A 71,744-nucleotide genomic window follows, 5' to 3' on the forward strand; every position below is an offset into this window, starting at 1 on the left:
GCAGAGGAGGCCTGTCTATGTAAACACGGTCTGTTCCTGAAGTCTTTCCCCCAGCTCATCACTAGATGTGAGGGGGGAGGTCATTCAGACCCTCCTTACACTTCGTATTTAAAAACTCCTTATTGTTCCTACCTCTGCTGGCCTTAGATTTCTCCTCCTGTCCCTTCTTTGGCAGCTCACATGAGGTGGCCAAGTGGTTAAAGTGGTGGGCTGCTAATCATTGTGCTTTGCATGCATGGGTTTGAATCCCATCCTCATTGTGTGCATTTTGTCTTCTCCCCTCCTTCACAAACAACCATCTCCCCTTTGGTACAAGCCACATTGCTTCCTGTAAACAAAAACCTTCTCAGGAACTCAGACCTCCCTTGCTGTCAATAAAACATGTCTAAATCCCAGATTTCTCAAAGAGTTCTTTGTTTCTTAGTATTTATCTCAAAAGGTAACAGCCTCATAATGTCCCCCAAACACCCTGGGACCAGCCCAAATAATTAAAATGCCCCCACCTCAGCCGTGACAGTGACCCACAGCTAGCGTGTCTAGGTCAAGGTGCACTGGAGGAAGCAACTCAAACATTTTCTCTCTGCTTCCCTTGGCGAGGTCTGACTGGGAAAACAAAATTGAAAATTTTCTGCTGGGAAACCAATTCTAGTTTGTTTAGGGACTTTCATTTGAATGGATTATTATTATTCTCTTCTGATCTCTGAATTATTTCAGTTCAGTCTTTGTCCTCCAGATGTGTTGCCAGGTGTTGAGCAGAGTGGGAGTGAGGCCAAGTCATGACGTCTCTTCCCCTCTTCCAACTTGCTAGAAATTTCCTCTGCCTTGATGTGAGTCAAGCAGTGTCCATTGTCTCTGGGCTGTCTCGGAGGAGTCCGCATTGTGCACGGTTCCTGGGAGAGTCCTTGGGAGCGTGGATACCTTCACTGAGCCAGCAGCGAGTCTGGCTCCTCCAGCGTCACACCAGAAAGGCTGGCGGTGGCCATTTCCCAGCCTCATCACATATTTCAGTGACGCACCCAGAGCAAAACTCCACCACTTCCCAGACAAGCCTAGCACACACCATCCACCCAGCCACTAGCCTTCAACAGATCACGACTTTTACAATGATAGCTCACCAGGCCGACTCTGTACAAATCGTACCTTAATTCTATGAGAGTGGTGACCATGGGGCTTCCAGGGTGCTGCTTTGAGCACAGCCTGCCACCCCTGGGCTGACACTGCAATGGAGACGTCCCCGTAGAGTCCCTCTCTCCCGGGATAAAGATGGCAGCAGGGCTGGCCTGGGTCACCTGACTTGGGCTCCTGGAGCTCAAGCTGTGGGGCTCAAAACTGGGGTGCAGATATTGGTGTTCATGCTGAAGTCTGGGGTCGGAAACCCTCACCCCTTGTGGGCCTCAGAGATTGGGCTCAAGCCCATCTGTCTCCACTGTCATTTTATAGCCCTGCAGCCCCAGGCCCATAAGCCTGAGTTAACTGCCCCGGGCTCTGGGACAGGTGCCCTGGGTGTTTTAATCACTGTGGAGACATAACGTTGGGATATGTCTACAGTGCAATGAATCACCCATGGGTGGCCTGTGTCACATTAATCCAGGACAGCGGCTTGGGCTGTAAAGTTGCAGGGTACGTGTCTCGGCTCAGGCTCAGGACCCTGCTCTAGGAGCCCAGAAGGTTGGGCGGGAGTTTGGCAAGTGAAAAAGGTAAAACCGCAGTGAAGTATTCCCCTGGACTCAATGGCATTTCTCCATTTCTCTGTCTGCTTCGGGGCAGTGACAAAACAGGTCCTGCTGTGTTCGTTATTTCAAAGGGAGGTTTAGGATTTTCATTCTCAGACACGGTGCACAAAGCAGGACTCAACCCTCGGCATAAACTGAATGAGCTGCCCACAGATTCTGGCAGCCCCAATGAGCCACTTGGTGTGAGAGCTCGGACCTGCCCCTGTCCCAGAGGGAGGGGGTCATCTGCGAGGGGACTGGAACACTGACCTATCAGCCCTTCACACCCAAACTTTCAGTCACTCTATTATCAGTGCCTATGAGTGTAATTTAAACAACAAGAACGGCTACACTGGGCTAGACCAAAGGTCCATCTAACTCTGTTATTTGTCTTCTGATAGGAGCCAGTATCAGGTGCCTTAAAAGCCACTACTGGGAGTTGAACCCAGGATCTCCTGTTTAGAAGACAGGTGCCTTAAACCAGCTAATCCATGGTGCCTTCCTCTGGCTAACATATGGTGTCTGCCCACACCTGACTCCCTGCCAACCCGCACTGGGCCCTGACAAGCGTTTCTTGTGTTTCGATTCTGTAAAGCAGAGAAGCGGGTGAAGTTTTACTCCCAAGGTGTGTGTGTGATTCTTTGGACAGGTCTATCCTACAAAATTAAGTCAGTAACAACATTACCTTGGGGTGTTAAAAATTTTACCTTCCCTGAGCAATGCAGTTATATCAGCCTAATCCCGGTGTAGCTAGCACTGGGTTAACAGGAGGACTTCTTCCCACCCCACTCTGCCTCTTCGGCTGAGGCCTGCTGGTCCACCTTTCACTCGCTCCTCTCTCCCCGAGGCCTCCTTGCCGGCTGCTCATTCCTCTCCGCCCTCTACCCCAAGGTCTGCCCGCCACCCACACCTCTCTGACCCTCCCCTGAGACCCACCATGGCCGCCGCTCCCACCTCTCAGCCCCACCCATGAGACCCACCCAGCCTGCCACCCGTGCCTCTCCGTCCTGCCCTGCCCACCACTTGCACCTCTGTGCCCCTCCCCTGAGGCCCACCCTGCCCACCTCTTTCTTCATGCTGCTGTTGTTATTCCATGACACATTAAAGATGGAATGAAAAGCTGAGTTTCCTCCAGGGTGAGGAAAGGAAGGAGACACCAACCCCCTGGCAAAGCTCTGTGCCCCACAGAAAACCTGCCCCCTGCTATTACAGTCACTGATGTACTGGGGATATGACGGGAAAGGGACTGTCTGAATTATCGAGGCAGGAATTTTACAACAATCTACAGCGACGTCACTGGCCACAAACACAGTCTCCTCATGCTCCAGCCAGAAGGGAAACGAGCAGGAATTCTTGTTCAGCCCTGGGCACACTTACACAACAGCACAGCAGTGAGTGTGTTGTGGATGCTGGTCTGAGGAAACAATTGGAAACGATCACTCAGTGAGAAAAGAACTAGAGTGTCATGAGAGCGCTCTATAAAGCAAGTAGTTGTGGCTGAGTGGTTAAGGTGGTGGATTCGAAATCCCTTGGGGGGGGTCTCCCTGTGCAGGTTTGAATCCTGCCAACTACGGAGGAAGTTGTGGCTCTTTAGTTTCAGTGCCTGAGCATCCTTGGCCCCAGTGGGAGCCAGGCTACGTCTACACGACAGAGTTATGCTGCTTTAGTTAAAGCGTTTTAATTAAGCCGCTGTTGCATGTCCACACTAGGCTGCTTGTGTCACCGGAGCGCATCCAGGCTAGCAGCTCTTGGATCGCCACAGAGAGCAGTGCATTGTGGGACGCTATCCCACTGTGCAACTGGCCGCAGGGTGCTTTGGGAAGGGTTTGCAATGCCTCGTGGGCAGCCACACGAGGCAGGTTTCTCTATCCCATTGTTCCATGGGCATCGGACTCGATTGCCAGCTGCTTTTCAGCTGCCATGGGCGTGCTGGGCAGAGAGTGTGTGTGTGTTGGGGAGAGACTGTGTGTGTGTTCGGGGAGCATGTGTGTTGTGGAAGAGTGAGTGTGTTGGCACGCTGTCCCTAAGTTCAGACAGCTGCTGGAAACAACCAGTCCTGAGTCAGGGGGAGGGGCGACACCCCAGACTGAGTCAGGGGGAGTGGGACACCCCAGTCCTGAGTCAGGGGGAGCGGGACAGCCCCGACATCAGCCCCCACTTCCCGCACTGGCTCAGCACAGCCCAGCAGTCTCTGTCACATACACACACTCACACACACTGCTGCCTGCCTGGCTGTGTGTCAGGGTTCAGGACGAGGGGGGTTTAGAGGGCCATGGGCCCAGCACTTTTTAGCAGCCCTAAGAACGGACGACGGAGGGGGGAACCAGGTGGAGCCTTCGGGGAAGAGGCGTTCTGTGGGTGTGGCCTCCGAGGGAGGGGTGGCATCAGGGAGAAGGGGCGGAGTGAGTGAGGGCTGGGGGGGAAAGGGGTGTCATGGGGGCGTCACAGTTCGGACGCCGGTGGCCCCCCCACTGTAAGGAAGATTCCACCACCCCTGCTCTGGGTCCTAGGTGTGGTGAATTTGTCAGGTCTGAGACAGGAGTTGCTTGTGAATGACAGAGACCCCTTTGCCAATTGGCACCAATAAGCTTTTGTCACACATTGCGACGGGGCAAGGCAAGACGGCTATAGTTAAGTAGTGAGGAACAGGAATTTTAGCCCCAGGCTAAACAAATCCTTGGTACTATGGTAACCAAATGGCAGTTGTTTCAGGTTAATCAAGACACCTTGGGCCAATTAAGATCCTTCTAGAAAGCAGTGGAGATAGCTTGGTTGATTGGAATACCTGAAGCCCATCAAGGCCTGGCTGGAACTAGTGGAAAGCCTCCCAGTTCATCAGTGAGGCGCATGTGTCAGGATCTGCAGGAGGAAGCCGTGCTGTTGGAGGAACCAAGCAGTGCAAATCCACATCAGGTGCAAGGAAGGAGGCCCTGAGGTAACAGCGAAGGAGATACTGAGTGGGGGCTGCTGTGGGGAAGCGGCCCAGGGAATTGTACACGTCCTATTTCCCAAAAGTCAGCTACCATAGCTGCTACTTTTAGGGTCCCTGGGCTGGAGCCCAGAGTAGAGGGCGGGCCCGGGCTCCCCCCTCCCCTCCCCTCCCTGATTAATCATGGATACTGGGAAACAGAGATTGTGCGAGGGAGGGTTGCTTCTCCTCACCTCCCTTGCTGGCTTATGATGGCTCAGTAAGCTGTGGCCCTTGCCTCTAGAGAGAGAGAAGGGCTATGTGGAGGGTCACAGTGAGCCTCTGAAGCCAGCAAAATCCACCAGGAAACGTGGGACCCATAGAGACAAGGACAGAGCTTTGTCACAACATGAACAGAGCTATACCATTACACCCTGATATAATAGAAAGGCCAGCACAAAAAACAGAGAAAGGAACAATAAGATACTAAAATAACAACAGTTGGAACTCTCCGTTTCTCTCAGTCTTTGGGTGGATGGGTACTAAGAGCTGTAGCTACAGTTGAGGAACCAGGCGATCGGACAGCTGGCCCAGCCCTCCATACTAGTACCTCTCTCACATATAGGGAAATGGGTCAAAATTGGAATTCATGTCATGACTCACTTCCCATAGGGGATCAGTCTGTCTCAGGCTCTGTCTATACTTCGAACACTGGAAGTATTCTTCTGACAACCTAACACTGTCTACGCTGGGGCTCAGGTCACATTAACTACTTCTCTCAGTGGAGTGGACTTTTCACACCCCTGAGAGAGGTGGCTACGTCAACATCGCCTTTCAGCATAGACCAGACTTTAGATGGCTTATTGACCTAAAAGGTAATGGACTTCAGCCCTTTCCTTGGTGGTTGAGGACTGCAACTTTCCTACCTGCTGAACACATCCTATGACAGATGACTTTCCTTTGCAAATTAGAGAAGTGGAGAAGTCAGTGACCCTTACAGTCTAAGTGTAAGAACTTGTAAAAACTTCTACAAATTGTCTCTTCGAATAGCTTTGCTTTCACTAGAAATAGAATTTGAAACTAAGCAAAGTAAGTTCTATTTGAAACACAAAAATTTAAAATCTATACTGGGCCAATATTCACTTATACACTCTCACACACATTCTTCCACCCCACCATTGGAGTGAGGTTTTCTACCAGAACTCCTTACACTACAGGGGGTAAATTAAAGCAAATTAACTTTTCAAGATCAGCTGTCACTTCCTCTATGACTAACAAAACAAAAAACAAGACACTTTGTTTTACAAAGTGATTCAGATTATCACACAATTAGTCTCCTACTCTTTAACCAATCAATTCAATTTCATTGGAAACAATAACATATTCAAAGAGCTCAAATTCTTGTCATATGAGTTCATTTTCTTTTAATCCCCGTTGCCAACAACTGAACCTTTCCTCTAGTTCTGGTTTGTCCCAACGTAGGTCCCAACCAATTCTCTGAGTTCATATATCGCTGGTTCTTCTGCCATGTGTGTTGGTGGAAGGGGTCTCCGATGTGGGAATGTTTGCACCACGAGGAAAAAAAAAATCTCTCTTTTCACACTTTTTAATCTTTCAAAGTAGGAGGAGGTAGAGGAGAAGGGATGTAAATGCATAAAACACAAGAGAAAACTGTCCTACACTAAAGGCATTTATCGGTATAACTATATTGCTCAGGGGTGTGAAAAATCCAGAGTTGAGCAATGTAGTTACACAGCCCTAACGCCCTGTGTAGATAGCGCTACGTCAGCAGGACATATAGCTTGAGGGGGCTGGACTAATGAAGTCCGACGGGAGAGATCTCTCCCATTGGCTTAGAGCATCTGTAATAGCATGCTACACCAGTGCAGCTACATGGGGGCAGCTGTGCCAACATCAGCTTTATTGTGAAGCCGGAGCATCAGACACAAAACCAGAGAATCAGGACTCAACATGCGAGTATCTGGAAGTCTGAAATTGGAACCGGACACGTTCCTTGCCTCATTGGTTACCATCATTTCCACAGCCTGAAAGTCCTTGTTTCTGTGAAAATAGAATGAATTATATTGAAATTAGAATTCATTAAAGAAATGCTACTTGAAGGGTTTGTTGAAATATAGTTGTCAAGAAGAGAAACATTAAGGAGTGTGAGACAATGGGTCCTCAAACTAATTAACTTAGAGCTCCTACTGAGCTGGGAGATTGGTAAACATTCGTATGCAAGTAAGATATGTATGTATATTTGTCAGTTTCTGCTTCCTTTTGTCTCTTATGTTAAATTGGCTTATCTGTATAAATAAGTTAGCTTGAGCCTTTGCAGGGGGCTCACATATCTGGGTGCATTGGCAAAGTGCTTTGCTAATAAACAGAGTGGTCTGACAAATTATGTGAGTCCTGAATCTGACTTTGACATTACCCAATCAGGCACCCAGTTTGGAATCCACGAGGAGGGAATGTCCTATGAAGCACTCTCTCTCTTTGGATCCAAATGGTGAAGGATGATTGTTCTCAATCTAACCCTGGCATGCTTTGGATCTGTAATCAGTGAGTTGTACAAACAAACAGTTTTCCTTGGGTCTTTGGTCACCAGAGCTTCTTTTACTGGGATGGAAACCAAGAACGGAGCGTGTACTCATTCAACCCCAGTTCTTTCCAAATCCTTGGCCTTGGTTAGGGTAAATGTACACTTCTCTGAAATAGAATCCTTTACAAAAGCACTCAAAATCTCAGCAGTGTTAGTGAGGAATGGCTTCCTGAAATATACCCAGCTTTTCTTTAATTTGGTGGCACAATTCCAGGCAAGGGACTGGATACAGGCCTGTTAGTTATCAGAGCTGGAGTTTCTATTCAAAACTAGCTATTTTTCTGCAGCTATTAGATTTCCAACACTGATTTCATTTCATACACTTTTTTTTAGCACCTACAAAGGATAAATTCAATAAAAAACCCACTTCTATTTCCTCAACATCTGCATCATGAAGGGGACCATTCCCCATGCCATAGAATTAGTTAGGTTATTTAAAAATTTTTTAGTAACCTAGCATCCCCCATAATGGGGGACAAAACAGCCCCCTTGCCAGAAGTGGCTTTACCAATTGATGGAACCTGGGATTTAAACTCCAAATGATCACACGGTGCTTGGGATCCATCTGAATTCCCCTTCCAGGTTTTTGACACTTTCATCTCCAGGCATAGCGACTCTGATATAGGATTAAAGAAGTCAAAGCATCGTCTCCAAGCACAGACAGCTGAGAACGCTTGTCATAAATATAAAGGGAAGGGTAAACCTCTTTGAAATCCCTCCTGGCCAGGGGAAAGCTCCTCTCACCTGTAAAGGGTTAAGAAGCTAAAGGTAACCTCGCTGGCACCTGACCAACATGACCAATGAGGAGACAAGATACTTTCAAAAGCTGGGAGGAGGGAGAGAAACAAAGGGTCTGTGTCTGTCTGTATGCTGCTTTTGCCAGGGACAGAACAGGAATGGAGTCTTAGAACTTTTAGTAAGTAATCTAGCTAGGTATGTGTTAGATTATGATTTCTTTAAATGGCTGAGAAAAGAATTGTGCTGAATAGAATAACTATTTCTGTCTATCTATCTTTTTTGTAACTTAAGGTTTTGCCTAGAGGAGTTCTCTATGTTTTTGAATCTAATTACCCTGTAAGATATCTACCATCCTGATTTTACAGGGGGGATTTTTTTATTTCTATTTACTTCTATTTTTTATTAAAAGTCTTCTTGTAAAAAACTGAATGCTTTTTCATTGTTCTCAGATCCAAGGGTTTGGGTCTGTGGTAACCTATGCAAATTGGTGAAGCTTTTTATCCAACATTTCCCAGGAAAGGTGGGGTGCAAGTGTTGGGAGGATTGTTCATTGTTCTTAAGATCCAAGGGTCTGGGTCTGTAGTCACCTAAGCAAATTGGTGAGGCTTTTTACCAAACCTTGTCCAGGAAGTGGGGTGCAAGGTTTTGGGAAGTATTTTGGGGGGAAGGACGCGTCCAAACAGCTCTTCCCCAGTAACCAGTATTAGTTTGGTGGTGGTAGCGGCCAGTCCAAGGACAACGGGTGGAATATTTTGTACCTTGGGGAAGTTTTGACCTAAGCTGGTAAAGATAAGCTTAGGAGGTTTTCATGCAGGTCCCCACATCTGTACCCTAGAGTTCAGAGTGGGGGAGGAACCTTGACAACGCTTCATCACGTGACACTTTGAGAAGTGGAGGGATAGAATGTGATGAAGATCCCTCCTGTCTGAGCCATGCAGAGTTAACAGGTCTGGAGTGATGGGGAAGGAGGGAATCTCTGAGTCACCCCATCTCCTTCCAGTGTCACAGAGGCTGAAATGACACGTCTTTTCCTGCCCCTGCTCCTCTTCCTTTAAATATAATTGGGAAAGTTCCCAATATAACTGCTCTTCAGCACAACCCAGAGCAACGTGAGAACAACTGGCAATGATATAATCTGAATCATTGGTGATTCCGAACAATAATTTTGCAATAGGAGGAATGGTATAGATGTGATGCTCCCTGGTTCCTGATAGGAAGGGCACACTCAAATTATTCATGAGACAATGGAGTAGATAGGAAGGACAAATGGGTCCACCTCAAAACAGGGTGAACTGCAAAAGGCAAAAATGGGCCACTCATTTGGACACGCTGAGGGATAACGGTGCTGCAAACAGTTCAAACAACTTTAAAAGTTACTATGTGGGAATCAGGAAAAGTATTAAAGAAAAAAAAGTACGGATAGCCCGAGAGGTTTTTATGGTGTTGATCTCCTGTGCAGATTCTTGGATGGCTAACATGGGCTGAGTGACAAGAGAAGGTTTTCCCACACTCACAGCATTCATAGGGCCTCTCTCCTGTGTGGTTCTCTGATGAGTAACAAGGTTTGAGCTGCGATTGAAGGTTCTCACACTCACGGCATTCATAGGGCCTCTCATGACTCCTGGACACGTTCCTTTTCGATCTCTGTGATAATGCTCTGTGTTTATCCACTTGCCCAGCATCTTCCTGCTGAGAATTCTGCTCCTCTTTCTCACATGCCATCGCATCACCTGCTGCGGTAGAGACAGAAACCTCAAACAGGGATGGAAAGGGGAAGGCCAACGAAAAAAAGTGCTGGAGAGAGGTCAAATAAAAACAGGAACTGAACTCCTCCAAACACTTCCCCTAAATGGGAGAGAGGAGGGGATCAATTCAGCCTTCACATCCCATCCAAATTCATGGGGGGAAGGGAGGAAGCTACTGCCTGATGTCTGCTAGGATCTACAGGAAGCCATGAGCTATAGTTACCCTGAGGTTATGACCCCTGCTAGAGACAATAATGAACTGAGTGACCTCCCAAGGGCTTTGTAGGGCATCCCATATGTTTCCTTCAGGCACTTACAGATTCTGAGTTGGTTTCATGTTTCCTCACCTTTGCAGGGAGCTCTCAGGGTCTGTCTTTCCTCTGAACCCTGGAGCTCTGAGACCCATGGCTCTTCCCCTTGTTCCAGCTGGGAAAACACATCAGGTTTGGAAATGGGAAACCCTGCTCAGATGAAAGAAAACAAAGGAGTTCAGGTGATTGCATAAGACTCTGTCATAAAAAAAACAAAACATTCAGTGCTTAGTGTGACCTGGTGTGCCTTGGGGAGTGAATCATAGAATCACAGAATCTCAGGGTTGGAAGGGACCTCAGGAGGTCATCTAGTCCAACCCCCTGCTCAAAGCAGGACCAATCCCCAATTAAATCATCCCAGCCAGGGCTTTGTCAAGCCTGACCTTAAAAAAAAGGTTTGGATCTTACCCAAAATACCAGGCTGCCAGCCAATCCTTTAGTCTCTAAACTAAAGGAAAGAAGGAAAGGTCAGATACATTCAGAAATCTATAGATCGGGTTCTTCACAGTATTGGTGAGTTCCTGGCTTGAAAGTCCGTCTGGAACACATCCACAGCTTGGATGGGTCATTCAGTCCTTTGTTCAAGGCTTCAGTTTGCAGAGAAGTTGCTCCAGAGGTAGGAAGAGGGATTGAAGAGAAAATGAAGATGATGCAGCTGCCCTTTCTATTCCCTTTGCATTGTGGCTTGTACTTCCTGTGTCCCAAACACAAGCTTCACAGCACATGGCATGGAAAAGCCCTGGAGGTCTCAGTACACAGGCATACCCCTGCATGTCTTGCTGACTCAATAGCTGTATCCCCTTGGTTCTTTTCATGGGCTCATTGTACAGCTGATGACCCTTGACAGGCCAGTGAAGAGGCTCGGCAGTGCTGATGCCAGTCTGTCCGGGGGTGTCACCCAGAAACACTGCACAAGTCTGGAAATACAGATATACCCTACATGTCTATAACTCACAACACAAAGGTGGTACAAAACATAGAAACAAAATGATCATACTTGGAAAATCATAGCATTTTCACTGACACCTTACATGGCATATCTAGCATGATTCATTGCAATTTCATCATATTGGTATTTTATTATTAAAGTGTCTCACAATTCCCTACAGTGTCACACCTAGTAAACCAGTGAATTCCCAGGACCAGCTCCCTGGGTCCCTGAAGATGCTGAGCACTCTGCTTATGAGGGATTGAAATACCCACATATCCGCTGGGAACACACACAGACAGGCACAGTCTGTACCCTGTGACAAAGGTCCTGCCCTACCTTGGTGGGTCTTGCGCTTATGGGCGGATTTGCTCGCCTTGGAGCTTCACGGCAGCCCTCAGCTTGGCCGTTTTTCTGAACCCACAGTTTAGGTTGACGACTCCTGTGTCTGACCAGGAGTTGGGAGGATTTGGGGGGAACCCGGGCCCGCCCTCTACTCCGCGCTCCAGCCCAGGGCCCTGTGGAATGCACCTGTCTAGAGTGCCTCCTGGAACAGCTGTGCGACAGCGACAACTCCCTGGGCTACTTCCCCACGGCCTCCTCCCAACCCCTTCTTTATCCTCACCATAGGACCTTCCTCCCGGTGTCTGACAATGCTTGTACTCCTCAGTCCTCCAACAGTCCATGGTCTCACTCTCAGCTCCTCGCGCCCCTTGCTCCCAGCTCCTCACACGCACCTCACTAACTGAGGTGAGCTCCTTTTTAAAACCCAGGTGCCCTGATTAGCCTGCCTCAATTGATTCAAGTAGCTTCTTGATTGGTTGCAGGTGTTCTAATCAGCCTGTCTTACTGGTCTCCAGAAGGTTCCTGATTGTTCTGTTACTTTACCCAAGGAAAAGGGACCTACTTAGCCATCTGGCCTGACCCTGTCACAACCCCTACGTTCACTCTTCTAGAAAACTATGATCAATTATTTACATAGTATGGCTCGTTTGAGGTATCATTTGAAAATGCATAATCTATAGAATATTATCCTCCTGTTAAAATATGTGTAGCAACACTATGTAAAATTATGAGATTTTACTGTATCATATTGGTGAAAAAGTTACAATTCTGGGGAACACCCTCAGACCAGTTCCTCAGAGACAGCAAGGCAAGCAGCTGGTCAAATTGCCATTCTCCAGGAGGGGGAAGGTGTGAAGAAGACATTTACATTCCTTCACAGGGACCACTTGAAGCTCATATCTACAACAGACAGCCGGTCACCATGACTCAGCTGAGAACTGAAGTTGTTTGTCCTACAAAGGACTGAATTATAAAAAGAGGGGAGGAAAATGCTTGAGACTCTCTCTCTCCCCCTTTTCCTCTGCTCATGACAGCTGCTAAAGAAACTGAACTTGGCAGCAGGGGCGAATTAGGGGGACTTCTGGCTGAAAGGACAGCCAGCCTGCCTCAGGATATGGTGAGAGAAACATTTGCTTTGTATCCGTTTTAGCTTGTTAACTTAGATGTTAGTTTGGGTTTTATCTTGCATTTCTTTTGTAAACAATTCTGGCTTTTATACCTCATTACCTGTAGTCAATGAATATGGTTTTTTTTGCCGGTAGCTAGCCATCTCATTTTATTGTTTCATCTAACCAGTGTGTTGGGATTAAAGTGTGTTGGAAAATCCATTTGGGATAACAAGGCTGGCACGTGTCATTTTCCACTGATGAAATGACAGACTTCATATGACCTTGCGTCGTTCAGTAGTGTGCTGGACAGTGAAAGATGCACAAAAGTCCGGGACCAGAGAATTTTCTGGGGTTCTCCTGTGGTGCACTGTAATTCGTGAGTCGCTGACTAACAGCGCTCAATACTGTGTAGCTGGCAGCGACTTACATGCTGGAGACTGGGTGTTAACTGCCCAGGAGTGGCTGTTCTCACAGTAAAGCAGTGTAAAACCACCCCAGCTTGGGCAACTGAGGGGAAACAGCTGTTCAAGCAGTCAAGATTGCACTGTGGTTAATGTCACAGACACTCAATTTCAAAGCATCTCCTAAAACACAGAGAAAGTAAATCCATGTCCCAGAAGTTGAAGACTCCAGACAGAGGACAAGTCTCCCTGGAACTGCTTCTTGCAGAGAGAGAGAGAGAGGTCCAGACACAATGAGAGAGTCCTGGGGAAGCTGGGAACACTAAGAATGGGCTGGTGGGGTTCAGTGGAGAAAGGGAACAGGAAGGGCAGGGATATCACTGAACGCAGGATCTCAGCAGTCCTAGATGTCAGGATAGCACCTAGTGCAGCCCATTGGAAAGCATAATCCCAACTATACATATAAAATGATGGGGTCTACATTAGCTGTTTCCACTCAAGAGAGGGATCTTGGAGTCATTGTCGATAGTTCTCTGAAAACATCCACTCAGGGTGCAGAGGCAGTCAAAAAGCGAACAGGGTGTTGGGAATCATTAAGAAAGGGATAGATAATAAGACAGTACATAACTTGCCTCTATATAAATCCATGGTACGCCCACATCTTGAATATTGTGTGCAGATGTGGTCGGCCCATCTCAAGAAAGATACATTGCAATTGGAAAAGGTTCAGAAAAGGGCAAAAAAACCCGGACTAGGAGTATGAAACAGCTTTTGTATGAGGAGAGATATGTAAGACTGGGACTTTTCAGCTTGGAAAAGAGACAAGAGGGCATATGAGAGAGGTCTATAAAAGCATGTCTGCTGTGGAGAAAGTAAAGAAGGAAGTGTTAATTACTCCTTCTCAGAACACAAGGACTAGGAATCACCTAATCAAATTAATAGGCAGCAGGTTTATAAGAAACAAAAGGAAGTATTTCTTCACACAACGCACAGTCAACCTGGGGAACTCCTTGCCAGAGGACGTTGTGAAGGCCAAGATTATAATAGGGTTACAAAAAAAAAAAACACACACCATGAGAAATCTATTGAGGACAGGTCCATGACTGGTTATTAGCCAGGATGGGCAGGGATGGTGTCCCTAACTTCTGTTTGTCAAAAGCTGTGAATGGGTGACAGGAGATGAATCACTTCATGATTCCCTGTTCTGTTCATTCCCTCTGGGACACCCGGCGCTGGTCACTGTCGGAAGACAGGACACTGGGCTAGATGGACCTTTGGTCTGTCCCAGTGTGGCCATTCTGAGATACCAGAGAACCTAGTGAGTCCAGTGCAATGGGAGGGAGTAGGAAAATCCCTGGCTGTGGAGAACACTGGGAAATTAAAAACTATCATTCAGAAGCAACAGACTCTAAATAGTCTAGAAAAGCAGAATGTGAAAAATAAGAATCGGGGTCATGTGACTTCAGGAATGAGGGACTCAAAAACCCAAGTCTGCAGAGAAGGTAGATTGTGGCTAGTGCACATGGGGATGGGGGGAGCAACTCTCCAGGTCTCAAGGATTTTCACCAGCAACCGAAGCCATTGTCCCATGCACGGGGCAATCCGGAGCAGTGAGGAGTTGTGTCATCTGTAATCCTGGCTGAGTTTCAATGTTCTGCTGCTGGAGCTCCCTTGTCTGGATTCCCCCAGCCACCATTCAAGGTCTGTGTGATCAGTAACCCTGGACCAGCCACTCTGACCCCAGCAGCCTGCTTCTTACACCCCAAGCACATTCTGGTCTGGGTGGAGAAGGCTCAGGGTTTGAGAGAAGGCCACGGGTAGGAAGCTTCTGTTCGTTATGCTGGACCTAACCCCCCGTTTTACTTTTGCAAACAGGAGATATTTGACACTGTGCGATTCTGCTCCTGTGCTCTCTTCCCACAGCGTTCAGCAGCAGGGGAGGGTCTCTGGTCGTGTGTGTGTCACGGGCATGCTGGGGTGATGCTGGAACAGGACAGAGCAGAGGTGGCATTGTGGGGGTGGCGTGAACCTCATCTCTTCCGTTCCCCTTCCAAGAACCGAGGGGACAGGAACCCTTACCCAGCGAGGTCACAGTCTCATAGGTCTCCTGCATGACGTCTCTGTAGAGGGCTCTCTGAGCGGGGTCCAGCAGAGCCCCCTCTTCCCTGGTGAAATACACAGCCACCTCCTCGAAGGTCACCGGCCCCTGAAAGAGCCAGAGCCCCACACTCAGGACCTGCTGCCCCACTCACAGCCCCACTATTCATGGGGGAGAGGAGCCAATCAAACGGAAACTCTGGGTGGACCGCAGCCAACAGAGTCCCACCCCCACCCCGCTCAGAGCACCCAGGAAATACCAGGGTGAGGGAGCGAAGAGACACCCCTCCTCTCTCCCAGCAGATCCATCACACACCTACTAGCCACAGACTGAGACCGGAGATGCTGCCCCGAGCAGGGTCTAGGGAGAGATCTCTTGTAGGAAGCCCAACACCTTCCTCCTTGTGAGGAGCTGGATATGAGGCAGGAGAATCTCCCCTAAGCCTGACTGGTGGCTTCCCCCTTCATATTTCAAGGCACCCACTGGTTAGTTGGGTCAGGCTCCAGCACTAAGAGTCTGGTCCTTTTTCCCAGCCCCATCTACGTGGGTTATTTTCTGTTCACCAAATTGGAGCATTTCCACCTCCGAACCTCATGGATCTGTTCGAAGAATCTAGGCCACTTATTAAACTACTCCCAGCAGGTCTGCCACCCCCTGGCCTCCTCCCTTTCTCCACCCTGTGCATTTCCTGCCCCGCTCCAACCTCCAAACCAGACGGTGCAAACCTTCCCCTCTCCCGTGTATTTGCTGTCCCTCTCCCTCCTGCAGGAACAGATCAGAACCCCCCCAATAATCTCTACCTGAGCTGGCTCCTCTGCAGCCATGTCGCTCCCCTGTCCCATGGGAGGACGGGATGAACCGGAACGAAACGTGAGCGTCGTTCTGCAGCCTGGCCGGGCGAGAAGGGCCATTGTGGAGGTTTGGGAACGGGCATTAGTTCATTTCACATCACGCTTCCCCCAGGCTCTTTCCCTGCAGAGCAAGATCTGAGATTCTGCCGTGCTGAGAAAATGCTCAGTCTCTGGATTACAGCAGAGACCTGGCCCCTCCCGCCAGGCTAAGCCCACAGACACACTTTTAACCTTCTTTCTCCCTCCCGCATCCCAAAACAAAGTATCTGAATGCAATCCCAGAAAAAAGCAGAACCAAAGGAGTCCCTTTCGAGGATTCCCTCTGACACTGACCCCACGGCAGCCACACCCCAGCAGGACGGACATGGAGTCAGGAACTGGGTTTTCCTCTGTCTCATCCTCGTCTTGTCCACAGGAAAGTGATTCTCCCCACAGTGCAGTAATACATCTGTCTGGGCAGATGAGAGAGCTGGAAATCTCTTTCAAAACTCTTTTATCCCACGGACCCTGTCAGTCTCTCTATCTCCTTTTCCCTGTGCCCTCTCCATGTCTGTTTGCTAGGAAACTCTCATTCCTGGGTTGTTTGCTCCCCCATGGCTGGATTTACTCTTGCAAATGGCAGGAGAAATGGGGTGGGGGGCTGTTTGTGTAGAGTCATTTTATAGTCCCTCACTGCCTGCCTGGGATTTCCCCATTGCCTGCCTAGGACCCCCACCTGCCCTCCACCAGGATCTGCCAGGCCATTTGCCTGCGACGCCCTCCTCCGGCCAGCACAACCCCCTGACGCTTTACAGGAGGACCCCTCACTCTGCGCCAGGGACCGCCCCACCACAGCTCTGTGCACTGGGCATGGCAATGGTCCCAGGAGCCAGCTGGGCAATCCCAGACAGAGCCCCTGGCACAGCACCAGGCAGCGTCTAATCCCGTGCCCCACCTGCCCAAGAGACCCCCACCGGTCTGCAGCCAACAGGCCCCCAGCGATACCCACCTCCAGGACCCATAGCCTTAGGGCTGGGCACATCAGAACTACCCCCCGAAACCCCAAACCCTCCAGAACCCACCAACCTGACTAGGGTCCCCCCTGCCCAGCCACCCAGAGGCCTCCCCCTACCATAGTGCCCCTTCAGCTCCCGCTGCAATCTCCCCACACAGACATGCACCCCCCCAGCAACAGTGTTCCCTCACAGTGTCTGACAAGTGGACAGAAAGTTATCACCACCCCCTGCTGGCCAGTCACACAGGCAGAGGGAGCCTGGGGGGACGCCTCTTTAACAGGAGAAAGGAAGCCATGGAGGGCCAAAATAACTAAGAAATTTCCATACTGTGTCACTAGCAAATAATGGCCACCGTGGATCCACCCCAGAGTTGGCTACATCTTTGCACTGCGGGAAGCCCCCCCTCACGGAGACCCTTTGTCATGGGGTTTGGGATACTTCTGGACCACGCTGCACTCACAGGGACCTCCTCATCCCGTGCCAGCTGGAGAAAAGAAAAGGGTCCAGCCAACTCTCCTGTTACCAACTGGGAACCACCCATCCCCCAAACAGGGGGAGGCCCCTGGCTTTGATGGGTATTGAATATATGGCTAGTCTCTTTTATCAGCAAACATTTTTAACAGAGAGAAAGGAGGGAACAAATGATTCTGAAAGGAGAGGGAAAGATGATCATTGTTGCAGGGGGGTTAATTTCCCAACCAGGATGGAGAAGGACTCAGGGCGACGTTCTGGTTAAACTTGGATTTATGCTGGAAATGGCCCACCTTGATTATCATGCACATTGTAGGGAGAGTGGTCGCTTTGGATGAGCTATTGCCAGCAGGAGAGTGAGTTTGTGTGTGGGGGGGTGGGGGGTGAGAAAACCTGGATTTGTGCTGGAAGTGGCCCAACTTGATGATCACTTTGGACAAGCTATTACCAGCAGGAGAGTGGGGTGGAGGGGGTATTGTTTCATGGTCTCTGGGTATATAATGTCTGCTGCAGTTTCCACGGTATGCATCCGATGAAGTGGGCTGTAGCTCAGGAAAGCTCATGCTCAAATAAATTGGTTCGTCTCTAAGGTGCCACAAGTCCCCCGAAACTTTTTTATCAATCTTTGAGACGTACAGAGAAAACGTGTCACAAACTACGCAACTGAGAACATGGGATAAACGCCAAGACTGGGGGGGATTTTATGTGGCTATTAAAGAACGAGCTGGAAAAGGGAGACCGTTTGTGATATAAAATTCAGCCTGTCCAATACATAAACAGAAAGTGATGGTCCCCCCTGGCCCCGTTCACCTGGGCAGCAGGGAGCCCTCTGAGGGGCTGACTGGAGGGGGGGGGGGAGCTGGAGGGCTCCCTGGGGGAGGGGAGGGGGGCGGTACGGGGGGATCGGCAGGTGGGGGGTAGGTGGGGGCTGGGGGCAACGGTGCTGCAGTTGGGGGGCAGCAAGTGGGACTGGGAAGCCGGGATCGGGGGCAGCCCCATGGGGGACACGGCCCCTCCCTTCCCCGCCCCGGCAGAGACCCGGCGTCTCCTCCCACCCCCACGCCGGGGCAGCCAGGTTGGGGGATGGCTCCAGGCTCCAACTTCCCACCGACACCGGGACAAATCGCTGCGGATAAAACGGGGGGGGGGGGAGGGAAATCCCGCCCCCCCCACGGGAGGGGAGTTTCAATGGACATGTGAGGAGGAGGGAGAGACGAGGGGGGGATCAGGGGAGACGAGAGAGCGGATCAATGGGGGGGTGGGGGTGAGTTTACAACCACGTGGGAGCTACCGAGAGGGAAAAGGGGAAAACTGGGGGGCATTTGTGCCCGTGGGGGGGGGGAAGGGGATCCAATTAACTCCCCCGCCGCCCCCCACTTCCCCCCCCGGTAATTTCCTGGCTGCACAGAGACAGTTCAACCCCCACCCCCCGCAACTCCGGCTTCTCCCCCCCAACACCCCCCAAGGGACCCCGCCCGCCGGGCCCCAGTCTCTGCCCCCCCCAATCCCAGCCGTGCCGGGGGCAGAGAGTCACTTTCCTGCCCCCGCACCAGCGCTCCCCCCCCGCGGGGTCTCCCACTCACCGGGTCGGGGGCGGGCAGAGCCAGGGGCTGGTCCCAGCTGGAGAAAGCCCCCCCGGGCCGGGCCCGGGGGGGTTAATGACGGGCCCCCCCAGCACAGACCCCGGAGCGGAGCCGCAGCTGCTCCTCCGAGAGACCCGAGACGAGGCAGGGCCTGGGGGCGGGGCCTGGAGCAGACCGGGGGCGGGGCAGCGCTGGGGGCGGGGCCTGGAGCAGACCGGGGGCGGGGCAGCGTCTGGGGGCGGAGCCTGGAGCAGACCGGGGGCGGGGCAGCGTCTGGGGGCGGAGTCCGGAGCAGACCAGGCGCTGCCTCGTGTCGCATCTGTCGCAGGAGCAGGTGCGGCTCCCCTCCGGGGTCTGTGCGGGGTGGGGCCCGTCATTAACCCCCCCGTGCCCGGCCGGGGGGGGGGCTTTGTCCAGCTGGGACCCGCCCCGGTGAGTGGGAGACCCCGGGGGGGGGGAGCAGGAAAGTGACTCTCTGCCCCCCACCTGCCCATCCCCCACTGCCGCCCCCTCCCCGCCCCCAGGGAGCCCTCCAGCTCCCCCCCCGCCCCCTTCAGTCAGCCCCTCAGAGGGCTCCCTGCTCCCCAGGTGAACAGGGGCAGTGGGGGTGGGGGGGGACCATCACTTTCTGTTTATGTATTGGACAGGCTGGATTTTATATGACAAACGGTCCCCCTTTTCCAGCTAGTTCTTTAATAGCCACATAAAATCCCCCCCGGTCTTGGCGTTTATCCCATGTTCTCAGTTGCGTAGTTTGTGACACGTTTTCTCTGTACGTCTCAAAGATTCCTAAAAAATACCCTCAACGTTTCCCCACTTTTACTCGAGTTGTCTACTTCTAATTGAATATGCCCCTGAGAGCTTTCCCTGTCTCTGTGATTATAAATTACGACGAAAAACTCAGATTTACACCTTTTCTCAGATTGCTGAATATGGATCTAAAACGTTTGCCAATGTTGCCCATTTCCGCTCTATTCATTGACCAAATAGTGGTGGGAAATACACTCAGCTTTTACCTCCTATCAACAACTGCTATAAAATCCCATTCATTTTCCACTTTCCTCTCTATAATTTGCATAAATGGATCCAAAATCCCTCAGATTTCCACCCTTTCTCTTTCATTTCTGAACACTGATCTCAAATCTCAGGTTTCCCTCTTACGATGTCATCATCAAAAGTCAATTAAAAATCCTCTTGGGTTTGGGGCTGTTCCCCATGTCTCTAAATCCTAGCAACTTGTCCTTCCTTGGGGGGAACCTATCGCCCTCCATGGGTCTCCGTGAGGGGGGGGGGGGGCTTCCCGCAGTGCAAAGCTGTAGCCAACTCTGGGGTGGATCCACGTAGGCCATTATTTGCTAGTGACAGAGTATGGAAATGTCTTACTTATTTTGGCCCTCCATGGCTTCCCTTCTCCTGTTAAAGAGGCGTCCCCCCGGGCTCCCTCTGCCTGTGTGACTGGCCAGCAGGGGGTGGTGATAACTTTCTATCCACTTACCAGACACTGTGAGGGAACATTGTTGCTGGGGCGGCAGGTGTCTGTGTGGGGAGATTGCAGCGGGAGCTGAAGGGACATTGTGGTAGGGGGAGGCCTCTGGGTGGCTGGGCAGTGGGGACCCTAGTCAGGTTGGTGGGTTCTGGAGGGTTTGGGGTTTCGGGGGGTAGTTCTGAAGTGCCCAGCCCTAAGGCTATGGGTCCTGGACATGGGTATCGCTGGGGGCCTGTTGGCTGCAGACCAGTGGGGGTGGGGGTCTCTTGGGCAGGTGGGGCAGGGGATTAGACGCTGCCTGGTGCTGTGCCAGGGGCTCTGTCTGGGATTGCCCAGCTGGCTCCTGGGACCATTGCCATGCCCAGTGCACAGAGCTGTGGTGGGGCGGTCCCTGGCGCAGAGTGAGGGGTCCTCCTGTAAAGCGTCAGGGGGTTGTGCTGGCCGGAGGAGGGCGTCGCAGGCAAATGGCCTGGCAGATCCTGGTGGAGGGCAGGTGGGGGTCCTAGGCAGGCAATGGGGAAATCCCAGGCAGGCAGTGAAGGACTATAAAATGACTCTACACAAACAGACCCCCACCCCATTTCTCCTGCCATTTGCAGGAGCAAATCCAGCCATGGGGGAGCAAACAACCCAGGAATGAGAGTTTCCTAGCAGACAGGCATGGAGAGGGCACAGGGAAAAGGAGATAGAGAGACTGACAGGGTCCGTGGAATAAAAGAGTTTTGAAAGAGATTTCCAGCTCTCTCATCTGCCCAGACAGATGTATTACTGCACTGTGGGGAGAATCACTTTCCTGTGGAAAAGACGAGGATGAGAGAGAGGAAAACCCAGTTCCTGACTCCATGTCCGTCCTGCTGGGGTGTGGCTGCCGTGGGGTCAGTGTCAGAGGGAATCCTCGAAAGGGACTCCTTTGGTTCTGCTTTTTTCTAGGATTGCTTTCAGAGACTTTGTTTTGGGATGCGGGAGGGAGAAAGGAGGTTAAAAGTGTGTCTGTGGGCCGAGCCTGGCAGGAGGGGCCAGGTCTCTGCTGTAATAAAGAGATTGAGCATTTTCTCAGCACGGCAGAATCTCAGATCTCGCTCTGCAGGGAAAGAGCCTGGGGGAAGCGTGATGTGAAATGAACTAATGCCCGTTCCTAAACTTCCACAACAGCCCTTCTTGCCCGGCCAGGTTGCAGAACGACGCTCATGTTTCTTTCCGGTTCATCCCGTCCTCCCATGGGACAAGGGAGCGACATGGCTGCAGAGGAGCCAGCTCAGGTGGGGATTATTGTGGGGGGGTTCTGATCTGTTCCTGCAGGAGGGAGAGGGACAGCAAATACACGGGAGAGGGGAAGGTTTGCACCGTCTGGTTTGGAGGTTGGAGCGGGGCAGGAAATGCACAGGGTGGAGAAAGGGAGGAGGCCAGGGGGTGGCAGACCTGCTGGGAGTTGTTTAATAAGTGGCCTAGATTCTAGGAAGAGACCCATGAGGTTCGGAGGTGGAAATGCTCCAGTCTGGTGAACAGAAAATAACCTACCTAGATAGGGCTGGGAAAAAGGACCAGACTCGTAGTCCTGGAGCCTGACCCAACTAACCAGCGGGTGCCTTGAAATAGGAAGGGGGAAGCCACCAGTCAGGCTTAGGGGAGATTCCCCTGCTTCATATCCAGCTCTAGGAGTGGCTAAGTCATTATGCAAGGTAACCTATTTCCCCTTGTTTTTTCCTGCCCCCCCACCCCCCCGACGTTCTTGTTAAACCGTGGATTTGTGCTGGAAATGGGCCACCTTCATTGTCATACACATTGTAAGGAGAGTGATCACTTTAGATAAGCTATTACCAGCAGGAGAGTGGGGTGGGAGGAGGTATTTTGTTCATGATTTGTGTGTATATAAAAAGCTCTTCTACACTTTCCACAGTTTGCATCCGATGAAGTGAGCTGTAGCTCACGAAAGCTTATGCTCAAATAAATTGGATAGTCTCTAAGGTGCCACAAGTCCTCCTTTTCTTTTCACAAGGAGGAGGGTGTTGGGCTTCCTACAAGAGATCTCTCCCTAGACCCTGCTCGGGGCAGCATCTCCGGTATCAGTCTGTGGCGAGTAGGTGTGTGATGGATCTGCTGGGAGAGAGGAGGGGTGTCTCTTCGCCCCCTCACCCTGGCGTTTCTTGGGTGCTCTGAGCGGGGTGGGGGTGGGACTCTGTTGGCTGCGGTCCACCCAGAGTTTCCGTTTGATTGGCTCCTCTCCCCCACGAATAGTGGGGCTGTGAGTGGGGCAGCAGGTCCTGAGTGTGGGGCTCTTGCTCTTTCAGGGGCCGGTGACCTTCGAGGAGGTGGCTGTGTATTTCACCAGGGAAGAGTGGGCTCTGCTGGACCCCGCTCAGAGAGCCCTCTACAGAGACGTCATGCAGGAGACCTATGAGACTGTGACCTCGCTGGGTAAGGGTTCCTGTCCCCTCGGTTCTTGGAAGGGGAACGGAAGAGATGAGGTTCACGCCACCCCCACAATGCCACCTCTGCTCTGTCCTGTTCCAGCATCACCCCAGCATGCCAGTGACACACACACGACCAGAGACCCTCCCCTGCTGCTGAACGCTGTGGGAAGAGAGCACAGGAGCAGAATCGCAGTGTCAAATATCTCCTGTTTGCACAAGTAAAACGGGGGGTTAGGTCCAGCATAACGAACAGAACCTTCCTACCTCTGGCCTTCTCTCAAACCCTGAGCCTTCTCCACCCAGACCAGAATGTGCTTGGGGTGTAAGAAGCAGGCTGCTGGGGTCAGAGCGGCTGGTCCAGGGTTACTGATCACACAGACCTTGAGTGCTGGCTGGGGGAATCCAGACAAGGGAGCTCCAGCAGCAGAACATTGAAACTCAGCTAGGATTACAGATGACACAACTCCTCACTGCTCCGGATTGCCCCGTGCATGGGACAATGGCCTCGGTTGCTGGTGAAAATCCTTGAGACCTGGAGAGTTGCTCCCTCATCCTCATGTGCACTAGCCACAATCTCTCTTCTCTGCAGACTTGGTTTTTTGAGTCCCTCATTCCTGAAGTCACATGACCCCGATTCTTATTTTTCACATTCTGCTTTTCTAGACTATTTAGAGTCTGTTGCTTCTGAATGATAGTTTCTAATTTCCCAGTGTTCTCCACAGCCAGGGATTTTCCTACTCCCTCCAATTGCACTGGACTCACTAGGTTCCCTGGTATTTCAGAATGGCCACACTGGGACAGACCAAAGGTCCATCTAGCCCAGTGTCCTGTCTTCCGACAGTGACCAGCGCCGGGTGTCCCAGAGGGCATGAACAGAACAGGGAATCATGAAGTGATTCATCTCCTGTCACCCATTCACAGCTTATGACAAACAGAAGTTAGGGACACCATCCCTGCCCATCCTGGCTAATTACCATTCACGGACCTGTCCTCAATGGATTTCTCATGGTGTTTTTTGTTTTTTTTTTGTAACCCTATTATAATCTTGGCCTTCACAACGTCCTCTGGCAAGGAGTTCCCGAGGTTGACTGTGCATTGTGTGAAAAAATACTTCCTTTTGTTTCTTATAAACCTGCTGCCTATTAATTTGATTGGGTGATTCCTAGTCCTTGTGTTATGAGAAGGAGTAAATGACACGTCCTTATTTACTTTCTCCACGGCAGTTTTGATTTTATAGACCTCTCTCATATCCCCCCTTTGTCTCTTTTCCAAGCTGAATAGTCCCAGTCTTTTTAATCTTTCCCCGTACAGAAGAGTTTCATACCTGTAATCATTTGGGTTGCCCTTTTCTGAACCTTTCCAATTCCAATATATCTTTTTTTGAGATGGGGCAACCACATCTGCAGGCAGTATTCGAGATGTGGGTGTACCATGTGGGTGTCGAGGCAATAGGATATTTTCTGTCTTCTTATCTATCCATTTCAGAATGATTTCCAACATTCTCTTTGCTTTTTGACTGCCGTGGCACACTGAGTTGATGTTTTCAGAGAACTGTGCCCAGTGACTCCAAGATCCCTCTGTTGAGTGGAAACAGCTCATTTAGAGCCCATCATTTTATATGTGTAGTTGGGATTATGTTTTCCAATGGGCTGCAATATGGTGCTATCCTGACACCTAGTCCTGCTGAGATCCTGCATTCAGTGAGATCCCTGCCCTTCCTGTTCCCGTTCTCATAAAACAAGAAGAGCGTCCAAATGCGTGTTTACCTTCATTCCTTCAGCGGTCCTCATGGGAATCCCTGATCGGTTCCAAAGTGTATTAAAACCTTTCTTAAAGGGTTACCTCCTGCTGGTTATCAGGTCCTGTGAGTTTGTAGCCCAGAAAGACCCCCCTCAGTCAGCTCAAACTCAGCTGTTTATCCCCCAAAAGTCTGTCGTCTTCAGTCTCCTGAATGAGGGGAAATCCGTCCCTACCCCTTTCTGCGTTGGGTAAAGCTTCAAAAGGTGGAGCTCTGCATAACCAGCCTTGAGATCTGGCATTCATCACCCTGTAGTGATACCAGCTTGCACAGGAAACCCATCCCGCAGCCCTTCCTGGTATCATGTGGCGCATCTCGGCATCATAGTCTGTGAAGAATTCATGCTTTCAAGGGCTGGCTTAGATATACAGATAACAGTCATAATTAGGGCAAGAGTTTGCAGGCAATGAAAAGAGAGTAATTGACAAACGTGAGCAATATCTAATCCTTTAAAGCCTGAAAGTGCCTTGGGGGGAGGGGACAGGAGCCGGCTGTGTGGGGGCGGTGGGGCTCAGATACTGGGCATTGAGAGCCTATAGCTAGCTGTGCGCTGGAGAGACTGGGCATGAACCAGCTGTGTGCAGGGGAGATGAGCAGTGGAGAGGTGCTGTGGACACGGCCGCGAGCAGCTGTGAGTGCCGTCTTCTCTGCAGCATGATGAGAGAGCCTGGCGTCCCACTGCCGATCCCAGACTTGTGTGAGGAGGGAAGAAATTGGCATCAAGTCTCAACCGCAGCCAGCCTGTGCCCTGGGGAGGAGACGGGTGTCTCCAGGGAGAAATCTGGGGGATTGTGACCCTGCATGCCCCACCCACCCTCTGATCAGCAATTCCGATATTAACGGTGATTCCAGAAACAAAGAGTAATTTTGGGAAAAAATGCAGTCCTAGCGACAATTTCCGGAAAACACTGGCCCTGTTTGTAACATTAAATCCGATAGTCTCAAGATCTAGGCCTGTGTTGATCAGATCTGTCACTCTGCCTTCACGGAGTTCACTCTGCTGGTGGGTTGTACCCCTTCCCCCATTCTGTGTCTGCCTTGTCTATTTAGATTGTAACTTCTTCAGGACACGGGCCATCAACGCTTCTCGGTTTGTACTGTGCCTAGCAAAATGAGGACCCACTGTTAGTTGGCCCTTAGGCACTAAGGTAATGAATATGATTTATAATAATCATCTCCTGGCACTTTGAGCCAAGGAAGCCGGCCTTCGGATGTTACTACTTAAAAGTGAGCTGGGCTTAAAAGCATGGAATATTCTTTGTGACAAATATCCCACAAATTCCACTGACCTCCCTTGTTTTCTTTGCCTTGAGCAGGGTTTCCAGTTTCCAGAACTGATGTGATCTCGCAGCTGGAACGAGGGGAGGAGTCGTGCGTCCCAGACCTTCATGGCTCTAAGAAAAAAGTGCTCCCGAGAGCTGCCTGCATAGGTGAGGCATTGGTTAAACCAACCCCAAAACTGTCGGTGAATACAGGCAACATTTGGGATGCCCTACAAAGACCTTGTGAGCTCTCCAAGTTCAGGATTGTTCCCTGCAGATGTAGAATCGTTAGGCAGAGGTCACTCATGGCTTCCCACCTATCCTGACTGACAACTGGCAGCAGGTCCCTCCCCAATCTCGCTGTCCCCTGAGATTTCTTCTGAGATACGGACCCAGAACTGATCCCTTCCTTTCTCTCCTCTGGGGAAGGTTTAAGGGAAAATCAGCTCCTGATAGGTTTGATCTGTCCTGTACATGTTTTCGTTCCTTCATCCCTTTTTCCGTTCTTCTCTCTGAGATTTCCTTTCTCTCTGGCGCAGGCAGAGACTTACGTCTGGATTCTCTTGGTCTCCCGTCAGGTGTTGGGATGGTGAGTGAAAACGAGGAGGAACCCCAGCAGGAAGATGCTGAGCGAGTAGAAGCCCATGGGATGTTGTCAGGAAGGTCCAAAGGGAATGATTCTGGGAGCTGTGCACGCCCAGAAAAAACAAAAGCCTGTGAGAGTCAGCAGAGGCCAGAGGAAAACTTCGGTAGCCAGTCAGACCTTATTACACGTGAGAGAATGAACTTGGAAGGAACACGCTACACTTGCCTCGACTGTGGGAAAAGCTTCAAAGGGAGCTCAGACCTTCTCACTCATCAGAGAATCCACACGGGTGAGAAACCTTACGCATGCTGTGTGTGTGGGAAATGCTTCAAGCGGAGCTCGCATCTCATTGCACATAAGAGAATCCACATAGATGAGAAACCTTATGGCTGCTCTGAGTGTGGGAAACACTTCAAGCAGAGCTCACACCTTATTCGACATCGGAAAATCCACACGGGTGAGGAACCTTACGGATGCCCTGAGTGTGGGAAACACTTCAAGCAGAGCTCACACCTTATTACACATTGGAAAATCCACACGGGTGAGAAACCTTATGGATGCCCTGAGTGTGGGAAACACTTCAAGCACAGCTCACACCTTATTACACATCGGAAAATCCACACGGGTGAGAAACCTTATGGATGCCCTGAGTGTGGGAAACACTTCAAGCACAGCTCACACCTTATTACACATCGGAAAATCCACACGGGTGAGAAACCTTATGGCTGCCCTGAGTGTGGGAAACACTTCAAGCAGAGCTCACACCTTATTACACATCGGAAAATCCACACGGGTGAGAAACCTTATGGATGCCCTGAGTGTGGGAAACACTTCAAGCACAGCTCACACCTTATTACACATCAGAAAATCCACACGGGTGAGAAACCTTATGGATGCCCTGAGTGTGGGAAGCACTTCATTGACAGTTCATCCCTCCTCTCACATCAGCGAATCCACACAGGGGAGAGGCCCTACACATGCTCTGAGTGTGGGGAACGCTTCCGTTATAGCTCAGCCCTTACCACACATCAGAGAATCCACACCGGTGAGAGGCCCTACATATGCTCTGAGTGCGGGAAAAGCTTTAATCGGAGCTCTGTACTGACCACACATAAAAGAATCCACACAGGTGAGAAGCCTTATGGATGCTCTGAGTGTGGGAAACGCTTCAATCGGAGCTCATACTTTATCATACATCGGCGAATCCATACGGGTGAGAAACCTTATGGATGCCGTGAGTGTGGCAAACACTTCAATCAAAGCTCAGCCCTTACCACACATCAGCGAATCCACACAGGAGAGAGGCCCTACACGTGCTCTGAGTGTGGGAGAAGCTTCAATCAGCGCTCAACCCTTAGTAGACATCAGAAAATCCACATGGGAGTGATCTGTAACAAATGCCTTGACTAGGGCTGGCCAAAGGTATTTTTTTCTTTTAAATCACATTTGCTAATTCCCACTTCGTGATCTGTGCCCCATCTTCACCGTGGTTACTCAGCTCCCCCAGATGAGTTGCCTGCTCCTGCCTTTTGCAGCTCACCCTTCTTTGGGGTCAGTCCTGTGATGTTTTCTATCAACTCCTTTCCTTTTGGGTCAAAGGAGCGTGTGTCCCTCCAGCCAGGAATGTTCATCAGCTCCAGGTGGGGGAGAGAGGTTTGTTCCCAACAAGCTACGCTGAGGCAAAAACTACCCGTGCCTTACATCCACTAGGACTGTACATGGCGTTGGCTGCTCAAGTTAGTGATCTTGGTGTTAAAAGACAATTACAGTTGTCGTGCAGATGCAGCCGAGGTGCAGTGGTTGGCATTAGCTTTCCCCCCCTTGACCTGACCTAAACTCCATCACATGTCCTAGTCTAAACAAAGCCTGAGCATCACAGTTATACTGTTCCCCCATTTAAAAACCATTGTTAGTCATCAAGTTCCCCCACCAGGATCATATTGTTTCATTCCCAGTTGTCACAGTTCATCAGAGCGCTGTTGCTTCAGGTTTTCCTGAAGGCAGATATTTTTACTCCCGTTTTCCTCCCTTAAAATATATTGAAGTATAACAAAGAGCAGGAATAGGGAAGGGATAGGGAAAAATGTCTTTTCCCCTCTGTAACAACAGAAGAACATAGGGTAAATCAGAGGGATTCTCCATCACCATCTCTATCCCCCTGTTCTTCAATTGGTAAGGTCAATATTTCCCGAAGGGGCTGGGAAGAGGATTCTCTAGTAAATGATTTGGAACTAAGCAAAAGACCCATTCATTTGCCTCCCAAAGCAGTTGTGGCCCATGCCCTGCAGGAGGTTGCTCCTGAAGATCTTCCCTTCCTAATCAGGTGCATGTTGCCTCTTATTTGGGAAATGCAATCCCTTCCTAGGTAGAGATGGGAAAAATGGAAGTGACATTTCTGTTCAGCTCACTCCTGGGAGATGCTGTAAATGTGTAGGAAATGACATCCATGAGGAAAGTGATAGAGCTGCAGAAAGACACCCATTTTGAGTAGATACCTGACATTTGGTGTCTTAGAGGGATTCTAAGCCGCACCTGAATTTAGTCCCTTATTTAAATCTGTGCCACCAGATTAAAGAAACAAAAGGGCATATTTGGGGGAGTTCTACCTCAGTATCGCTACTGGTATGTTGTGTGGTTGGTGAAGAATTCTACGCCAGAGCCGTGTAAAATTGCTACAACTAAGGTCAAAGATTTGACAAGAACTCAGGTAGAAATGAGAGGTACGAGTGGTTGATTTTCACCCCAGAGATGGACGCTATGGTGACCTGTGGCCAAGGTAAACTGCTTTTAGAATTGCTCACACTTCTAAAGGATGCCATGATGAAACTGGGAACAACTGTCTTTTACCATTTGGATCCCAAGTTTCCTGAAGCACAGAGAGAAACAGCTGATTCCTTCAGAGCCATGCCATGCCTATGGGTCCCAAACTGGCTGCCTTGCTGGACAAGAAGCACTTCCGTGTTGGTTAAATGATGGTAGCCAATGAGGGAATGTAACAGATTCCAAGTTCAGACTGCAGGATACATGAATGCTGAGTCCAGAGTCTGTGGTTTGGTCTCTTAGTTTTGCTCTTGAGTCTAATGCATGTGTCTCACTTTTCCGCCTCCTGCTACTCTGAAAGATTAGAAAGTGTGAAAGTAGAGCACAGGTGGTTTTTCTCATGATGCAGCCTTCCCACGTAGTGTGAGACCCCTTCCACCCACACAGGTGAGCCAGAGAGTTCCCCAGGGCTCTTGTTCACAAAGCAAAGATGTCACATTAGGCAGGAGATGTCAAGATCTACAATGGTGATGGGCGAGTGATGGGAGCTTTTCTGGGTGGTTGTTGTTTGGTTGTTTTTTTTCCATGTAATTTTTGTTTTGTTTTTGCAACTAGTTCTTTTTATAGCTGCTGAGCCCCCTTGTCCTTTTGAGCACAGCTCTTTAACCCTCAGGCCTGGCTCTGGAAACCTCAGAACCGGCTTTGCGTTTTTTTTTTTCATGTTTGCTATCTTTGGAGTTCGCACATCCAGACGACATGCGGTTCACAGCAGCGGATACTTTGAGAAACCTGCTGGGTGAAGCAGGCCTTTTCCAAACTGACATTGGCCCAAATTCTGCCTCAGTTCAGCTGGATTGGGACACGTCTGTGTCAAAGGAGTGGTTCACACCTGATTTGCCCAGAGACCTCAGAGGAGGGGTAGTTAGATATAGGATAAGTAGGTATTGACAACAATGAAGTTAAATATAAAGGTGAAAGACCCTCACCTTGCAGGTCAACAAGCCTGTTCTGTTCTTTGCATGCAATGCATCTGGCACTGGTCGCTCTCAGGTAGCACACTGGGCTTGACGGACCATTGGTCTGACCCAGTCTATGACCTGTCGTGCGTTCTTATGGAAGCCCTCTGCGGCCTTGTCTACACGGGCAAGTTTCTGCACAGGAAAGCAGCTTTCTGCGGTGTAACTCCCGAGGTGCGCACGCAGATTTCGTGATGCATGATAGAAAGGGGCCATGACAGGGACACACTGCCGTGCGGGGTCAAAATGAAGGAGCTGTGACATGCCTACCACAAGGTGCAGGAGGCAAACTGCTGCTCCATATTGGGGGCTAACTAACCCCAGCATCACGGCAAGAATCTACCTAGCAGCTGGAGAAAAAATATGTATGAGAGTCAAAGACACCCCCACGTGGCCTGTCTCTTCCCCAATCTCAACACCTGGAAGATTGTCTGGAAGACTCAGAATTTGAACTGCGGAGATTGGTCCCAGGCTGAGAGGGAATTCAGTCTGTGTATTAAGATCTCAACATTGCCTGGAGCAACCAGTGAGTGAGAAAAGCTGTTTGATCCAATTCTTGCTTAGTATATTCAAATTAGAGTTTAGACTGGGAGTCTGTTTTCATTTGTTATGTAAACACTTTTGACCTCTGTGACCAATACTTATACTCAGTTAAAATCTAACTTTCTGTAGTTAATAAACTTATTTTACTATTTTATACTTACTCCTGAGTTTGTCCAAAGTGCTTGGGAAAGTTGCTCACATGACAAAGGCTGGTGCATGTCCCCTTTATTTTTGATGAAGTGGCGAACTAATTAATGAGCTTACACTTTTCAAGAGAAGGCCGTGAGCCGTGTAAGATGGTACATTTCTGAGGTGCAAGGCTGAGAGCTGGGGAGGTATGCTGGTGTCTCTGTATAATTGAGGAGTGGTTTATAGAGCATTCATGCAACTGAGTTGGGTGCTTTGCTGCATGTTGTTGGCCAAATGATCATAGAATCCTAGGATATCGGGGTTGGAAGGGACCTCAGGAGGTATCTAGTCCAACCCCCTGCCCAGAGGAGGACCAATCCCCAACTAAATCATCCCAGCCAGGGCTTTCTCAAGCCTGATCTTAAAAACTTCTAAGGAAGCAGATTCCACCACCTCCCAAGGTAACCCATTCCAGTATTTCACCACCCTCCTAGTGAAAAAGTTTTTCCTAATATCCAACCTAAACCTCCCCCACTGCAACTTGACCATTACTCCTTGTCCTGTCATCTGCTGTCACTGAGAATAGTCTAGATCCGTCCTCTTTGGATCCACCTTCATTTAGTTCAAAGCAGCTATGACATCCCCCCTCATTCTTCTCTTCTGTAGAGTAAACAATCCCAGTTCCTCTGGCCAGGAGGGATTTAAAGGTGGTTAGCCTTCCCTTTCTATTTATGACTCTATCCTACCGCAGGAAGTCGTCCTAAGTTACGCTGCTCCCGCTGCGTGAATAACAGAGCTGGATTTGACGTCGCTTCGGTCGACTTACTGCTCTGTCTACACTGGGCTGGGTCGATGGGAGACGCTCTTCGGTCAATTTACCTTTTTCCTGCCGTTCCTGGCGCAGTCCCAACGGCGACTGGAGAGCGCTCTGCTGTCAATTTAGTGGGTTTTCACTCAACCCCCATGACATCAACCCCCAGTGGATCCACCGCAGCAAACAGAGCCTACCAACCATGGATGTGTGTGTTAGTAGAGATCAAAGCGACTGTTAAATGTTCAAATGTATTGGGTGTTTAAACCTCCTGAAAACTCGTGGAATGTTGTTTGCACTGTTTTCACTTCTCTGTGTCCTGTTATGCTGTAATAGCAAAGAGTTGCCTTGTGTAGACCCCTGTCACTAAATAACCCCTCAAAGGAGAATGAAGGTGTGTGGGATGCAAGTGAAGAAAAGGTTCATTTCCAAAGAAGGGGTGGTAAGAAGCAGGATCCCTGGGCGGGGGGCAGGAGGGTGTGGTTTGCACTGTTGTTGCCCAGGGTGGGAATGGGAAAGTGGGCTCTGGCTTAAAGCGGTGTCAGGCTTCGGGGGGCTGGGTTCAGAGCTGGAGGTTCGGGTTGGGGTGAGGGTTGGGCTACAGTTTTGGTTCAGGGGTTTCGAGTTGGGGGGCAGGTTATGGGGTCAGGGTTCCAGTTGGGTTCCGGGTAGGGGGTGGGGTTTAGATTTTGGGGGGAGGGTTTGGCCAGCAGCAGCATAGAAGTGCGGGTGGCAATGGGGTGCAGCCAATAGTGATAAGTCGGGGGTCTTTTAGGTCGTTTCAGTGTCAGTAGCACCCTGGGGTGGGGGTAGGGTCATGTTTACGACAGGGGGCTAAAGTGTTGGGGAAGGGGGTGGCAAGTTGACCCATCCCACTTCGCACTTCCCACACGGACACGCACAATACGTCGAAGGCGTGGACGCACACACGTCACACACACACGATGACACAAAACGGCACACAAAAAGACAAACAAAAATACACACGATGCAAACACACACACAACACGACACAGAAAGCATCACACACAAAACATCACACACACGACCCACAACATGTCACACACACACACTCAACACAACACGACCCACAACATGTCACACTCAACACAACACGACCCACAACATGTCACACTCACACACTCAACACGACCCATAACACGTCTCACACTCAACATGACCCACAACACATCTCACAACACGTCTCACACACACTCAAAGACACACAGCATGTTGAACGTACGTCGCATACACACAACTTCGCACACACAGTTTGTCGCATGTCGCACATATCACGTCACGCACTTGTCTGACTATGCACATGCACATGCACAACACGTCGCACGCACACACACGACATGTCACAGACACGACGCACACAACATGACACGTGACACAAAATGGCACACGACACAAAATGGCACATGACACAAAATGGCACACGACATTGAGACACACATATGACACTGACACGTTGCACGTGGAACACACAGCATGTTGCACGTCACACTTTACATGTCACATGCACAACACATCACACACAGCCTGTTGCACGTTGTAGACAGCACGTCACATGTTGCACACACAACACAGTGCGCATCGCAGGCACGTTGCGCGTCGCGCGTCGCACGTATACAGCATGTCACGGCTACACTGCACGTCGCACGCGCACATGCACAACATGACACACAACCTGTCACACACACAAAAATCACAGCAACACGGACACACAACACATCACACACTCAACAAAACACTCAAGAAAACACACAACCACGTCTCACACACGACACCACATGACAAACAACGTCTCACACACACAATCACGTCTCTCACACACGCTGACACACACTCACGCACACACGCACAGCACACGGCGGCTCTCACACACGGCACTGACACACACGACGTCTCACACACCCACGACACGACATACGACACGTCACACGACACACAAGACAGCAGAGGACACGACACCGAAATCCCACTCCGGAGACGACCCCCCGCGGGGGCGAGAGCGGAGCGGGGACGGTCGGGGGAACTCGGTCTCTGGGCGGCGCGTGGGGCCGGTGTGGGCGGGAGGGAAGAGGGCGGCAGGGCCGAGGGCGAGATTCCCAGCCCCCGTCGAGCGCTGGGGAGTGAGGGCTCCGGCTCGGCTCTCGCAGCGGCTCTGGCGAGGAATGGTGCCGGAGCTCTCGCCGGAGGGGAACGCGGCCGGAGGGGCCTGAGCCGCTTGGGCCTCTTTCCAAGGAGGCGGAACCAGGCCTCCGCTCTCTGCCCGCTGCAGACCCGGCTGCCAGGTCGGCGCTTCCAGTTCCTCGTCCGCACTCGCCGTCTTCTCGTGTGTTCGCCAACTCGCTCTCTCCTCTGCTCTCCTGGTGCCGTCTCCCTTTGTAGGACCCGGATAGGTGTGCATTCCCACAGGTGAGGTCTCGGGAGCCATGGAGAAGTCGGAGCGGACGGAAATCATGCAGGGCAGTAGAAAGGCTGCTGAAAGTACCTGAAGAGACAAAGGGAATGAGAAGGGGGAAGTCCAGACTAAGACAGGAGTCTAGTCTGTAAAGAGAAACAACGGGAAGTCTAAGCTACAGAAACTCTTCAAGTTGCCAAAAGACATTTAGGATGGGAAATGACTTCTTGAATCCAGTCTCTTTAAGATCTTAGGCTTAGTATGTGTGTGTATTTGTATTTTCTGAGTAATCTGCCTTCTTCTGTTTGCTATCCCTTATAATCACTGAAAATCTACCTTTTCTAGTGAAACTATTTTTTCTTTATTATTATTATTATTAAACTCAGTTTGTGCAACGGGTGCTCCGTGAGGAAATGATTTGTGTGTTACTCCAAGGGGCCGCCCGGTGTCACTCTTGCTCCATGAGGGAAATGAGCATGACCTGAATTGGCCACCCAGTGTCACTGTTGGGCCAGGAGGGAAATGATTTGTGCATTACACTGACTGGCCACCCGGTGTCACTGTTGCTCCGTTAAGGAAATTATTTGTGCACTACCGTGAGTGGCCACCGAGTGTCACTGTTGCTCCATGAGGGAAATGCTTTGTGCAATACCTGGATTAGCCACCCGGTGTCACTGTTGCTCTGTGAGGGAAATGGTTTGTGCATTATCTGGATTGGCCACCTGGTGTCACTCTTTCTCCATGAGGGAAATGGTTTGTGCATGACCTGAATTGGCCACACACATCACTGTTGCTCCGGGGAGGGAGGGATTGTTTGTGTGTTACTCCTGAGTGGCCACGTTGTGTCACTCTTCCTCCATGAGGGGAATGCTTTGTGCATTACCCTGTGTGGACACCCAAGACAACATACACATCACACACAAAACATCACACACACAAAACACGACACCGACACACACAGAGAGAACACGTCACACATTCAGAAACACGTCTCTCACACACACACAACACAGGACACTGACACACAAACAACATGACACACAAATAAAATGACACACAGAACAGCACACAACACGACACACAAAAATCACACACAATACACGACACCAACACATAGACACACACACACGAGACGCACAAAACGGCAGACAACGTGACACAGAAATCACACACGACACCGACACCCACACACAATACGACACACAACCCCTCACATGACACACAAAACGGCACACGTGACACACACACACAACACGATGCACAAAACATCGCACACAAAATATCACTCATACACACACAACACGACACACACACAGACAACACGACACACAACACACAACACGAGACACAAATATCTCACACAACACATGACACCGACACACACAACATGCACACAAAACGGCACACAACACAGCACACACCGTCACATGCACACAACACGGCATACAACATGGCACACACACACTCAACATGGACCACAACACGCACACATAAACACGTCACACACACACAAAACGACACACAAGTCACACACACAACACGTCACACGACACATGCAACACGACACGCACAACACGTCTTCATCCTCCTTCAGCCTTCAGCCTCCTCTGCCCCTCCCTGCGCTTCCCACAGCCAGTCCGCCCAGGCGGGGTCCTGGGGAAGCCAGAGGGTCCTGCCCCCCAACTCCGCAGTCAGACGGGACTCTCAGCCAGCCAGGAAAACAGAGGTTTATTAGACGACAGGGACATGGTCTAACACAGAGCCTGTAGGTGCAGAGAACTGGACCCCTCAGCCGGGTCCATTTTGGGGGGCAGTGAGCCAGACAACCCCGTCTGCCCTTCACTCCATGTCTCCAGCCAGCCCCCAACTGAAACTCCCCCCAGCCCCTCCTCCTCTGGGCTTTGTCCCTGTCCCCGGCCAGGAGGGCACCCGATTCCTTTGTTCTCCAACCCTTTAGCTCTCACCTTGCAGGGGGGAAGGGCCCAGGGCATCAGGTGCCAGGAAAGAGGGTGTCGGCCATTCTCTGTGTCCAGACCCCTGCACACACCTGCCCTCCAGAGCTCTGCAATGATCATACACCCTTACCCCACCCCCTAGATCCTTAAGAACTGCATAGGGGAAACTGAGGCACCCCCACACAATTCAGAGGAAACATGAAGTCCCGCTTCATGACAGATGACTCCAGGAGCTGAGTTGCTTGCTATCCTACCATGTTTTTCTCTGTCTCTCCTCTAGTATGTTGGCCATCACACACACTCTGTCTCTGTCTCTGTCTCTGTCTCCTCTCCTCTCCTGGTGCCAACGATGACCAGGCCCCGGGTGCCTGGGCCCCATTTCCAACCACAGAGCCGGTTGTGGCTGCATCTAAGTAACCGCAGAGTTAGTGTAGTACCAGATCGTGAATTGCACAGCGTCACTTTCGGTCTCGTTGATCATTTGGGTAGAAACAGCCATTTCCTGCCTCTCTTTCACACAGAAGGACAATTTTCTATGTGCAGACGCAGGAACATCAAGATCTTTCTCTGTCCCTTGTGCAAAGTAGGGTGTCAAATTCCAAGGAACCTTCCTCTTCTGCGATGGAAACAATGGAGAAGCAGGGGGCCCTGGGCACCTCCAGCCCTGGCCGGGAGATGTTCCCTCCCCGCTTTCTTTACACTGCTTGTTGTTATTTCATGGAGTGTCTGGGATGGGGAAAAAGCTGAGTTCACTCCAGGTGGAGGGAAAAAAGGACCCTGAGAATCTCAGGGCCTCAGGGAAAACCTAATCCCTGCTACCGGGATCACTGAGGTGCTGGGGAGTTGAGCAGGAAAGGGACTGTGTGAATTGTCCAGGTGGGGAATGAATAACCACCGACAACTAGTTCCACCTCATTAACCACGGACACAGGCTAATAGTGCTGCAGATAGAAGGGAAACTGGGAGCAATTCTTTGCTGTCAGCCATGGAAACAGTGACCCGAGTGCACTGCAGTGAATGTGCTGGGGAAAGCTGGACTTTACAGGCAGGTGGAAATAGCAGATCCGAGAAAAGCCCCCCCCCCCAACTTCTTCCACCGGGGTGAGGTGTTGAGCGACTCACAGCGCCCCCCAGCGCCGTTACCTTTCAGCAGGGGCTGGCAGCTCCAGCCAGTCAATGCAGGGGAGAGGGCCGAGTGTATCTCTGCACCCTGAGTCCAGGGCAGGCCCTCTCTCTCCCCCACATAGAGAAACTGGCCCTGCTGCAAAGTGACCCCTGAGAACCAGCAACCTCCAGGACAGAGGGTTTGGCCCTCAGAGCAGGGAATGTGTCCCCCATGCTGCCGTTAGGCCCCTGGAGGCTCTGGAAACAGGAGGGCTCTGAGCGTAACCCATCCCAAACAGCCCCCGTCTGGGGATGTAGCTCAGTGGTAGAGCGCATGCTTTGCATATATGAGGCCCTGGGTTCGATCCCCAGCATCTCCAAGTTCTCTTTTCACCCTGCTGCTTTGCTCAGGCCCAGAGGGGATGTGGCCCAGCAGTCTCCCTGCAGGAGTTTCAGTCCTGCTCAGTGCGGGGCAGGTGCCCATTGCACGGAAGGTCTGTGGGGGTTTCTGCTCCTAAGTCACCTTGGTACATTTAAGATTCCCACCCAAGGGGCGGCTTGGGACAGTAGCGGATGAGAAGGGGGAATCCTCCAGCCCTGGAGGGAAAGGTCCCGTCTGCCCAGACTGAGGGGCAAGGAGACGGAGGGGCAGTCAGTGCTCAGAGAGGAGAGAGCTCAGTGATTTACACCCATCAGGGGACACTGTCTTTTTGAGGCGGGTGCAGCTGGCTTGGGATGGTGCTGACGATGGATAGAAAACAGGCTGGAGTCAATGACAGATGGGACCACAGAAGGGGAAGGAGAAGGGCATCTCCATAGAAGGTCCTGGGTGCTCAGATACCCCAATTCTAGGTACCCTGGCCTGTCCCAGAGAGAAAAGACAAAGAGGGGCCCAGCCCCCCGACAGTCATCCCATGGACAAGAATCTGGTTGGGAGTGGGGTGAAGGTTCCCGCTGGACAAAGGGGAGCTGAAGTCCCCCAGCGTCCTGGAATTTAAGCAATGCAAGCTTCAAACCCTGCACGGGTGGGGCCTGAGGGGCACCCGCAGAAGGTTGGGCTGGACAGGGGCAGCAGGTTTCTACAATTTTTGGTGGTTTCCAGAATGGGACCCAGTCCTGCCTCCCCGTCCACCTCCCCCCACATCTGCCTAAGGCTCTGGGAGGGAGTTTGGGTATGGGAGGGAGAGGGAAAGGGGTTGGGCTCTGGGAGGGAGTTTGGGTGTGGGGGTGGGTTGCAGCAGCGGGTTGGGGTGCAGGAGGGAATGCAGGGTGTGGGGTCTGGGCTGGGGGAGGGGGTTGGGGTGCAGGAGAGGGTGCAGGTCGGGCTCTGGGAGGGAGTTTGCGTGTGGGGTGTGGGCTATGGGCTGGGGGAGGGGGTTGGGGTGCAGGAGAGGGTGCAGGTCGGGCTCTGGGAGGGAGTTGGGTGCAGGGGGTGGGCTCTGGGCTGGGGAAGAGGGTTGGGGTGCGAGAGCAGGTGTGGGGGGAGGCCTGTGGGAGGAAGTTTGGGTGCGGGATCTGGGTTGGGGTTGGGGGTTGGGGTGCAGGAGGGGGTGCGGGCGCAGGCTCTGGGAGGAAGTTTGGGTGTGGGGTGTGGGCTCTGGGCTGGGGCATGGGGGTAGGGTGCAGGAGGGAGTGCAGGGGGCGGACTCTGGGAGGGAGTTTGGGTGCAGGGGGTTGGGGTCTGGGCTGGGGCTTGGGGTGTGGGAGAGAGTGAGGGTGCAGCTCTTTCCTCAGGCATCTCCCAAAAGCGACCCACACCCCCCTCTGGCAGCAGCTCCTAGGTGGGGTGTCTCTGCCCATCGCTGCCCACGGACACCACCCCAGCAGCTCCCATTGCCACAGATGGCAGAGTCGGCCCTCGGGGCGGGGGCAGCGTGTGGAGATCCCCCCACCCCCGTGGCTGCAGGGACGCGCCAGCCGCTTCCGAGACTGGCAGGCCACACGGAGTGTAAGCAGTGTCAGGGTGAGCCTCACCCTGACATCTGGTGGTGAAGTCTGGCAAGTTGTGGAAAAGAACTTCAGGGGCCGATCTCATTTGCATAGGCACACCCACCCCGCCTAGAACGCGGCCATAGCTGCCCAAATGGTCACTTTGGCTGCTGTGGGATCCCCAGTGTCTCTGTTATTGGGGCAGGAAGAATAAATTGTTATTACCCTGATTATGGGAACTGTGCTGGGAACTGTACTTGGCCTTTTGTTATGATGGAGGGACTCACCATCAACTAAGTAGCACTCGCTAGGCAAGGGTCATGGGTTCCAAAACTCTGTGAATTGAGAGAGGGTGGGAACAAGTATTAATACTTTGTGGCATGGGTTCCTTGATGAGGGCCTTGCATGCTAATTGTCTTTCCTTTTGTCTCTCCACTGTGGAATCTCAGAGCTAATCTGGATTCCATTAGGAGTCTCGTTACAGACTGCTGAGCTCACTTTGGGCTAATGGTGGACCAGCACTGAGGCTCCCCTACTACAAGCTGACTTCACTAAAAAGCTGGGCTGACTAAAAGCTGAAATCACTGAGTGTTGTGTTAAGTAGTGGGGGAGCCTGAAAATATATTGTGGAGAAGTTTGTGGGACGGCTGGAGTGCCTCGTGAACAGGCTGGTGGAGCAGTTCATGGGACGGCAGGAGCTGCTGGTGGGCTGCGGAGCGGAGCTGAGCGAAGCAGTTTGTGGGGCGGCTGGTGGAGTGGAGGCCTATGGAGCTGTGGGGCGGTCAGCTTCAGATCATGTAAGGTGCCTTTTACCCCTACCCCCATCTCCACCCAGGTTGGGAGGTAAAGCTCTGCAGATAAACTTTTGAACTTTGGGGCTGCCCTGACCAGGGACAGAGACTTTTGGGTCATTGGACTTTTGGGACGTTGGACGATTTGGGGTTGCTGGACTCAAGAACCAAAGGGAAAGGGCACGCCCCAATTTGCTTGGGGTGGGTTTGTTTTTTTTGCTCGTGGGTTGTGTTATGAATCCTGTTGGTGGTGTTTCCCCAACATAATGCCACATTGTTTCTCTCTGTTTTTAAAAGGCTTTTTGATACACTCAGACTAGGTGCTTGCAAGAGGGGAAGTATTGCCTCTGGGAGGCGCTCAGCGGGGGTGGTACATATTTGTCCCAGGTCACTGGGTGGGGGCTCGAGCCGGTTTGCATTGTGTTATTGGGATGGATCCCCTAGATATTGAACCCGGCCCTTGTTGCTGCCAACTCTGACGGGCAGAAGGGTTACATGGAGCGAGGGTGGGCAGGAAGCCGCCTTAGCCCCCTTGTGCTGCCGGTGATGGCGGTGGGGGTTCCCGGGCCCTTTTAAATTGCCCGGGGGCAGCAGGCGGGGCTGGGGGAGACACCGGGCCCCGGACTTTGGTGGAGCCAGGCCCCCGTGGTCTTATGTTGCTGGAGCATGGGCACCAGGGGCCCAGATGAGGCGCCTCCCCTGCGGCTGGAGGAGCATGGGTGCTAATCCACGTTTCGGCAGGTTGGTTTTTGGAAAGTTAAATGAAGGCAGCCTCTGCTCTGGGCTCGCCCAGTTTCAGGGCCTGACGCTGCTTTGCACAACGACGAATCTCGGAACAGGCCAGCACTGAAATGACGGCAGAACCTGAGGAAGGAAAAGCCTCCGGGTTCGTCTGTGGGCCTTGACGCCGAACGGGAGCCGTAATTTGACTCACTTTGTGGCTGCGGCCGGTAAAATGTCAGGACAAAGTCGTCCCAGTGATTGTGACACTGGGTTTGAGGCGGCTTTGGTCTTATTACAATGTAACTAGCATGGAACACTTGTGTTTTTAAAGGTGGCTTCCCCAAGCAATCCCAAGTTGTTCTTCCCAGAGCTGAGTGATGGTGGGCAGCAGGGGATCTCCCCAGTCTGTGGGGGTATCTCTCTGGGCCCCACTGTTAGTTCTCCAGCCTTTCTCCCCCTAAACACGCACACCTCTCCCCCACCCATTATCAATGCTTTACAGCGACCCCTCCCTCCCCTTATGGGATACAGACTCTCGGTGACAGAGACTGACTGGGGCTCCCCTCTGCATGGCCCCAATGGGGAAGGAAAGAGTCTGACGGGGGAGAGGAGGGAGAGAGGCCGAAGGAGTCAAATGGGGCTAGACGAGAATAGAGAATAGAGGAGATTTTCTTCCTATTAAAATGGACTGGAGTCTCATTGCTGGAAAGCCACACCTTGAGTGAGGTTTGAACCGGCAGCCTTTCAATTGGCAGGCAAAGGTGCAAAGCACAGAGACGGATCACGGCCGACTTCCCAACGCTGTCCAAGGAGCCCCTGCAGGGGTGCAAGTGGTTAGTGCAAAGGGCAATGTTGCTGGGGTTGTGAATTCAAGCCTTCCCTGCAGGCCTGGTTTCTGTTACCCCATGGAGCTTCCCCAGCTTGCTTGTCCTAATTCACATGGAAAGTGCCATGAGAGGAAGGTCTGAAATGTGGACGTTGGTGCAAAGCTTGGGACCCCCCACCAATGCTGGCCCTAGCTCCGGGTGGGTTGCTCAGGGGCAGGGAGAATTGATTTCTTTGCTGCTGAGAAAGCTGCCAGGACAGGTCTGTGGGCACCAGAGCTCCCCGCTTCTTCCAGCACACGCCAGGCTCTGTCACTCCTGGAGGAGGGTCATAGAATCATAGAAGATCAGGGTTGGAAGGGACCTCAGGAGGTATCTAGACCAACCCCCTGCCCAGAGCAGGACCAACCCCAACTAAATCATCCCAGCCAGGGCTTTGTCAAGCCTGACCTTAGAAACTTCTAAGAAAGGGGATTCCACCACTTCCCTAGGTAACGCATTCCAGTGTTTCACCACCCTCCTTGTCAAAAAGTTTTTCCAAATATCCAACCTAAATCTCCCCCACTGCAACTTGAGACCATTCCTCCTTGTCCTGTCATCTGCTATCACTGAGACATCCTCTTTGGATCCACCTTTCAGGTAGTTAAAAGCAGCTATCAAATCCCCCTTCATTCTTCTCTTCCGTAGACTAAACAATCCCAGTTCCCGCAGCCTCTCCTCATAACTCATGTGTTCCAGTCCCCTAATCATTTTTGTTGCCCTTTGCTGGACTCTCTCCAATTTCTCCACATCCTTCTTGAAGTGTGGGGCCCAAAACTGGACACAGTACTCCAGATGAGGCCTCACCAATGTCGAATAGAGGGGAACGATCACGTCCCTCGATCTGCTTGCAATGCCCCTACTTATACACCCCAAAATGCCATTGGCCTTCTTGGCAACAAGGGCACACTGTTGACTCATCTCCAGCCTCTCGTCCACTGTCACCCTAGGTCCTTCTCTGCAGAACTGCTGCCTAGCCATTCGGTCCCTAGTCTGTAGCGGTGCATGGGATTCTTCCGTCCTACATGCAGGACTCTGCACTTGTCCTTGTTGAACCTCCTCAGATTTCTTTTGGCCCAATCCTCCAATTTGTCTAGGGCCCTCTGTATCCTATCCCTACCCTCCAGCGTATCTACCACTCCTCCCAATTTAGTGTCATCCACAGATTTGCTGAGAGTGCAATCCACACCATCCTCCAGATCATTAATGAAGATATTGAACAAAACCAGCCCCAGGACCGACCCTTGGGGCACTCCGCTAGATACCAGCTGCCAACTAGACATGGAGCCATTGATCACTACCCGTTGAGCCCGACAATCTAGCCAGCTTTCTATCCACCTTATAGTGCATTCATCCAGACCATACTTCTTTAACTTGCTGGCAAGAATACTGTGGGAGACCGTGTCAAAAGCTTTGCTAAAGTCAAGGAACAACATGTCCACTGCTTTCCCCTCATCCACAGAGCCAGTTATCTCGTCATAGAAGGCAATTAGATTAGTCAGGAATGACTTGCCCTTGGTGAATCCATGCTGACTGTTCCTGATCACTTTCCTCTCCTCTAAGTGCTTCAGAATTGATTCCTTGAGGACATGCTCCATGATTTTTCCAGGGACTGAGGTGAGGCTGACTGGCCTGTAGTTCCCAGGATCCTCCTTCTTCCCTTTTTTAAAGATGGGCACTACATTAGCCTTTTTCCAATCTTCCGGGACTTCCCCCGATCGCCATGAGTTTTCAAAGATAATGGCCAATGGCTCCGCAATCACATCCGTCAATTCCTTTAGCACTCTCGGATGCAGCTCATCTGGCCCCATGGACTTGTGCATGTCCACTTTTTCTAAATAGTCCCGAACCACTTCTTTCTTCACAGAGGGCTTGCCACCTCCTCCGAATGCTGTGCTGCCCAGTGCAGTCATCTGGGAGCTGACCTTGTTCGTGAAGATGGAGGCAAAAAAAGCATTGAGTATGTTAGCTTTTTCCACATCCTCTGTCACTAGGTTGCCTCTCTCATTTAGTAATGGGCCCACAGGTTCCTTGGCTTTCTTCTTATTGCCAAAATACCTGAAGAAACCCTTTTTGTTACTCTTAACTTCGCTCGCTAGCTGCAACTCCAGGTGTGATTTGGCCTTCCTGATTTCACTTCTGCATGCCTGAGCAATATTTATATACTCATCCGTGGTCATTTGTCCAATCTTCCACTTCTTGTAAGCCTCTTTTTTGTGTTTAAAATCAGCAAGGATTTCTCTGTTAAGCCAAGCTGGTCGCCTACCATATTTACTATTCTTTCTACACATCGGGATGGTTTGTCTCTGTAAGCTCAATAAGGATTCTTTAAAATACAGCCAGCTCTACTGGACTGCTTTCCCCCTCATGTTATTCTCCCAGGGGATCTTTCCCATCAGTTCCCTGAGGGAGTCAAAGTCTGCTTTTCTGAAGTTCAGAGTCCGTATTTTGCTGCTTTCCTTTCCTCCTTGTGTCAGGATCCTGAACTCGACCATCTCATGGTCACTGCCTCCCAGGTTCCCATCCACTTTTGCTTCCCCTACTAATTCTTCCCGGTTTGTGAGCAGCAGGTCAAGAAGAGCTCTGCCCCTCGTCGGTTCCTCCAGCACTTGCACCAGGAAATTGTCCCCTACAGTTTCCAAAAACTTCCTGGATTGTCTGTGCACCGCTGTATTGCTCTCCCAGCTGATATCAGGATGATTGAAGTCGCCCATGAGAACCAGGGCGTGCCATCTTGTAGCTTCTGCGAGTTGCCGGAAGAAAGCCTCATCCACCTCATCCCCCTGGTCTGGTGGTCTATAGGAGACTCCCACCACGACATCACTCTTGTTGCTCAGGCTTCTAAACTTAATCCAGAGACTCTCAGGTTTTTCTAGAGTTTCATACTTGAGCTCTGAGCAGTCATACTGCTCCCTTACATACAGTGCAACTCCCCCACCTTTTCTGGCCTCCCTGTCCTTCCTGAACAGTTTATATCCATCCATGACAGCGCTCCAGTCATGCGAGTTATCCCACCAAGTCTCCGTTATTCCAATCACATCATAATTCCCTGACTTTGCCAGGATCTCCAGTTCTCCCTGCTTGTGTCCCAGGCTTTGTGCATTTGTATATAGGCACTTGAGAGAACCCGCTGATCGCCCCTTGTTCTCAGTATGAGGCAGGAGCCCTCCCCTCTCACACGCTCCAGCTCGTGCTTCCTCCCGGTATCCCACTTCCCCACTTACCTCAGGGCTTTGGTCTCCTTTCCCTGGTGAACCTAGTTTAAAGCCCTCCTCACTAGGTTAGCCAGCCTGCTCACGAAGATGCTCTTCCCTCTCTTCGTTAAGTGGAGCCTGTCTCTGCCTAGCACTCCTCCTACTTGGAACACCATCCCATGGTTGAAGAATCCAAAGCCTTCTCTCCGACACCACCTGTGTAGCCATTCCTTGACTTCCACGATTTGACGGTCTCTACCCAGGCCTTTTCCTTCCACGGCGAGGATGGACGAGAACACCACTTGCACCTCAAACTCCTTTATCCTTCTTCCCAGAGCCACGTAGTCTGCAGTGATCCGCTCAAGGTAATTCTTGGCAGTATCATTGGTGCCCACGTGGAAAAGCAGGAAGGGGTAGCGGTCCGAGGGCTTGATGAGTCTCGGCAGTCTCTCCGTCACATCACGAATCTAAGCTCCTGGCAAGCAGCAGACTTCTCTGTTTTCCCGGTCAGGGCGGCAGATAGATGACTCAGTCTTCCTGAGGAGAGAGTCCCCGACCACCACCACCCACCTCCTTCTCTTGGGAGTGATGGTCGTGGAACCCCCAACCCTAGGACAGTGCATCTCATGCCTTTCAACTGGTGGAGTCTCCTTCTGCTCCCTTCCCCCAGACATATCATCTGGGTCACTCCCCGCAATGGTACCTGTGGAGAGAACATGAAAATGGTTACTTACCTGTGTCCGCTTTGCTGGTACATGGACTTTCCCCCTTCTTCTTCTGGAGGTCACATGTTGCCAGATTTCTTCACAGTCCTCCTCTCCCTGCTGCACAGCCTGCTCTGAATCTTCAGAACCTTGTGCCCATAGAAGCATATCCTGACGTCTGTCCAGGAAATCTTCAGTTTCTCTTATGCAACGCAGGGTCGATACCTGTTGCTCCAGACCTTGAACCTTCTCTTCCAATATGGAGACCAGCTTGCACTTTGTACAGACAAAGTCGCTTCTGTCCTCTGGAAGAAAGACAAACATGGCACATCCAGTGCAGGTCACAACAGTTGAACACTCCCCATCCATATTACCTTCCTACTATGAGCTTCCTCCGGAGATGCAGTAATTCCTCAGAGAAGTCGTTAGGGTGAAAGCCTCAGTGGGCTCACTCCAGGTGAACTCCCAGGCAAACTCCTGCTGTTTGCTGCTCTGCTGTTCCCCACTGCTCAGCTGGTTCTATAAGCACCGAGCCTAAAGCTCTTCCAAGCCTTCTTAGCGCAGCGGGCAGCGCATCAGTCTCAAAATCTGAAGGTCCTGAGTTCAAGCCTCAGAGAAGGCAACTCTTCTTGCTCCCTGCTTTAGATTTTCTAACGGAAATCAGAGAAAAAAATACTAGAGCTGAGTGGTTTCTAGACACCCTCCCATCCATCTAACACACACACAAAGACTTTTCTAACGGTACGTGTACAGTACGAAATTAGTTCAAAATTATTCGATTCGAAATTTCGGGAGCTATTTTAGACATTCAGTCTTCGGTGTCCCCACTAAAGCGCGTGAATTCGGCAGAGTGCATCCACAGTCCCGAGGCTAGCATCGAACGTCGGAGCGGGTGCACCGTGGGTCGCTATCCCACAGTTCCTGCAGTTCCCGCCGCCCACTGGAACTCGGGGTTACGCTCCCAGTGCACGATGGGGCAAAAACATTCTTGCGGGTGTTTCTGGTGCGTGTCATCAGGAAGCTCTGGCAGACAATCGTTTCACGCCTTTTTGGCATGCAGACGCCATACTGCTTTCAGCAGACGGTGCACCGCTTGCTCTCCTGCAACTATGAATCCGCCTCTCATTTCCTCTCCCCTCCCGATGTAATCTCTACTATCTACTCTTTCTCTTCCTCATCGAACTCTTCTGCCTCCAACTCTGCTCTCCCGCTGGTGCCACGCTTCCGAGCTTCTCCGGGTTGTCTGTCCTGGGCTCCCACCTCCGTGAAAGCCACAGAAGACCACCATTTCCCGCCTTTCTTCGGCTGCCACGAACCAAACAGCACTTCTTCCCCTGCCACAGTTTTGACCATTGTAAATACCTCGCACATTATCCAGCAGTATGTGCAGTCCCTGCAAAATGGGGCGAGGAAACGACGACGGTGCGATTACTATACTGATGAGGACATGGACAAAGATGGCACGGCGTGTGGCAATTGGGAGATCAGGGTGGTGCTGGGCCAGGTTCATGCCGTGGCAGGCCAATTCTGGGCCCAGAAAACAAGCAGAGACTGCTGGGGCCTCATTGCGTTGCAGGTGTGGGATGATTCCCAGTGGCTGAGAAACTTTTGTATGCGTAAGGGCCACTTTCATGGAGCTTTGCGACTTGCTGTCCCCTGCCCTGAAGCGCAAAGACACCAAAATGAGAGCCACCCTCACAGTTGGGAAGGGAGTGGCCATAGCCCTGCGGAAGCTTGCAACGCCCGACAGCTACCAGTCAGTTGGGAATCAGTTTGGAGTGGGGAAATCTACTGTGGGGGCTGCTGTGATCTAAGTAGCCAACACAATCATTGACCAGCTGCTATCAAGGGTCATGACTTTGGGAAATGTGCGGACCATTGTGGATGGCTTTAATGCGCTGGGGTTCCCTGACTGCGGCGGGGCAATAGACATAACGCATATCCCTCTCTTGGCCCCGGAACAGCGGGGCGGCCACTACATAAACCGCAAGGGGTACTCTTCCATGGTGCTGCAAGCCCTGGTGGATCACAAGGGACGTGGCGAAAGGGATGCACAAACAATCCAGTTGGGCCATTGCCCACAAGCTCACCCCAAGCAGCTTGGACTCCTGATGACTGTGATGCTGAGGTTCCTTAGACCCCTGTTCATATTTCAGACCCCAGCCGGTGCAGCATCCCTGCCCAACCACTCACCATCTGCCCCAGGAGAACCAGCTGGTGGGCTGCATCCACAGGCAGGTAGTTTATGCCACTCCCCTCAGAGCAGCAGCCACAGCTGTGCAGCTAATCCCCACATCTGGTTGCCGGGGATCCAGCTGGATTGTTTGTGCATCCCTTTCAAGACTTGCCCTCAACAACCTGGCAGCCCCTAGCTTTCTCATTGCTCTGTGGTTGTTTGCTCTGTGAAAGGGGCCTCTAGGAATTGGTATTTCCAGAGGCATTAAAGAATCATAAAGGAGAAGGAAAAGTTAATGCCTTAGAAAAGTCTGTGTGTCTGTGTTAGATGGATGGGAGGGTGTCGAGAGCAGAGTGGTTTCTAGTCTTTTTTCTCGGATTTCCAGTGGTAATCAAGGTCAGCGATTGCCAGCAGTTGACAAGAACATGTGAGAACAGTGGGGGCGGGAAATAAACATGGGGAAATAGTTTTACTTTGTGTAATGACCCATCCACTCCCAGTCTTTATTCAAGCCTAAGTTTGTATCCAGTTTGCAAATTAATTCCAATGATCACTACAAAAGGTTATCCCCACCCCACCCGGCTCTCCTCCTGGTAATAGCTCACCTTACCTGATCACTCTCGTTACAGTGTGTCGGGTAACCCCCATTGTTTCATGTTCTCTGTGTATAGGAGTCTCCCCACTGTATTTTCCACTGCATGCATCTGATGAAGTGAACTGTTGCTCACGAAAGCTTATGCTCCAATAAATTTGTTCGTCTCTAAGGTGCCACAAGTCCTCCTGTTCTTACTCATGGTGTTGTATCCCCATAGTGTGGCCATTTGGTGTCAGTCCTTTTAAATAAACAATGAGTTTTTTTCATAGAAACCATATTTTCCTCAAACAGACACAGGAGTAGATTAATCTACAAAGGGAAGGTGATTCCAAGGCAGTTCCGGAGGGAGAAGGGAACGTTTTCAGCATCACTAAATTATTGTGTTGTACCTCACACACACACAGAGTGACAATAAACTCAATTAACTGAGCTACCAACACACTGCACAGGAATGAAATAAACAACTTTATGTTCAAGGAGTGCATTTAAATAATATTAAAAATATGTTTTGGGCAACGCATGGAAAATTCATTGTATTGTACAACGCACTTGATATAGTTAATACACCACATAATATTTAATGAAGTTAAGAACGATGTGCTTATAAATTAACATGTTGTGCCATTTACACACGCACAAGACCTAGAAAAAACTGAATTATTTGAGCTTCCAACATTTCTACTTTCTCACAGCATGTTAGACCCCCTGCTTTAAATGAAATATGTCTAAAGGCCAGATGTATGAAAGAATTGTCTCGTTCTGTATTTCTTAGCTTTTATCTCAAAAGGTAATAGCCTCATAATCTCCCCCAAACACCCTGGGACCTCTGCAAATTATTAAAATGCCCCTGTTCTCAGCAAGGCCACGACAGTGACCCACAGCTAGAGTGTCTAGGCCAAGCGTTCTGAAAGAGGCAAGTCAAAGATTTTCTCTTTGCTTCCCTTGGCAAGGTCTGAGTGGGAAAACAAAATCCCCCACATGGAAAGTTTTCTGCTGAGAAACCAATACTAGTCTGTTTGGGGACTTTGATTTGAATGGATTATTATTATTCTCTTCTGATCTCTGAATTATTTCAGTTCAGTCTTTGTCCTCCAGATGTGTTGCAAGGTGTTGAATTGCGGGGGAGAGAGGCCAAGTCATGACGTCTCTTCCCCTCTTTCATAGTTTCTTCCAACTTCTTAGGAAGTTCCTCTGCTATGATGTGAGTCAAGCAGTGTCCATTGTCTCTGAGCTGTCTCGGAGGAGTCCGCATTGTACACGGTTCCTGGGAGAGTCCTTGGGAGCGTGGATACCTTCACTGAGCCAGCAGCGAGTCTGGCTCCTCCAGCGTCACACCGGAAAGGCTGGCGGTGGCCATTTCCCAGCCTCATCACATATTTCAGTGACGCACCCAGAGCAAAACTCCACCACTTCCCAGACAAGCCTAGCACACACCATCCACTCAGCCACTAGCCTTCAACAGATCACGACTTTTACAATGATAGCTCACCAGGCCGACTCTGTACAAATCGTACCTTGATTCTATGAGAGTGGTGACTATGGGGCTTCCAGGGTGCTGCTTTGAGCACAGCCTGCCACCCCTGGGCTGACACTGCAATGGAGACGTCCCCGTAGAGTCCCTCTCTCCCGGGATAAAGATGGCAGCAGGGCTGGCCTGGGTCACCTGATGTGGGCTTCTGGAGCTCAAGCTGTGGGGCTGAAAAGTGGGGTGCAGATACTGGTGTTCCTGCTGAAGCCTGGGTTTGGAAACCCTCACCCCTCATGGGACCTCAGAGATTGAGCTCAAGCCCATCTGTCTCCACTGTCATTTTATAGCCCTGCAGCTGCAGCCCCAGAAGCCTGAGTCAGCTGCCCTGGGATCTGAGACAGGTGCCCTGGGTGTTTTAATCGCTGTGGAGACATAACGTTGGGATATGTCTACAGTGCAATGAATCACCCATGGCTGGCTGGTGTCACATTAATCAGGGTCATGTGGCTTGGGCTGAAAAGTTGCAGTGTACAAATACAAAGAAACAAGAGCAAAAACCGGTTGCCTTTACAGCTAGATAGCTATAGATACATGGCAAATAGCAACAAGAATCAGCATAGAGCTGGATCAAAAAAAATGAAAGATTAATCTTTGCTCTACAAATAACTACTGATAAATGGTAATATAAAAAAGGACCTGGAATTCCTTCATAATTTGACGGTTCTTGGAAGTTCCAGGCATATTGGCTAGAATTTTCGAGACACAGATTGTCAGAAAAACGTTAACACGCTGAGTGCTCCACCTGAAACAACAGCAAATACTGTTGCCTAGATAGATAGATACATTGCAAAGAGCAACAAGAATCAATGTGGAGCTGAATCTGCAAAACGGAAAGATTAATCTTGCAATACAAATAATAATGTATTAATTATTATTATTAATTATTATTATTATTATGTCATATAGGACCATGAATTCCTTCATACTTTTATCATCCTCAGGATGTTGCTGTGAATTCAGAGACATGATTGTTTTCTGGAGCAGCCATTGCAGTTTCAAAAGGAAATGCAGGCAGAAAACAAAGCAGGGAGGGTTGTGATGGGGGCGCATGAAAGGAGAGGAGGCTTGTTCCTCTTGAGTTTTCTTTCAGTTTCTCTTGTGATCGTGATGGAGGAAGCAGAAGCTTAATTTGAGTTTGTCCCCACTCCCCTTCTTCTGTCGTCGGAGTGTGTCTTCACCAGGAGTGCTTCCACCGAATGAAGAGGGGCAGTGTGGGGGGGCTGAGAAACAGGGCTCTTCACTCTGCGCAGCTGCCCACTGGGAGCCCAGCTGCCCCCTGGGCTCTTGACTCCCCACCTCCTCCCTGCAGTGGGAGCCGGCCACCTGGGCTTCTTGCCTGCCTTCTCCCAGCCAGGAGTGGGGGCGGGGGCCAAGTGTTCACGCTTCTCGGCTCCCTGCGCTGGGAGCCAGGAGCTTTCGTGCAGCAGCCCCGCGAGGAGCCAGGCAGGTGCAGCCCCGCTGGGATCAGGGAGTGGAGGGCAGCCATGAAGGGAGCCAGCCGGAAGCCATGACATTGGCAAGACAGCCAGCAGCCCCTGTGAGTAAGGCAGTGTCTACACAGACACTGTGTTGTCCTAACGACCCCAACGTAATCCCCGTGCCTCTTGAGGAGCTGGAGTTACTATGTGGGTGTAGCACGGCACTTACATGGATGGGACAAGGCTGTAGTGTGCACCGTGAGGTAATTAGGACAACGTAAAATGCTGTCGGCGGGCCTAACTGTGTAGTGTAGCCCAGGTTTTAATCTCCTGCTGATGGGATATATGCTGGGTGCCTTATTTCCTTTGCTTAGGAGTGCTTGTTCTCACACCTATCTCCTTGCTTTCCATTCCAGTTCAGGGAAGGAGAGAATAACCAAGTCTTCAGGTATGAAAAGGCAAAACATTTCTACATGACCCTTCGCAGTCAGTGAAACCTGTGGTGGGAAACGTGCCCTTGATTTTACTGCATTTTTGGTTTCTTGTCTTGTTGGTTGCTCCCGAGGAGCTGGCAGGGAAATGTCCATGGAGAAGTGGAGTGGATGTGAGGTTTCTTGCTTACGAGATTTGCCTGCGTTTTGGCCTCATTGTGAGAAGGGCAAATTGGATGAGACATTGCAGCTTTTCTGATGCCTGTCTGAGTTTGGAAAGTAAGTTTTTTGTTGTCCTGTTCTTCAAAGGAAACTGAGGGAGTGGATATACACTGGCAGCTGAGAAAGCCTTAGAGGGGGAAATCCAAATCTGGGCACAATTGGTTTCTGTCGTAAATTGTAGTGTAGTGTGGTGGTTATCATGTTTGCTTGACACGCAAAATATCCCTGGTTTAAAACTAGGCAGAAACAGTGCCTTTTCCCCTGACTGATCACTTTTGGTCTTCCTCCATTCCAAGCGCTTTGCTGAAATACACCCGTATTTCCCACACTTTTTGTTCGTTATTCTGTCCTTTTACGGTATTTTAGGGTTGTAATTTAATTGCCACACAATTTTGCTCATGAATTAAAGTTTAACACAACATTTGACAGCCTTTTCCCATGCCCTCCTTTCTGTCACTTACAGGAGTTTACTTATGGGAATATTCACTGATTTACTGCACCGAGCATTTCAAAGGAAAGGTCAGAATCATCTACCTTGGATTCACTTTCCTTACTTCTTTCTAATTCTTTCTCTCACATAGATGGGGAAATCTGTGTTGGAGCAATTTAGCTTACCACTCTCTCTTTCTAGACGGAAGCTGACACAATTTAAAACTTGCCAATTTGCAAATATCTATGTGAAAATATTTCTTAAACCAATGCAGAGATCCTGGGCAGGGCTAGGGGTAAGGCAGATTAATAATTGGCTGTTCTTTATTTTGGTGCTTGCTAATTGGCCATTTGGAATTTTAATACAGGATGGCATTACAGCCAAAAGATAATCTCAACATGTGGAGAAGAAACGGTTATACGGGATAATGAATAATTTCTTGGTGTCACACCAAAAGTGATGCATTCGAGTATGAAAGAAGAACTAATTAATATCTTATGAGCATTTGTTATTAGTTGTAGCCATGCAGGTCCCAGAAAAGCTTGTCTTTGTCCCCAACAGAAGCTGGCCCAGTCAAAGATATTATCTCACCCACCTGTGCGTTTGCTCGCCACACTACCTGAGAAAAGCGGGAAGAGACTCAAAGCAGAGAAAATGGAACAAAGAAGTTTAATTCCTAGCTGAAAAATGGACCTCTTTGTCAGCTAGAGCCAATTTCAGATGATTCTGGGACCTCTTGTGGCTATTGCTGGTTTTGAAAAAAGCCAGGTATTATTTAGACAATATTGCTTCTAGTATATCCACTGAAGCAGATTTATGCTTCACGATTGCTGTGTATCCAAAGAGATTCATTCAATTCAGCACACAAGTGAATAGAGATAGGCAGCTGGAGTCAGCCAGTTCGACCCCTTCTCAAAGTCTTTGGTTTTTAAAAATGCCCCTTTTTGTGTTTATAAGGGACAGGGCACAAAATGGCCAGATAATAAGCTATTGGGGTGAAAGTTCTGAGGTTTTTTTAATTTGCAGTGAAGACTGAATGGAGAATTGTGTCGAGAAGTTTCTTTCCCTGACTGAGGGTGGAACCAAGGCAGCATCAACGAGACTCCTAACCAGTAGACCAAGGGTACTCAACAGGTGTACCACGGGCCAACTCTAGACAGCCAGAAATTTTTAATGGACCCTGAAATCTTTTTATTTACTTATTATTATTATTTTTTTAAACTTATTTTCTCTGGAGTCTGGACCTTGATTATATCTCGACCAAGGAATTTGGACCTTGACAAAAAATAGTTGACTACCCCTGCAGTAGACCATAATGGGGGGTAATGTAGGGTTTTTTGGTTCAGCTTCTCTATGCTTTCTAAGGCTACTTTCTCTCCAATTTAGGAAATGGTCCATTCCCCATTTCAGAGGGGACAAGAACAGAGAGTGAAGGAACCCCTGTGCTCATAACCTGAGCTCAAGCAAAAGCATTGAAACAAGCTCAAATTATGATTTAGGTTCCTCCATCAGACTCCCAAGAGCAACACAAAAGAGGAACAATCCTCCTCTGCTTTCATTTACCCCACCGCATCCCTCTCCGCTTCTTCTTCTGCCTACCTAGTGGCTTGTCCAGGGAAACCACACCGCTGATTATAATTTTGGCATAGAAAGCCAGGGAGGGGATTTGCTTCCACTTGACATGAGCAGATAGCATTCTGACTCAGTGTCTAGAATCAGGTTTCTCAGTTTCGGCTGCCTCCAGTTTGTTACCTCTGTGCAGGCAGGAAGCAGCCAAAGTGCTGACCCTCGCGTCACATTGGGTCTGGCTGGGATCATGATGTTTTGCAGAGCATCGGAAAGTCCATGTTTTATCTCTTTGTCCTTCTCGGTAAGCCGGACCCTTCCCCACAAATGGTTTCGTCTGACGCTGGAGGGATCGAAGTACCTGCAGCTTTCCTTCACTCATCTTTATTTTCCTGCATTTCTTGTGTCTTGTATTTCTGTGCCAGGGAGCTGGCAGGGAAATGCCCATGGGAAAGTGAAGTGAAAGTGAGCTTTCTTGGTTTGGAGCTTTCCTGTTGTCATAAATATAAAGGGAAGGGTAAACCCCTTTAAAATCCCTCCTGGCCAGAGGAAAAATCCTCTCACCTGGAAAGGGGTAAGAAGCTAAAGGTAACCTCACTGCCACCTGACCAAAATGACCAATGAGGAGACAAGATACTTTCAAAAGCTGAGAGGAGGGAGAAAAACAAAGGGTCTGTGTCTCTCTGTGTGATGCTTTTGCCTGGGACAGAACAGGAATGGAGTCTTAGAACTTAGTAAGTAATCTAGCTAGGTAGGCGTTAGATTATGATTCCTCTAAATGGCTGACAAAATAGCTGTGCTGAATAGAATGAATATTCCTGTCTGTGTGTCTTTTTTGTAACTTAAGGTTTTGCTTAGAGGGATTCTCTATGTTTTGAATCTAATTACCCTGTAAGGTATCTACCATCCTGATTTTACAGAGGTGATTCCTTTACTTCTATTAAAAGTCTTCTTGAAAGAAAACTGAATGCTTTTTCATTGTTCTAAGATCCAAGGGTTTGGGTCTGTGGCCAGGAAGTGGGGTGCAAGGGTTGGGAGGATTTGGGGGGGAAGGACATGTCCAAACTACATTTCCCAGTAAACCCAGATAAAGTTTGGTGGCGGTAGTGGAAAATCAAGGGTAAAATAATTTTGTACCTTGGGGAAGTTTTAACCTAAGTTGGTAAAAGTAAGCTTAGGAGGTTTTCATGCAGGTCCCCACATCTGTACCCTAGAGCTCAGAGTGGGGAAGGAACTTGACATGGTGGCAGAGTGGTGGGATTATCCTGAAATCCTTTTGAGATCAATTTGAGATTTTTTGAACCAGAAAAACAGATTTTAAAACGGAAATATTTTTTTTTCCTTTGGGGCTGCTGGAAAGGAAGTCCAACTGAAAGCAGCTAATTTTTTCTCTGTTTTGGAGCAGAGACAAAAGGGAATAACCTTTGTGAATTGCAGGTTTTCTTTGCCTGGAGAAAGTAAACATGTGTCAAGCAAACATGATAACCACTACACTACAATCTACGACAGAAACCAATTGTGCCCAGATTTGGATTTCCCCCTCTAAGGCTTTCTCAGCTGCCAGTGTATATCCACTCCCTCAGTTTCCTTTGAAGAACAGGACAACAAAGAACTTACTTTCCAAACTCAGACAGGCATCAGAAAAGCTGCAATGTCTCATCCAATTTGCCCTTCTCACAATGAGGCCAAAACGCAGGTAAATCTCATAAGCAAGAAACCTCACATCCACTCCACTTCTCCATGGACATTTCCCTGCCAGCTCCTCGGGAGCAACCAACAAGACAAGAAACCAAAATGCAGTAAAATCAAGGGCACGTTTCCCACCACGGGTTTCACTGACTGCGAAGGGTCATGTAGAAATGTTTTGCCTTTTCATACCTGAAGACTTGGTTATTCTCTCCTTCCCTGAACTGGAATGGAAAGCAAGGAGATAGGTGTGAGAACAAGCACTCCTAAGCAAAGGAAACAAGGCACCCAGCATATAACCCATCAGCAGGAGATTAAAACCTGGGCTACACTACACAGTTAGGCCCGCCGACAGCATTTTACGTTGTCCTAATTACCTCACGGTGCACACTACAGCCTTGTCCCATCCATGTAAGTGCCCTGCTACACCCACATAGTAACTCCAGCTCCTCAAGAGGCACGGGGATTGCGTTGGGGTCGTTAGGACAACACAGTGTCTGTGTAGACACTGCCTTACTCACAGGGGCTGCTGGCTGTCTTGCCAATGTCATGGCTTCCGGCTGGCTCCCTTCATGGCTGCCCTCTGCTATCCTACCATGTTTTTCTCTGTCTCTCCTCTAGTATGTTGGTCATCACACACACTCTGTCTCTGTCTCTGTCTCTGTCTCCTCTCCTCTCCTGGTGCCAACGATGACCAGGCCCCGGGTGCCTGGGCCCCATTTCCCCCCTGTGCTCCATCTCTTCCTGTATCTGCCTCGCCCCTTCTCCCAGCCCACACTGCCCACCGCTGCCTGGATGATTTCCCCCTCTCCTCCACTGCACCCCCCTCTGTGGGGTCCCTGCCACTCACCGTCTGCCTCCTCTCCTCCACCCCCTCCCCCGCTTCCCCACGGGTCACTCTGGGGGCCGGTTTTCTTCACCATCTTTGTGCGTGATCTGGAGGATGGGATGGATTGCACCCTCAGCAAGTTCGCAGATGACACTAAGCTGGGCGGAGAGGGAGATACGCTGGAGGGTCGGGATAGGGTTCAGAGTGACCCAGACCAATTAGAGGATTGGGCCAAAAGAAATCTGATGAGGTTCAGCAAGGACAAGTGCTGAGCCCTGCACTTAGGAGAGAAGAATCCCATGCACTGCCCCAAGTATGCCATGTCCCCACCCCGAACCGACCCTCCCGGAGCATCCTCAATTCCACGAAACAGCTGTTCTGGGGTGGGCAGGAAGTGCTGGGAAGGAGAGTGGGGAGTTGCTCAGTGGGGGTGTGTCTCTCTGGGTGGGGTCTGTGTGTGTTTATGCACAAGCTGATTGTGATGTCACGGATGCCAACAGCCTTTATCTGGGTCGCTTGAACGAGGCCCGCTTTGACAAAGGGGTTTAGGCACCTAAAGAAGTCCAGAGGTGCTTTGTGGGACTGGCAGAAGTGCCTGACTCAGGTGCCCAATTCTGATGCACTTTCCATGGCACACGGGCACGGCTGAAAACCAGACCAGGCCCATCCCTGCCCCAAGGGCCACCCCGTTTCCTCCCTCGCTAGCCCCTCCTTGCAGGAAACCCCGCTTTTGCTGAGAAAGCCTCAATGTCCTGCAAAGCCCATTCGAGTTGCTCCTTGAGTGTCGCCGAAGGGTCACTGGAGAACCTGCCCCATGTCCCATCCCACCCCGAGCACCTGAGGAGATTGGCTCAGCAATTCTGACAGCCCACAGTGTCTGCGAGGAAGGGACTGAGAATAGGGCTCAAACGAAAACGCCCTCTTCCTTCCCCACCTCACAGCTTGTGGGGCTGCCAGAAAACAGGCAGGAATCGCCATCAGGACAGAAAGTAACTGAGACTTAAGAAGCAAGTTTGCCTGGCTGAGGAGAAGCCCAAAGCGTGGGCCTCTGGGGCCAGAGCCCTGGGGGTGAGAACTCACTGGGCACAATGTTACTCCAGGGGGCCTGGTTCCAGGATCACCTAAACCCAGGGCTTGGGGTGCTGGAGGCCTTTGCCCTGGTGTCTCAGGGCAACCCCTGGGGATTACTGCAGCTGGCCTGCATTGTGCTGGATTAGCACCGTCTGTCCTGGTTGCCAACAGCTGAGGGGTAGCTCAGTGGTTTGAGCATTCGCTAAACCCAGGGTTGTGAGTTCAATCCTTGAGGGGACCATTTCGAGATCTCGGGTAAAAATTGGGGTTTGGTCCTGCTTTGAGCAAGGGGGTGGACTGGATGACCTCTTGAGGTCCCTTCCAACCCTGATATCCTAGGATGCAGTAGAGCACAGCGGAGTGGTACACTCGCCTCCATACTCCAGACCCCCGGCGGGTCAGAAGCTCCCAGAATTGCAGCCTTTTGTATGCGCTGCAGGGTGCTCTGTCCCGAAGAGGAAGAGTTACAAAGGTGTCTAGAGGCTTTTGTAACTCGGACAGAGCCCAGATGTTGGCAGGCGAGAGGGAACCTGGGACCTCTGGAGCTTAGTGCAGGAGCCTCGACCACAGGAGCGAAAAGCCAAGAGGCTGTTAGCTAAGGCTCTCGAGCAGACTCCTTTTCTCTGTGTCTCCAAGTGGTCCTGGTGCCACGAGATGGGCCAGAACCCCACAGCCAGGACATATGTGGGTTCCCCCGACCAGGGCAGGGATGGGCCTGGTCTGGTTTTCAGCCGTGCCCGTGTGCCATGGAAAGTGCATCAGAATTGGGCACCTGAGTCAGGCACTTCTGCCAGTCCCACAAAGCACCTCTGGACTTCTTTAGGTGCCTAAACCCCTTTGTCAAAGCGGGCCTCATTCAAGTGACCCAGATAAAGGCTGGCTGGAGTTGATCACCCTTGACGAGTGTTTCTTTTCAGCCCCTGGGAGATATTCCTACACACAGCAAGGGATGCTTTCCATGAGCACGGCCAACCAGCATCATTACCATCGTCATATGGGAGCTGCTTGTTAATGAGGGGCTGGGAGTGCGCTCTTCTTCCTGCTCTTCTGGGCTTCCTTTTTCCCACTTCCCCTTCGTGTCAGACGGCTCCTTCTTCGTCCCTGCAGCAGAAAGAAACATTCTTAACATTTTGTTTACAGAGGATGGAAGTTGGGCCCAGAGCCCTGAAGCGAATTGCCCAGGGTCAGACTGAAGGTTGTTGGTTTTTATTATCTTTTTTGGTTTTGTTATCTTCCCTTTTGGTTCTATCCCTGGAAATTGCCCCCGACTAGTCTGCTGAAAGATAAAATCATCTAAATCTGCCTCCAAAGAACCTGACAGGCTGAAGCAGGAGGAGACCTGAGAGATGGCCACTTTCAAATCAAAAGGGAACGCTGAGACCTGCCTCTTGCCACACCCGCCCCCACCCGTCCCGAGGAGAAGGAGGCGCCGACCTGTCGTGTGCGATCTAATGAGCAGGGAAAGAATCTGGGAATTACCTTCTGTAAAAACTCATCCTTTTGTTCCTCAAACACCTGTGGAAATAGCTGATTCAAGAAGTTGCTGACAGAGGGATGGTCCACGTCTCTCAGCAGCTCCTTGGGTCACCAGCCGTTGTCAACCAAGCCAGTTGGCAGACTGACGGCAGGGCAAGAATGCTGACGCCAAACACTCTTTGCTGTTGGCATCCGTGACATCACAATCAGCTTGTGCATAAACACACACAGACCCCACCCAGAGAGATGGTGAAGAAAACCGGCCCCCAGAGTGACCCGTGGGGAAGCGGGGGAGGGGGTGGAAGAGAGGAGGCAGACGGTGAGTGGCAGGGACCCCACAGAGGGGGGTGCAGTGGAGGAGAGGGGGAAATCATCCAGGCAGCGGTGGGCAGTGTGGGCTGGGAGAAGGGGCGAGGCAGATACAGGAAGAGATGGAGCACAGGGGGGAAATGGGGCCCAGGCACCCGGGGCCTGGTCATCGTTGGCACCAGGAGAGGAGAGGAGATAGAGACAGAGACAGAGTGTGTGTGATGGCCAACATACTAGAGGAGAGACAGAGAAAAACATGGTAGGATAGCAAGCAACTCACCTCCTGGAGTCATCTGTCATGAAGCAGGACTTCATGTTTCCTCTGAATTGTGTGGGGGTGCCTCAGTTTCCCCTATGCAGTTCTTAAGGATCTAGGGGGTGGGGTAAGGGTGTATGATCATTGCAGAGCTCTGGAGGGCAGGTGTGTGCAGGGGTCTGGACACAGAGAATGGCCGACACCCTCTTTCCTGGCACCTGATGCCCTGGGCCGTTCCCCCCTGCAAGGTGAGAGCTAAAGGGTTGGAGAACAAAGGAATCGGGTGCCCTCCTGGCCGGGGACAGGGACAAAGCCCAGAGGAGGAGGGGCTGGGGGGAGTTTCAGTTGGGGGCTGGCTGGAGACATGGAGTGAAGGGCAGACGGGGTTGTCTGGCTCACTGCCCCCCAAAATGGACCCGGCTGAGGGGTCCGGTTCTCTGCACCTACAGGCTCTGTGTTAGACCATGTCCCTGTCGTCTAATAAACCTCTGTTTTCCTGGCTGGCTGAGAGTCCCGTCTGACTGCGGAGTTGGGGGGCAGGACCCTCTGGCTTCCCCAGGACCCCGCCTGGGCGGACTGGCTGTGGGAAGCGCAGGGAGGGGCAGAGGAGGCTGAAGTCTGAAGGAGGCTGAAGACGTGTTGTGCGTGTCGTGTTGCATGTGTCGTGTGACGTGTTGTGTGTGTGACTTGTGTGTCATTTTGTGTGTGTGTGACGTGTTTATGTGTGCGTGTTGTGGTCCATGTTGAGTGTGTGTGTGCCATGTTGTATGCCGTGTTGTGTGCATGTGACGGTGTGTGCCGTATTGTGTGCCGTTTTGTGTGCATGTTGTGTGTGTCGGTGTCATGTGTTGTGTGAGATATTTGTGTCTCGTGTTGTGTCTCGTGTTGTCTGTGTGTGTGTCGTGTTGTGTGTGTGTGAGTGATATTTTGTGTGCGATGTTTTGTGCATCGTGTTGTGTGTGTGTGTCACGTGTGCCGTTTTGTGTGTCATGTGAGGGGTTGTGTGTTGTATTGTGTGTGGGTGTCGGTGTCATGTGTGATTTCTGTGTCACGTTGTCTGCCGTTTTGTGCGTCTCGTGTGTGTGTGTGTATGTGTCGGTGTCGTGTATTGTGTGTGATTTTTGTGTGTCGTGTTGTGTGCTGTTTTGTGTGTCATTTTATTTGTGTGTCATGTTGTTTGTGTGTCGGTGTCCTGTGTTGTGTGTGTGTGAGAGACGTGTTTCTGTATGTGTGACGTGTTCTCTCTGTGTGTGTCGGTGTCGTGTTTTGTGTGTGTGATGTTTTGTGTGTGATGTGTATGTTGTCTTGGGTGTCCACACAGGGTAATGCACAAAGCATTCCCCTCATGGAGGAAGAGTGACACAACGTGGCCACTCAGGAGTAACACACAAACAATCCCTCCCTCCCCGGAGCAACAGTGATGTGTGTGGCCAATTCAGGTCATGCCCAAACCATTTCCATCATGGAGAAAGAGTGACACCAGGTGGCCAATCCAGATAATGCACAAACCATTTCCCTCACAGAGCAACAGTGACACCGGGTGGCTAATCCAGGTATTGCACAAAGCATTTCCCTCATGGAGCAACAGTGACACACGGTGGCCACTCACGGTAGTGCACAAATAATTTCCTTAACGGAGCAACAGTGACACCGGGTGGCCAGTCAGTGTAATGCACAAATCATTTCCCTCCTGGACCAACAGTGACACCGGGCGGCCCCTTGGAGTAACACACAAATCATTTCCTCACGGAGCACCCGTTGCACAAACTGAGTTTAATAATAATAATAATAATAATAAAGAAAAAATAGTTTCACTAGAAAAGGTAGATTTTCAGTGATTATAAGGGATAGCAAACAGAAGAAGGCAGATTACTAAGCAAATACAAATACACACACATACTAAGCCTAAGATCTTAAAGAGACTGGATTCAAGAAGTCATTTCCCATCCTAAATGTCTTTTGGCAACTTGAAGAGTTTCTGTAGCTTAGACTTCCCGTTGTTTCTCTTTACAGACTAGACTCCTGTCTTAGTCTGGACTCCCCCCTTCTCGTTTCCTTTGTCTCTTCAGGTACTTTCAGCAGCCTTTCTACTGCCCTGCATGATTTTCGTCCGCTCCGACTTCTCCATGGCTCCCGAGACCTCACCTGTGGGAATGCACACCTACCCGGGTCCTACAAAGGGAGACGGCACCAGGAGAGCAGAGGAGAGAGAGCGAGTTGGCGAACACACGAGAAGACGGCGAGTGCGGACGAGGAACTGGAAGCGCCGACCTGGCAGCCGGGTCTGCAGCGGGCAGAGAGCGGAGGCCTGGTTCCGCCTCCGTGGAAAGAGGCCCAAGCGGCTCAGGCCCCTCCGGCCGCGTTCCCCTCCGGCGAGAGCTCCGGCACCATTCCTCGCCAGAGCCGCTGCGAGAGCCGAGCCGGAGCCCTCGCTCCCCAGCGCTCGACGGGGGCTAGGAATCTCGCCCTCGGCCCTGCCGCCCTCTTCCCTCCCGCCCACACCGGCCCCACGCGCCGCCCAGAGACCGAGTTCCCCCGACCGTCCCCGCTCCGCTCTCGCCCCCGCGGGGGGTCGTCTCCGGGGTGGGATTTCGGTGTCGTGTCCTCTGCCGTCTTGTGTGTCGTGTGACGTGTCGTATGTCGTGTCGTGGGTGTGTGAGACGTCGTGTGTGTCAGTGCCGTGTGTGAGAGCCGCCGTGTGCTGTGCGTGTGTGCGTGAGTGTGTGTCGGCGTGTGTGAGAGACGTGATTGTGTGTGTGAGACGTTGTTTGTCATGTGGTGTCGTGTATGTGTGAGACGTGGTTGTGTGTTTTCTTGAGTGTTTTGTTGAGTGTGTGATGTGTTGTGTGTCCGTGTTGCTGTGATTTTTGTGTGTGTGACAGGTTGTGTGTCATGTTGTGCATGTGCGCGTGCGACGTGCAGTGTAGCCGTGACATGCTGTATACGTGCAACGCGCAACGTGCCTGCGATGCGCACTGTGTTGTGTGTGCAACATGTGACGTGCTGTCTACAACGTGCAACAGGCTGTGTGTGATGTGTTGTGCATGTGACATGTAAAGTGTGACGTGCAACATGCTGTGTGTTCCACATGCAACGTGTCAGTGTCATATGTGTGTCTCAATGTCGTGTGCCATTTTGTGTCGTGTGCCATTTTGTGTCACGTGTCATGTTGTGTGCGTCGTGTCTGTGACATGTCGTGTGTGTGCGTGCGACGTGTTGTGCATGTGCATGTGCATAGTCAGACAAGTGCGTGACGTGATATGTGCGACATGCGACAAACTGTGTGTGCGAAGTTGTGTGTATGCGACGTATGTGCAACATGCTGTGTGTCTTTGAGTGTGTGTGAGACGTGTTGTGAGATGTGTTGTGGGTCATGTTGAGTGTGAGACGTGTTATGGGTCGTGTTGAGTGTGTGAGTGTGTGAGTGTGACGTGTTGTGGGTTGTTGAGTGTGTTTTTGTGACATGTTGTGGGTCGTGTTGTGTTGAGTGTGTGTGTGTGACATGTTGTGGGTCGTGTGTGTAATGTTTTGTGTGTGATGCTTTCTGTGTCGTGTTGTGTGTGTGTTTGCATCGTGTGTATTTTTGTTTGTCTTGTTGTGTGCCATTTTGTGTCATCGTGTGTGTGTGACGTGTGTGCGTCCACGCCTTCGATGTATTGTGCGTGTCCGTGTGGGAAGTGCGAAGTGGGATGGGTCAACTTGCCACCCCCTTCCCCAACACTTTAGCCCCCTGTCGTAAACATGACCCTACCCCCACTCCAGGGTGCTACTGACACTGAAACGACCTAAAAGACCCCCGACTGATCACTATTGGCTGCACCCCATTGCCACCCGCACTTCTATGCTGCTGCTGGCCAAACCCTCCAACCAAAATCTAAACCCCACCCCCTACCCGGAACCCAACTGGAACCCTGACCCCATAACCTGCCCCCCAACTCGAAACCCCTGAACCAAAACTGTAGCCCAACCCTCACCCCAACCCGAACCTCCAGCTCTGAACCCAGCCCCCCGAAGCCTGACACCGCTTTAAGCCAGAGCCCACTTCCCCATTCCCACCCTGGGCAACAACAGTGCAAACCACACCCTCCTGCCCCCCGCCCAGGGATCCTGCTTCTTACCACCCCTTCTTTGGAAATGAACCTTTTCTTCACTTGCATCCCACACACCTTCATTCTCCTTTGAGGGCTTATTTAGTGACAGGGGTCTACACAAGGCAACTCTTTGCTATCACAGCGTAACAGGACACAGAGACGTGAAAACAGTGCAAACAACATTCCACGAGTTTTCAGGAGGTTTAAACACCCAATACATTTGAACATTTAACAGTCGCTTTGATCTCTACTAACACACACATCCATGGTTGGGAGGCTCTGTTTGCTGCGGTGGATCCACTGGGGGTTGATGTCATGGGGGTTGAGTGAAAACCCACTAAATTGACAGCAGAGCGCTCTCCAGTCGCCGTTGGGACTGCGCCAGGAACGGCAGGAAAAAGGTAAATTGACCGAAGAGCGTCTCCCATCGACCCAGCCCAGTATAGACAGAGCAGTAAGTCGACCGAAGCGACGTCAAATCCAGCTCTGTTATTCACGCAGCGGGAGCAGCGTAACTTAGGACGACTTCCTGCGGTAGGATAGAGTCATAAATAGAAAGGGAAGGCTAACCACCTTTAAATCCCTCCTGGCCAGAGGAACTGGGATTGTTTACTCTACAGAAGAGAAGAATGAGGGGGGATGTCATAGCTGCTTTGAACTAAATGAGGGTGGATCCAAAGAGGACGGATCTAGACTATTCTCAGTGACAGCAGATGACAGGACAAGGAGTAATGGTCAAGTTGCAGTGGGGGAGATTTAGGTTGGATATTAGGAAAAACTTTTTCACTAGGAGGGTGGTGAAATACTGGAATGGGTTACCTTGGGAGGTGGTGGAATCTGCTTCCTTAGAAGTTTTTAAGATCAGGCTTGAGAAAGCCCTGGCTGGGATGATTTAGTTGGGGATTGGTCCTCCTCTGGGCAAGGGGTTGAACTAGATACCTCCTGAGGTCCCTTCCAACACCGATATCCTAGGATTCTATGATCATTTGGCCAACAACATGCAGCAAAGCACCCAACTCAGTTGCATGAATGCTCTATAAACCACTCCTCAATTATACAGAGACACCAGCATATCTCCCCAGCTCTCAGCCTTGCACTTCAGAAATGTACCATCTTACACGGCTCACGGCCTTCTCTTGAAAAGTGTAAGCTCATTAATTAGTTCGCCACTTCATCAAAAATAAAGGGGACATGCACCAGCCTTTGTCATGTGAGCAACTTTCCCAAGCACTTTGGACAAACTCAGGAGTAAGTATAAAATAGTAAAATAACTTTATTAACTCCAGAAAGTTAGATTTTAACTGAGTATAAGTATTGGTCACAGAGGTCAAAAGTGTTTACATAACAAATGAAAACAGACTCCCAGTCTAAACTCTAATTTGAATATACTAAGCAAGAATTGGATCAAACAGCTTTTCTCACTCACTGGTTGCTCCAGGCAATGTTGAGATCTGAATACACAGACTGAATTCCCTCTCAGCCTGGGACAAATCTCCGCAGTTCAAATTCTGAGTCTTCCAGACAATCTTCCAGGTGTTGAGATTGGGGAAGAGACAGGCCACGTGGGGGTGTCTTTGACTCTCATACATATTTTTTCTCCAGCTGCTACGTAGATTCTTGCCGTGATGCTGGGGTTAGTTAGCCCCCAATATGGAGCAGCAGTTTGCCTCCTGCACCTTGTGGTAGGCATGTCACAGCTCCTTCACTTTCACCCCGCACGGCAGTGTGTCCCTGTCATGGCCCCTTTCTATCATGCATCACGAAATCTGCGTGCGCACCTCGGGAGTTACACCACAGAAAGCTGCTTTCCTGTGCAGAAACTTGCCCGTGTAGACAAGGCCGCAGAGGGCTTCCATAAGAACGCACGACAGGTCATAGACTGGGTCAGACCAATGGTCCGTCAAGCCCAGTGTGCTACCTGAGAGCGACCAGTGCCGGATGCATTGGAGGGAAAGAACAGAACAGGCTTGTTGACCTGCAAGGTGAGGGTCTTTCACCTTTATATTTAACTTCATTGTTGTCAATTCCTACTTATCCTATATCTAACTACCCCTCCTCTGACGTCTCTAGGCAAATCAGGTGTGAACCACTCCTTTGACACAGACGTGTCCCAATCCAGCTGAATTGAGGCAGAATTTGGGCCAATGTCAGTTTGGAAAAGGCCTGCTTCACCCAGCAGGTTTCTCAAAGTATCCGCTGCTGTGAACCGCATGTCGTCTGGATGTGCGAACTCCAAAGATAGCAAACATGAAAAAAAAAATGCAAAGCCGGTTCTGAGGTTTCCAGAGCCAGGCCTGAGGGTTAAAGAGCTGTGCTCAAAAGGACAAGGGTCTCAGCAGCTATAAAAAGAACTAGTTGCAAAAACAAAACAAAAATTACATGGAAAAAAAACAACCAAACAACAACCACCCAGAAAAACTCCTATCACTCGCCCATCACCATTGTAGATCTTGACATCTCCTGCCTAATGTGACATCTTTGCTTTGCGAACAAGAGCCCTGGGGAACTCCTGCGAACTCCAAAGATAGCAAACATGAAAAAAAAAACGCAAAGCCGGTTCTGAGGTTTCCAGAGCCAGGCCTGAGGGTTAAGGAGCTGTGCTCAAAAGGACAAGGGTCTCAGCAGCTATAAAAAGAACTAGTTGCAAAAACAAAACAAAAATTACATGGAAAAAAAACAACTAAACAACAACCACCCAGAAAAGCTCCCATCACTCGCCCATCACCATTGTAGATCTTGACATCTCCTGCCTAATGTGACATCTTTGCTTTGCGAACAAGAGCCCTGGGGAACTCTCTGGCTCACCTGTGTGGGTGGAAGGGGTCTCACACTACGTGGGAAGGCTGCATCACGAGAAAAACCACCTGTGCTCTACTTTCACACTTTCTAATCTTTCAGAGTAGCAGGCGGCGGAAAAGTGAGACACATGCATTAGACTCAAGAGCAAAACTAAGAGACCAAACCACAGACTCTGGACTCAGCATTCATGTATCCTGCAGTCTGAACTTGGAATCTGTTACATTCCCTCATTGGCTACCATCATTTAACCAACACGGAAGTGCTTCTTGTCCAGCAAGGCAGCCAGTTTGGGACCCATAGGCATGGCATGGCTCTGAAGGAATCAGCTGTTTCTCTCTGTGCTTCAGGAAACTTGGGATCCAAATGGTAAAAGACAGTTGTTCCCAGTTTCATCATGGCATCCTTTAGAAGTGTGAGCAATTCTAAAAACAGTTTACCTTGGCCACAGGTCACCATAGCGTCCATCTCTGGGGTGAAAATCAACCACTCAAACCTCTCATTTCTACCTGAGTTCTTGTCAAATCTTTGACCTTAGTTGTAGCAATTTTACACGGCTCTGGCGTAGAATTCTTCACCAACCACACAACATACCAGTAGCGATACTGAGGTAGAACTCCCCCAAATATGCCCTTTTGTTTCTTTAATCTGGTGGCACAGATTTAAATAAGGGACTAAATTCAGGTGCGGCTTAGAATCCCTCTAAGACACCAAATGTCAGGTATCTACTCAAAATGGGTGTCTTTCTGCAGCTCTATCACATTCCTCATGGATGTCATTTCCTACACATTTACAGCATCTCCCAGGAGTGAGCTGAACAGAAATGTCACTTCCATTTTTCCCATCTCTACCTAGGAAGGGATTGCATTTCCCAAATAAGAGGCAACATGCACCTGATTAGGAAGGGAAGATCTTCAGGAGCAACCTCCTGCAGGGCATGGGCCACAACTGCTTTGGGAGGCAAATGAATGGGTCTTTTGCTTAGTTCCAAATCCTTTACTAGAGAATCCTCTTCCCAGCCCCTTCGGGAAATATTGACCTTACCAATTGAAGAACAGGGGGATAGAGATGGTGATGGAGAATCCCTCTGATTTACCCTATGTTCTTCTGTTGTTACAGAGGGGAAAAGACATTTTTCCCTATCCCTTCCCTATTCCTGCTCTTTGTTATACTTCAATATATTTTAAGGGAGGAAAACGGGAGTAAAAATATCTGCCTTCAGGAAAACCTGAAGCAACAGCGCTCTGATGAACTGTGACAACTGGGAATGAAACAATATGATCCTGGTGGGGGAACTTGATGACTAACAATGGTTTTTAAATGGGGGAACAGTATAACTGTGATGCTCAGGCTTTGTTTAGACTAGGACATGTGATGGAGTTTAGGTCAGGTCAAGGGGGGGAAAGCTAATGCCAACCACTGCACCTCGGCTGCATCTGCACGACAACTGTAATTGTCTTTTAACACCAAGATCACTAACTTGAGCAGCCAACGCCATGTACAGTCCTAGTGGATGTAAGGCACGGGTAGTTTTTGCCTCAGTGTAGCTTGTTGGGAACAAACCTCTCTCCCCCACCTGGAGCTGATGAACATTCCTGGCTGGAGGGACACACGCTCCTTTGACCCAAAAGGAAAGGAGTTGATAGAAAACATCACAGGACTGACCCCAAAGAAGGGTGAGCTGCAAAAGGCAGGAGCAGGCAACTCATCTGGGGGAGCTGAGTAACCACGGTGAAGATGGGGCACAGATCACGAAGTGGGAATTAGCAAATGTGATTTAAAAGAAAAAAATACCTTTGGCCAGCCCTAGTTAAGGCATTTGTTACAGATGACTCCTATGTGGATTTTCTGATGTCTAATAAGGGTTGAGCGCTGATTGAAGCTTCTCCCACACTCAGAGCATCCATAAGGCTTCTCACCTGTGTGGATTCTTCTATGTGTGGTCAGTACAGAGCTCCGATTAAAGCTTTTCCCGCACTCAGAGCATATGTAGGGCCTCTCTCCTGTGTGGATTCGCTGATGTGTGATAAGGTGTGAGCTCTGCTTGAAGTGTTTGCCACACTCACGGCATCCATAAGGTTTCTCACCCGTATGGATTCTTCTATGTGTGGTCAGTACAGAGCTCCGATTAAAGCTTTTCCCGCACTCAGAGCACATGTAGGGGGTCTCTCCTGTGTGGATTCGCTGATGTGAGAGGAGGGATGAACTGTCAATGAAGTGCTTCCCACACTCAGGGCATCCATAAGGTTTCTCACCCGTGTGGATTTTCCGATGTGTAATTAGGTGTGAGCTCTGCTTGAAGTGTTTCCCACACTCAGGGCATCCATAAGGTTTCTCACCCGTGTGGATTTTCCGATGTGTAATAAGGTCTGAGCTCTGCTTGAAGTGTTTCCCACACTCAGGGCAGCCATAAGGTTTCTCATCTATGTGGATTCTCTTATGTGCAATGAGATGCGAGCTCTGCCTGAAGGATTTCCCACACACACAGCATGCGTAAGGTTTCTCACCCGTGTGGATTCTCTGATGTCTGAGAAGGTCCGAGCTCCCTTTGAAGCTTTTCCCACACTCGAGGCATGTGTAGCGTGTTCCTTCCAAGTTCATTCTCTCACGTGTAATAAGGTCTGACTGGCTACCGAAGTTTTCCTCTGGCCTCTGCTGACTCTCACAGGCTTTTGTTTTTTCTGGGCGTGCACAGCTCCCAGAATCATTCCCTTTGGACCTTCCTGACAACATCCCATGGGCTTCTACTCGCTCAGCATCTTCCTGCTGGGGTTCCTCCTCATTTTCACTCACCATCCCAAAACCTGACGGGAGACCGAGAGAATCCAGACGTAAGTCTCTGCCTGCGCCAGAGAGAAAGGAAATCTCAGAGAGAAGAACGGAAAAAGGGATGAAGGAACGAAAACGTGTACAGGACAGATCAAACCTATCAGGAGCTGATTTTCCCTTAAACCTTCCCCAGAGGAGAGAAAGGAAGGGATCAGTTCTGGGTCCGTATCTCAGAAGAAATCTCAGGGGACAGCGAGATTGGGGAGGGACCTGCTGCCAGTTGTCAGTCAGGATAGGTGGGAAGCCATGAGTGACCTCTGCCTAACGATTCCACATCTGCAGGGAACAATCCTGAACTTGGAGAGCTCACAAGATCTTTGTAGGGCATCCCAAATGTTTCCTGTATTCACCGACAGTTTTGGGGTTGGTTTAACCAATGCCTCACCTATGCAGGCAGCTCTCGGGAGCACTTTTTTCTTAGAGCCATGAAGGTCTGGGACGCACGACTCCTCCCCTCGTTCCAGCTGCGAGATCACATCAGTTCTGGAAACTGGAAACCCTGCTCAAGACAAAGAAAACAAGGGAGGTCAGTGGAATTTGTGGGATACTTGTCACAAAGAATATTCCATGCTTTTAAGCCCAGCTCACTTTTAAGTAGTAACGTCCCAAGGCCGGCTTCCTTGGCTCAAAGTGCCAGGAGATGATTATTATAAATCATATTCATTACCTTAGTGCCTAAGGGCCAACTAACAGTGGGTCCTCATTTTGCTAGGCACAGTACAAACCGAGAAGCATTGATGGCCCGTGCCCTGAAGAAGTTACAATCTAAATAGACAAGGCAGACACAGAATGGGGGAAGGGGTACAACCCACCAGCAGAGTGAACTCCGTGAAGGCAGAGTGACAGATCTGATCAACACAGGCCTAGATCTTGAGACTATCGGATTTAATGTTACAACCAGGGCCAGCGTTTTCTGGAAATTGTAGCTAGGACTGCATTTTTTCCCAAAATTACTCTTTGTTTCTGGAATCACCGTTAATATCCGGAATTGCTGATCAGAGGGTGGGTGGGGCATGCAGGGTCACAATCCCCCAGATTTCTCCCTGGAGACACCCGTCTCCTCCCCAGGGCACAGGCTGGCTGCGGTTGAGACTTGATGCCAATTTCTTCCCTCTTCATACAAGTCTGGGATCGGCAGTGGGACGCCAGGCTCTCTCATCATGCTGCAGAGAGGACGGCACTCACAGCTGCTCGCGGCCGTGTCCACAGCACCTCTCCCCTGCTCATCTCCCCTGTACACAGCTGGTTCATGCCCCGTCTCCCCAGCGCACAGCTGGCTCTAGGCTTTCAATGCCCAGTATCTGAGCCCCACCGCCCCCACACAGCCGGCTCCTGTCCCCTCCCCCCAAGGCACTTTCAGGCTTTAAAGGATTAGATATTGCTCACGTTTGTCAATTACTCTCTTTTCATTGCCTGCAAACTCTTGCCCTAATTATGACTGTTATCTGTATATCTAAGCCAGCCCTTGAAAGCATGAATTCTTCACAGACTATGATGCCGAGATGCGCCACATGATACCAGGAAGGGCTGCGGGTTGGGTTTCCTGTGCAAGCTGGTATCACTACAGGGTGATGAATGCCAGATCTCAAGGCTGGTTATGCAGAGCTCCACCTTTTGAAGCTTTAACCAACGCAGAAAGGGGTAGGGACGGATTTCCCCTCATTCAGGAGACTGAAGACGACAGACTTTTGGGGGATAAACAGCTGAGTTTGAGCTGACTGAGGGGTGTCTTTCTGGGCTACAAACTCACAGGACCTGATAACCAGCAGGAGGTAACCCTTTAAGAAAGGTTTAAATATACTTTGGAACCGATCAGGGATTCCCATGAGGACTGCTGAGGGAATGAAGGTAAACACGCATTTGGATGCTCTTCTTGTTTTATGAGAATGGGAACAGGAAGGGCAGGGATATCACTGAATGCAGGATCTCAGCAGTACTAGATGTCAGGATAGCACCATATTGCAGCCCATTGGAAAACATAATCCCAACTACACATATAAAATGATGGGCTCTAAATGAGCTGTTTCCACTCAACAGAGGGATCTTGGAGTCACTGGGCACAGTTCTCTGAAAACATCAACTCAGTGTCCAACGGCAGTCAAAAAGCAAAGAGAATATTGGGAATCATTCTGAAATGGATAGATAAGAAGACAGAAAATATCATATCGCCTCTATATAAACCCATGGTACACCCACATCTCGAATACTGCCTGCAGATGTGGCTGCCCCATCTCAAAAAAAGATATATTGGAATTGGAAAAGGTTCAGAAAAGGGCAACCCAAATGATTACAGGTATGAAACTCTTCTGTACGGGGAAAGATTAAAAAGACCGGGACTATTCAGCTTGGAAAAGAGACAAAGGGGGGATATGAGAGAGGTCTATAAAATCAAAACTGCCGAGGAGAAAGTAAATAAGGACGTGTCATTTACTCCTTCTCATAACACAAGGACGAGGAATCACCCAATCAAATTAATAGGCAGCAGGTTTATAAGAAACAAAAGGAAGTATTTCTTCACACAATGCACAGTCAACCTGGGGAACTCCTTGCCAGAGGACGTTGTGAAGGCCAAGATTATAATAGGGTTACAAAAAAAAAAAAACACACACCATGAGAAATCTATTGAGGACAGGTCCGTGAATGGTTATTAGCCAGGATGGGCAGGGATGGTGTCCCTAACTTCTGTTTGTCATAAGCTGTGAATGGGTGACAGGAGATGAATCACTTCATGATTCCCTGTTCTGTTCATTCCCTCTGGGACAC

At 50.3% G+C, this 71,744-nt stretch overlaps 3 non-coding genes across 3 annotated transcripts; all 3 read left to right on the forward strand.

Moving 5' to 3' along the window:
- Positions 1-3,199: 3,199 nt before the first annotated feature.
- On the forward strand, positions 3,200-3,285 carry TRNAS-CGA (transfer RNA serine (anticodon CGA)). Its single transcript has one exon. It is a non-coding gene; the product is annotated as a tRNA-Ser (tRNA).
- A 34,091-nt stretch (positions 3,286-37,376) lies between these two features.
- Positions 37,377-37,448, forward strand: TRNAA-UGC (transfer RNA alanine (anticodon UGC)). The gene has a single exon. It is a non-coding gene; the product is annotated as a tRNA-Ala (tRNA).
- Positions 37,449-45,821: 8,373 nt separating this feature from the next.
- Positions 45,822-45,894, forward strand: TRNAL-CAA (transfer RNA leucine (anticodon CAA)). The gene has a single exon. It is a non-coding gene; the product is annotated as a tRNA-Leu (tRNA).
- The last annotated feature ends 25,850 nt before the right edge of the window (positions 45,895-71,744 follow it).

Source organism: Caretta caretta, chromosome 28, assembly GCF_965140235.1.
Source record: "Caretta caretta isolate rCarCar2 chromosome 28, rCarCar1.hap1, whole genome shotgun sequence".
Lineage (NCBI taxonomy): Eukaryota > Metazoa > Chordata > Testudines > Cheloniidae > Caretta > Caretta caretta.